We start from the raw sequence: 72,089 nt of genomic DNA, 5'->3' as shown, positions 1-72,089 counted from the left end.
CAACGTCCAACACACTGCGCCACACGCCCTCACTTGTCCCAAGTCTCTGTTATTGTCTTTTTTCTGTTGTCGCGTTTCGATGTTTTATATACAGTGTGTACACGTACCATACGTATGAAACGCCATGTTTGTCAAAATGTTTAATAATCCACATGTAGTTGTTTGATGCTCTGTACAGTTATCAGACTCATAATTCATTAATTCTTGTCATACAACAGATTATGTGTCGTAGACATAGTCTGTAAAATCTGTACACTTTATAATAGCTTTGTTCCCGATATACACACATGGTACTCGTCCGTTGGACACCCGATTCTCGTACGGTGGTACCTGTTCATGTCTAAAGGCAATAAACAACACCTGCAGTTTCCTGCCTCTTGACTACAACCTTTCGTTTGTTTTAAAGTAAATTATTATTATCGTTATTAATATATGTTATTGAATGAAAAATAATATTATTATGAGAGGCATCGGGTAGCTATCCTTCCGTACAGTGGAATAGCACTTGTTCTTTATTCACACGTGTCATAATGGGGGCGCATCGATTACCTAATGTTGTGGTACGTACATTATTAGCGTTATCCGTCCGTAAGATAAACTTAACTTAAAATCTGAACCAGCGTTATAGTCTGCCAACAAACAAACATACACCTCCTCCTCTTTTTTCTGCTTTTCAAGTTTTATAAATAAAGGGACCACAATAATTGGGGAGCAGGAACAACTCTTGACTACTGGCTTCACACTGGGTCAGCAATAGATTGCTTGTGAGGTGATATCTGTGTCTACACTTTATGTTTTCTTTCCCTCCATATTTTCACTTCTTCATGCTAAAATGTGCTTTACATCTAATTAATTAACACACTTAGCTGTATTAATGTTTTAAAAAAACCTGGTAACATGTGTTTACATTTTTCTGATTTTGTTTTCTTAAGTGCTGAATAACTGGCATACTTCTAAGTAAACAATATTACTTAATTGATATTATTATATTGAAATTAAGATGAAGTTTAAAGAGGGAATACAAATAATACAATTTAAATGTACTACAGAACGTCTGAACCTCCATCATTTTATATCGACAATATTCCGACGGGGCGGATCCAGTGGTAGCGATTGTTTTGGGCTGACATGTTTTTAAAGCCAAAATTAGATACGAAAATAAAAATAGACACACCTCCGTATAATACTGCGCAAAGAGAGCGCACTTGGCCAGACGTTTCAGAACTCCTGGATGATCCGTTCGGTTTGTCACCGACTCGTTACCGATTCACGTATAATCTGCAATAGTTTTATAAGCTTATTGTGCACGTGGAACAAATAGTATATATCTTCCTCTCATGAAAACGTCAGTTTAACTCTATGAGGCATAGAGTTAAACATAAAAACAATTATTTTGTTTTAGGAATTAATACTTCTATGAAATATGTCTGTTTCATGTGTAATACGTTCAAATATAATATCTTTCTTTTTGCTCTTTTTGAGTTTTTCTATTTTGCCATTGTTTTGTCTCTTTAATTCAGTTACTGTAGCACCATCGGCGGCCATAATGACAAATAAAAATATAGCAGAATACATGGATCATCGTCATTTAACGGTTGTATTGTATCGTAGATATTGAAATACATCTAGAAATCATATGAAAAACAGCTAAAACATGCAAATAATGATAATACGAGAAATCATATGATATGGAAAGTACAACATGATTACAGTCAATCTAGATAAAACATTGTTATAATCATGCAAAGACAGTTAATGAAAAACAGCTAAAACATGAAATGATAATACGAGATAAAGTAACATTAAATTAGTATTATATCAATTATACCTTGTAATTGTTTCACTGTCAGAGTGACACGCCTAATTGGACATAAGTCTTTTTGGCCTCTGTTGGCACAATATAGATAATTTGTTGTTATTATTTTTTTTTTTCGAAATTAATAAATAGATACTTTTGTATCGTAATTTCCGTTGGTACTGTATATACTTATTGTTTGTATACTTTGATTTGTACGTTTAATACGGTAATTTGTTATTATAAGTGGTTTATTAAATGAGAATTTACATAATTATTAAAAATGTGTAGGCCTAATCATTAGATATTGTAGCAGATAATACGTCACACTGTGTTGCACTTTGTGTAAACTATTTACAAATCATATAATTCTTTAATTAATTGTACCACATACTACCATGGTATAACGAACAGTTCTTATGACACATTGTGTTACAATTATAAAATGACGAATCCAATCAGCAGTATATTAGGGTTATATCGATGGATAACATTCCTCCAGAAGGTATAAGTGGGAACAAGTTTAAGAAAGGATTTAGCGAAGGCAATACATAGGTCTCTAGACCAGGCTGCTAAGGCATACAAGGTGTTTTTTTTGCCTAACATAATCTTACAGACACATTTCAGAACGTGGTTAAAGCAAATACCTCCATTTTAAGCCGGAGTAACGTATTCTGGTCTAACACACCTGATTATCGGTACTGTATCCCGATTTCTCCAGTAACATAGAAAATTCGATAACACAGCATCATTAAATATTATGATTAATGTAGTCATTATATAAATATAAATGCGTTATTCCTCCGTAGTTAGGTGAACTTAGGAAATATCAATTCCATGGGCACAAATGAGAGAACTCGTCCTTATGATTATCGAAAATTGATGTCATTATTCTTAAGTCTGATGTATATTAACGACATGTTTTTTTATTTCTTCATGTTTATATTTGTCAGATTTAAAAAAAAAAATTTGGACAAATCAGAAATTGTTATCGGGTGAACTATTGGCCTATACTGTGTAATGCTTTAAATTATGTTTATTTTAAAGCACAGTTAAGTGTAACTTTATGCTTTAGTGTAATAGTGTTGTAATAAGCTTATTTTGCATGAGGAACAAATATTATATATCTTCCTCTCATGAAAACGTCAGTTTAACTCTTTTCCTCATAAAAACAATTATTTTATTTTAGGAATTAATACTTCAATGAAATATGTCTGTTTCATGCGTAATACGTTCAAATGTAATATCTTTCTTTTTGCTCTTTTTGAGTTTTTCTATTTGGCATTGTTTATTGTTTACTGTAGCACCATCGGCGGCCATAACAAAACGTAAAAATATAGCAGAACACATGGATCATCGTCATTTAACGGTTGTATTGTATCGTAGATATTGATCTATGTCATCATATGATATGCAAAGTACAACATGATTACAGTAAAATACAGATAAAACATAATTATATATCCTGTAGAAGAAGTTAATGAAAAACAGTTAAAACATGCAAATAATGATAATACGAGCTAAAGTAACATTAAACAAGTATTAGTATGTCCTTGTATATACCTTGTAATGGTTTCATTTCTGGAGTGACACGCCTAATTGGACTTGACCTCTGCTGGCACAATAAGATATGTATTGTTATGTTTTGTTTGTTTTTCTAAATTATATATAAAATATATAATGTTTTATCATCCTATCCCTTGGTACTGTATATAGTATTTATTACATTTTTCACAATTTTCAGGTGGTTGGCCAATAACCAAATAACAACATTACCAGCAAATGTGTTCGAATATTTCACTTGTTTATAATACTTTTGAAAATAGTATATTTTTGTTGTTATAAAACCACACTTATTGTCACATCATTTCATTTTTTATCCTTTGCAAAGACAGAATATTCATCCAAAACTAAACTTATGTATTGCATTTTCACGGTTTTCAGATCGTTGTCCAGTAACCAAATAACTACATTACCAGAAAACGTCTTTGATGGTTTGAAATCATTGACAATACTGTGAGTGCTTTCTCTTGTTTATCATACTTTTGAAAATAGTATATTTTCGTTGTAATAAAACCACACTTATTGTCATATTATTTTATTTTTTACCCTTTGCCCTATTCGTATAATTATTATTATCATTATTAGTAAATGTTATTTTTTTAGCGTGATTTATGTTTTTCCAGCATTTTCTAGTAATTTTACCAGCTTTCAAACAATTTCGACTTAAAATCACGTCATACGAGCACGTCGAATTGGACAATTTGCGCTCGTTTTTGCTGAAAAAGTATAATAAATCGTCATATTTATGCCTTTTTTAAACAGTCATAGTTTCTAAACTACATGGTGAAGTTTATTTTTTAACATATTCTGGAAGTAGATGAGTTGTTGATATCGGATCATGTATCAATATGGCTAACTAGACATTGTGACATCATCGTATGGCCACTCGAATATAAAATAAAGGATTTTTGTCTCTTTTGTCATAGCTCCTCACATTTAATAGAACGCATCTCCACTTATCCATATTCCATTTCCCACCATTTTTTTTATATTGTCTAGGTCAATCAATTATCTTTCGCATGATTTACAATTTTTAAAATTGTGATGACTTCATCATGTACAAAAGCGTGAATAACTTTGATCACTTTTTTTCATCATTCCAATAAATTTAAATATATTATAGCTCCTCAGAATAAAAAGTGATACACATGATTAAAACGTTTTCTGGAAGCTGGAAATCATGTACAAATTATGCGAATCGGATGTTGTGACGTCATCATATGGCCAGTTCAATTATAAAAGTCGTAATTTCATATTTTGCGTCATAGTTCATGACATTTAAAAGGGCGCGCTTCCGTATTCTACGTATCCAAATTTATTCAACACGATATGTTGTTGCTCAGATAATTTCCTTCCAAGATTGCTATCTATGTGTTTCATTTTGATGACATCATCATGGTAAAAATTGGATGAAAAAACGGGTCCAGGTATTTTCAACTATTCTGCACTGTATGTAGTACGTATACAGATATATAAAGTATACTCTATTAGTTAGACGTGACACAAAATAGAGAGCACACTAACAATTTTTCAATGCCATAATCGTTTTTCTGTGCGCAATATTCTAAAGTATGACGTGCACGTGGCGTTTGCGCTGTGGATAACCTAACTCGTCCATAGACGAGTTCAAATCTAGTTGTTATTATCATTATTAGTAAATATTATTAAATGAAAAAAAATGTTGTTATGAGAGGCATTGGTTATCTTTCCCTCCGTACGTTGGAATAGCTGCACTTGTTCTTTATTCGCACGCGCAACACACGGTTTGTATCTTTCTCTTATAAAAAACGTCATAATGAGGGCGCATCGGTTACCTAATGTGGTGGTATGTACATTCAGTTTCAGTTTTATTTCACACAGCATAGTGCACTATATACATTTGTACTTTGTGTTTAAGTCTGAACCTCCAAATAAAACAAACATTAACTATTGTGATGACTGAAATAATCTAGAAGAAAAACAATACTTAAAATGCACTTTAAATAAGTTCTTCTAAGTGCACGAAAAAAAACCTCAAAAAGCTATAAAGCATAACTATGAATTAATAATTGTTATTATTAGCGTTATCCGTCCGTAAGATAAACTTAATTTATCATTTTCTAGAGTTTAGGCATCTGGCAACAACCACAAATAATACACTACCTTCTCCCCTTTTTTTCTGATTTTCAAGTTTTATAAATAAAGTTGAGGTGATATCTGTTTGGAATTGTACACTTTATATTTTCTTTCCCTCAGATTTGCACCTCCTCATGGCAATATTAGCTTGCCTTTCATTTGACATTTTTTCGAGTGCCAAACGAAGTCTAAATTGCCCACTGAAATGCTGAATACAAATAACTGTACTGTGAAATATAGCAGACAAATGTAGTGGTTATCTATTTATTGTATTGTTATACAGTATTATTATTAATATTGTTTTAAATCAATCCGTTTAAAATGTTTGTCTTTTTTTTTCAATTTTTGCAGGTATTTACCCTATAAAAATATAACTACCATAGATCAAGGTGCATTTTCTGCTTTTGCTTCATCAATTTCAATACTGTATGTTAATACTGTATAGACTTGTCCTAAGTCTCTGTAATATTGTCTTTTTTCTGTTGTCGCGTTTCGATGTTTTCTATACAGTGTGTACACGTACCATACGTATGAAACGCCATGTTTGTCAAAATGTTTAATAATCCACATGTAGTTGTTTGATGCTCTGTACAATTATCGGACTCATACTCATTAATTCTTGTCATACAACAGATTATGTGTCGTAGACATAGTCTGTAAAATCTGTACACTTTATAATAGCTTTGTTTCCGAAATACACACATGGTACTCGTCCGTTGGACACCCGATTCTCGTACGGTGGTACCTGTTTATGTCTAAAGGCACATGCAGTTTCCTGCTTCTTGACTACAACCTTTCGTTTGTTTTAAAGTAAATTATTATTATCATTATTAGTATATGTTATTGAATGAAAAATAATATTATTATGAGAGGCATCGGGTAGCTATCCTTCCGTACAGTGGAATAGCACTTGTTCTTTATTCACACGTGTTATAATGGTGACGTATCGGTTACCTAATGTTGTGGTACGTACATTATTAGCGTTATCCGTCAGTAAGATAAACTTAACTTAAAATCTGAACAAGCGTTATAGTCTGCCAACAAACAAACATACACCTCCTCCTCTTTTTTCTGCTTTTCAAGTTTTATAAATAAAGGGACCACAATAATTGGGGAGCTGGAACAACTCTTGATTTCTAGCTTCACACTGGGTCAGCAATAGATTGCTTGTGAGGTGATATCTGTGTCTACACTTTATGTTTTCTTTCCCTCCATATTTTCACTTCCTCATGCTAAAATGTGCTTTACATGTCATTAATTAACACACTTAGCTTTATTAATGTTTTAAAAAAACATGGTAACATGTGTTTACATTTTTCTGATTTTGTTTTCTTCAGTGCTGAATAACTGGCACGCTTCTAAGTAAACAATATTACTTAATTGATATCATTATATTGAAATTAAGATGAAGTTTAAAGAGGGAATACAAATAATACAATTTAAATGTACCACAGAACGTCTGAACCTCCATCACTTTATATCGACAATATTCCGACGGGGCGGATCCAGGTGTAGCGATTGTTTTGGGCCGACATGTTTTTAAAGCCAACATTAGATACGAAAACAAAAATAGACACGCCTCCGTATAATACTGCGCAAAGGGAGCGCACTTGGCCATACTTTTCAGAAATCCTGGATGATCCGTTCGGTTTGTCACCGACTCGTTACCGATTTAAAAGCTGAACCTATAAAAACACGGTGCTCTATATTCTTAGCTTAATTGACTATTTAAAATACATGGAAAGTACTTAGTAAAGTATACAAAAAAACACTTCGAAGTTTGCATGGCGAAATTATTAATTATGTTGAATGATGAAGTACGGGCTTGTAACATACATACAATATTGCCTTTAGTGACTGTATCTTAGTCATACAGAAGAACTTTTAACTTCGATAGGAAATAGGCAATAACTTGTATTGTCATTATTCGAGTGATTTATATTAATATATACACTAGGCCTACAGTATATAATTACGAAATTATTTTTTGTGCTAGATTGCCTGGTTTCCATCTAAGGGACAACACACAATAAGTTTTGATGCCTAAATAGGAGATGCAAATTAAAAGTTTTAAAAGTATTTTAATTTTCTAACGGATTAGGTCTATAAGAAACGTATGGTATATGGTTGCCATTTAAAAGAGCTTTCATTTACAATCACCAGCATAACTTTTAATGTATGTATGATGCAATCGTGTAATATCAATGACACGAATATAGGTATTTAAACAACTTCTAAAGTGTATTGTTCGTTACATTTTTCATAACTGTAATTCTATCCTATAGCACTCAACCCGAACAATTATTTACTTCTTGATTCTTAGCAATATATCCTAATATTACGTAATATATGATACGAATTCAATTAGATAAACAATCTCAGTATAACCAGACTATGTTCAGAAGGTTCAAACGTACGGAAAGTAAAAAGGGATGTGTTCGTTAATATAGATAAATACTGCCAGTGTTAATATAAAACGTATTTATAGAATCGGACACAGCATCATAAAATCGAGAGACGACAAAACTTTTTTCAGGAATATAGACCAGGCAATGCACTCTTACTTTTAGCTAACATTATTTTTGAGAGGATTAAAAATCCGGAATGTCTGAATAAAGGTATAGGTATAGGTAAAATTAAGATTATCGAAGAAACGGTACATTAGACTACTTTACATCTTGTCTATAGTTTTCACTTTTATTTGCACTCCTAAACAAATAATATTGCTAAATTTAGTTTTCCTTGGCATTTAATGTATGAACTAAAAATTATTGTAAATGAAAAGTTTTTTAAACGGAAACAAATCCAATACGTTTTTGGGATGGATTCCTATAGTTTTACCTAGTTTTACTCTAGAGGGCATGTCCAGTCCTATCTATTTATTGCTTGAAACTATAATCAGCGGTTTTTTAAAACTTTAAACTTATCTGTGATATTATCAAGAGTTAATAGTGGAATTGCTAGCAATCTAAGCTATGTCCATATTCCTAAAAAATGCTCTAACCAACCCCATGGTCGGGCTGAGGTGGTATTAGACTAAAGTATCTGAACATTATATTAGTAATTTGAACGTTATTATTATTATTATTTTCCGTCCAAATGGGGTAGCTAATTACATTATAGTGACTCCGACCCTGCCAATTCGGAAGTAGACTTTTGTTTTATATTCAGATGAATATAAGGAATAATTGATAATTATAGAAACATTTTAATACAAATCAGGTAGGCCCCTATTTACAATCACATTAATTTAAAAAAAGTTCAAGCGTTAATTAAAATGTTTCATAGACTCATATTTCATAGTTTATATTTAACTTTGGTTATACTGTATATGATTTTTAGCAATAAATCCTAATATCACGTAAAAACAAGATATGAAAGTCACAGTCCAATTCAGTGGCAACAGGCATTTGATATCGTCGTCCAAAACTCCGTTTAAAAGATGTTAGTAAGCGTGATCGGCTTTCTTTTAATATTCCCACTGGTTCTTGGGAAATGTAAACATTATACAGTAACGGATACATGATTCCACCCTGTCGCACTCCGTTTCTTACATAGAACCATCGGGAGATAGATCTTCCCCATTTAATACAAAACTGTTGCTGTGAGTACCAACACGATAACAATTTTACAATTGCGGTTGGCATCTTTCTGTTTAACAATTTTTAAAAAAGAGTCCAGTTATTTAATCTGTCATATGCCTTAGAGGCATCAAGAAAGCAAGCATATACAGGGCTATTTTGCCGAGTATAAAATGCAACAACTTGTTTTAAGACTAATATACATGTATCTGTGGAGTGACCCGATTTAAACGCAAACTGATGGTCAGATGACTTAAGGCTATCTCCGGAGAATTTAATTAATACAAATTCTAGTACCTTAGATACCACACTAGCTAAAGCTATAGGCCTAATTGCTTTTACTCGTAATATCACCTGATTTAGATTTTAAAATCGGAACAATTTATCACTAGATAAATCTTTAATAATGCCCGCTACCTGTTGGACATTTACCTCACAACCACAATCATCATTACAATTAACAAGTATACTGTGAACATAATCCTTATTACTATCTTACTTATAATTATCATATTCACCATTAACATTATCCAAAGATTCTGTAAGTATTTCTTAAATTTCCAAGAAAGAAGAAGTAAGAACAGGAGTACATGATTTAGACTTATAAACCTTTTCCACAAATCAGCATAATCATTTTTTAATAAAGACTTAACCATAGAATCAGCCCTATGCTGTTCTTCTTCTGATTTACACTAGCGTAAACTCATTTTAAATTGAGATCTTGTCATTTAAAACGCATCGCCTCAAATAATGAACCAGATTTAGGCTTTCCATTATTAACCCATAGAAGGAATGATTCTCTAGCCACATTATGGCATTCTGCGACATTTTCATTCCACCCTGGAATGTGGGTCCCATTTTTTATTTTCTTATTTTTAAAACACATTTTGGAGGCACTAGATAGAGCACAAACAATATCATTATACAAATCATCCATACCTTTCCTGATTTACTAACGTGCTGTACTTGATCCTATAGCACTCATAAACCCTCGCGTGACTATACTTTTGCTAATTTTAGTTCTCCTTGGCATTTAAAAATTAAAGAACGAAAAATGTCATGAATCTCGAATTACTTTTATGTCGGTCCGAAAAAAACCCCTTTATACATAATTTTCATTACAAAAGGGAACGTTAATAAGACATCGGTCCAAAAACCCATTATGATTGCGTCCAAATGATGCGGGTGCGCTTCGGTTGGCTCCCTTCGTTTAAAGTTATCGATAACATTGCAAAGTGAAAAAGCAAAGTGAGCGCACATAGGTGACTTAATTGTGTTTCGTTTAAATGAAAGTAATAAGGAAGACTCGCATAAAAAAAGATGTTTAATATTAACCATGCATTGTGCAAAACAAATTATTATTAGCCTACATTTCTGCCCCGTCATGAAATAACCTCTCAACTGCATACTGCATAATTTTCAGATAATCAACCAAACGTGTTTTTGTTATCATCCGGAATGAACAATAATTGCAAGTAATTGAAAATCCGAATGCACCACAAGGTGTATCATTCCCTAAATTGCCCAAAAAGCTTTTTTAAAATGTGTCAATTGAGATGTTCTTTCACGACAGGGCAGACCATGAAAACCACTTGGAATTACTACTTAAAACCACGAAATATTTTGACTTAACATTAGGAACATATTCCCAGATCGGTAAAATTATTCCATCGACTACCTAAATTTAATAATTTCAATATTAACCACCATTTGAGTTGATTTTTAATTCAATTTCTAAATTGTTTATATATACCAAGCTATCTTTATTGTTTTCTAATCTCACTCTTTTCACCAGCATTATGCCTCTTTTGTTTTATTTCTTTTATTCCAGTCCACTCAGGTAGCGCTTGATTTCTACACACTGATGAAGGGCTAGTTTTTCCCGAAAGCTCTGCTAATTTTGTCTAGTTGTTTAAATTGTATCGTTTAGATTTAGCTTTTTGTTTATATTATTTTGTATCTTTATTAAGATCAAGCCACTGATACCCACAGCCACACTGATACCCACAGCATTGTCTTTTTTTCAGTAATTTGGATTTATATTGAAAATTATCCATTTTTTTCAACCCACAAAGGCTGTCTCTCTCTCTCTCTCTAATTCTGTTAATATTATATATAAATGAACTTACAAAAGATTTCAAAGAGAAAGAGATTAATATTTTTTATTGATAAAAAGACTCATTCTTGGCCGACGATATAATTCTCATTGGAAATAGTGAAAATGATCTACAATCATTATTGAAAGCATCAATTTACAACAAAATTTAAAATGTTATAATTTTGAAAAATAATATGCAGGCCTGATTGTAACCAACCACCAACGCATTAACAATCAAAGGAAATAGCCAATCGGTAACAAATTCATAGACGAAGCTAACATGTATAGCATGCACACATAAATTACAAAAACACAATCTATATAGATGAAGGAAAAGGATCGAACAGAATTATTTTATTAAATTTTCATGCAGTCAAACAACGCAACAAAGCAACCTGGGGATTTCCTTTCTTGAGTGCTAAGCACTATCGAATTGGTTATCTATACTGCATTTCAATCATAAAACTTAGTAAAACAATAAAAATACATAAGATATAATAAATTGTGTGAACAATCATTTAAATATACAGATAACATGGTTCGTGTGTACAGACAATTAAAGATGATATACGATAAAATTAGGAATATCTTGCCATACATGGGGACAATTTTTAGACAAGGAATAATTAAAAGAATTGGTTCTTTAATATTATTAATTATTCATTAATAATTGTGTTCTGTTTATGTAGTTATCTGTATGAAAAAAAGCGCCATCTATAGCGGACGTATAAGTAGCGATAATTTTGACCAATCAAATTGGGATTCTTTCAAACTCATTGTTTCCTAAAAAAATCCCAAGCTCTGAACTTACCACTCATCGTATTACTATAAGGATATTCATTTCTGAAAAATAGGCCAAGTTTACATGAAAGATGATTTGATCATAATAGGGGAAGTGTTCTGATGATAGAATCTAAAGTTTATATAAACTTTTTTTTTAAGATTTAATGTGGCGTACAGTTAATTATGTTATGAATTTTTTTGTATCTCTTTATCAGAGGCACAGTCTCAATGAGGGAGATGTGCAACAAGAGTAAATAAACATAATTATATTTTTTAAAAAATATACATAAAAACCATAAAAAAAAATATTTAAAAAGTATAATTTGTCATGACAAACCACTGACAAATTTGATATCTTCAAATATAAAACAAAACGTAAAAAAACAAAGCATTATTAAAAGTAAACTGAGAAAGATTAAAAACTAGGGATCAACCCGAGTTTTCGGCATGTATTTGAATATAGGACTATTCCATTATTATTTATAGGGGTGTTAGTCAATATGTTGGGTTGGGTGTGCCAGGCTTGTTGAGGCTTCTATTGTTCGTGTCATTGTGCCAATTGTTTTGTATTTCACTGTGTTTGATAAAAACAAACAAAAAACTGCTGCTGTAGTTAGCCTATAGCTTTTATTATGTGTCTGTAAATTATATCGTATTTTACACTATATACAGTAGCCTATAGGCCCTAACATGTTAAATCAAGTAGCCTCTACAAATAACAAGAAAATATCAAGAAAAAGATTCATATACATTTTAATCTTATTTAATTTATGTTTTAATTTATATAAAATATCCAATTTATGTTTTAATTTATATAAATACATCCATGTTTGGTTTTTTCTCAACAGTTGCAAATAGCCTCTACAAACAACAAGAAAAAAATCGTTAGATCGAAAGATACATTCTTCAAACTTTATTCAAATATAAGGCACAAGACTTTAACATTATTTAATAAGGCACAAGGAACATATACTATTTTAACTTACTTAATCTGTTTAATTTATATTATGCCATATCTTTCTCGCCACATAAATTCGTCAAGGTATTCCGGTAACCATTCCCGTTTACACCTATTCTTTTTAACTTTAATTTTTCACGATTCCAGTAGGATTCTATGTTTTGAGTGTGGACTCCTGTTATTGGATCAACAACATTCTTACTGTGGTTTACTGTTAAGTGTCCATCTACCACATCCAGGTCCTGTACTCTGGAATAAACCTTCCATTTATTTGATGGTCATTTTAATATAAGGCATGAAATAAGATTATTGGCATGTATTTATTTTGTTTGTATGGTATTTATATTTTTGTAATATTTTGTTTGGTTGGAATTCACTGAATCTTTTACAGTAATTTATTAATAACGGTACCTGTGATTTTACATTACCATTGACCATTGAAATCGACAGTAATTTGAATGTAGTTTTACAGTTATTTATCAACATTATTCTACATTAATGGTAGACCACTTCCTTTGAAATCGACAGTAATTTTACGTAGTTGTATGGTACCCGTGATTTTACGTTATTGTTGACAAACAGACTTTCAGATTAACAGTAATTATACTGTAGTAATTTATTAGAAACGGTACCTGTGATTTTACGTTATAGTTGACATCCGACTTTCAAGTTAACAGTAATTTGTAGTTTTACAGTAATTTATTTTCAACAGTACCTGTGATTCTACATTACGGTAGAAAACCGACTTTATGACCAACAGTAATTTACTGTAGTTTTACAGTAATTTATTTTCAACAGTACCTGTAATTCTACATTACGGTAAATTACTGGCGTCCAGATTGCCAGTAATTTACAGTTTTTTTATAAGAATTTTTTTAACAGTGTAGGCCCTATATATCCTGTACTGGGGAAGGGTTAGTGTGTGTTGCATGAGAGAAAGTTCTGCAATTTTATTTCTGACTATTTTAGTTTTTGTGTCAGGATCAGCTGGAGAGAGAACCATGAAAACCACTTGGAATTACTACTTAAAACCACGAAATATTTTGACTTAACATTAGGAACATATTCCCAGATCGGTAAAATTATTCCATCGACTACCTAAATGTAATGTTTCAATATTAACCACCATTTGAGTTGATTTTTAATTCAATTTCTAAATTGTTTATATATACCAAGCTATATTTATTGTTTTCTAATCTCACTCTTTTCACCAGCATTATGCCTCTTTTGTTTTATTTCTTTTATTCCAGTCCACTCAGGCAGCGCTTGATTTCTACACACTGATGAAGGGCTAGTTTTGCCCGAAAGCTCTGCTAATTTTGTCTAGTTGTTTAAATTGTATCGTTTAGATTTAGCTTTTTATTTATATTATTTTGTATCTTTATTAAGATCAAGCCACTGATACCCACTGCCACACTGATACCCACAACATTGTCTTTTTTTCAGTAATTTGGATTTATATTGAAAATTATCCATTTTTTTCAACCCACAAAGGCTGTCTCTCTCTCTTTCTAATTCTGTTAATATTATATATAAATGAACTTACAAAAGATTTCAAAGAGAAAGAGATTAATATTTTTTATTGATAAAAATACTCATTCTTGGCCGACGATATAATTCTCATTGTTAAGTGTCCATCTACCACATCCAGGTCCTGTACTCTGGAATAAACCTTCCATTTATTTGATGGTCATTTTAATATAAGGCATGAAATAAGATTATTGGCATGTATTTATTTTGTTTGTATGGTATTTATATTTTTGTAATATTTTGTTTGGTTGGCATTCACTGAATCTTTTACAGTAATTTATTAATAACGGTACCTGTGATTTTACATTACCATTGACCATTGAAATCTACAGTAATTTTAATGTAGTTTTACAGTTATTTATCAACATTATTCTACATTAATGGTAGACCACTTCCTTTGAAATCGACAGTAATTTTACGTAGTTTTATGGTACCCGTGATTTTACGTTATTGTTGACAAACAGACTTTCAGATTAACAGTAATTATACTGTAGTAATTTATTAGAAACGGTACCTGTGATTTTACGTTATAGTTGACATCCGACTTTCAAGTTAACAGTAATTTGTAGTTTTACAGTAATTTATTTTCAACAGTACCTGTGATTCTACATTACGGTAGACAACCGACTTTATGACCAACAGTAATTTACTGTAGTTTTACAGTAATTTATTTTCAACAGTACCTGTAATTAATTCTACATTACGGTAAATAACTGGCGTCCAGATTGCCAGTAATTTACAGTTTTTTTATAAGAATTTTTTTAACAGTGTAGGCCCTCACGAACATTGCTAACTCATTGAGTTGAACCAAACATGACACTACTAAATAACACTTAAAACTGGGTCGATGAAATAAAACATATATACTGTACCTTAAATTAAATATGTTACACAATGTATGTTTTGCTTAATCTTATGCCTTTAAGTGTACTGAATTTGTTAAAGTCATAAACTGTTGAGAAAAAAACAAACATGGATGTATTTATATAAATTGTTTTTCTGGCTGTTTTACTTTATCGTTTTGATTTAGCTTTTCGCTTTTTTTTTTGTATCTCTATTGAGATCCAGCCACTGATACCCACATCATTGTCGTTGTTTCAGTAATTTTCCTTTGGATTTATATAAATTAAAACATAAATTAAATAAGTTGTATATGTTTTCTCCTTATTGTGAATAACGTTTGAATGTATTTTTTCTTGTTATTTGTAAGAGGCTATATAACTTGATTCGGCTGTTGAGAAAAAAAAACATCTAATAATATTACATGAAATGTAAAATAAAACATGATATGATTTAACTGTTGACGGTAAAAAACATGTTAGGGCCTATAGGCTATATAAATATAGTGTAAAATACGATATAATTTAAAGACACATAGGCTAACTATAGCAGCAGTTTTTTGTTTGTTTTTATCAAACACAGTGAAATACAAAACAATTGGCACAATGACACGAACAATAGAAGCCTCAACAAGCCTGGCACACCCAACCCAACATATTGACTAACACCCCTATAAATAATAATGGAATAGTCCTATATTCAATACATTCCGAAAACTCAGGTTGATCCTAAATTTTTTAAATGAATAAAGTACAGTATTATAATTGCTTTGGACGTTGACGACGTCACATGAAATATAACGTTGATCAGCAGCCAATCAAATTCGTTCGCGCTTTTTCCAAAGATTAGATGCGAATGACGGTTAAATGAACATAAAACCGTATATTGTTCATTTCTTTTATCAATTTGTTAAATCATGAACATGATAAGCGACTCTGAGCTAATGCTTCAATACTCAAGCGAAGACGATGCATATTTCTACGATAATAACATTATGAATATCACATTTTCTGATGATGGCACGACAGAAGGTGTCAGATGAAATCGGTCGCGCTTGAAATCGGTCGCGTTTGAAATCGGTCGCGATAAAATCAACTTCCGGTATTTTGTATGGCGCGCCGCTAGAGCTATACTTTTGATTATATCGTTTATTCAAGTGAAGACGATGAAGAAGGCCTAAGGCCTAGGCCTAGTCCTAGGAGTAGATGATACAGAAGGGTCGCCTACTGGGATTTCGACTACCGAAGTTCTTCCGACTACCGAAGTTCGGCGCTAGTTCCGTTTCGCACCTGTCATTTATTTCGACTCAAAATGTGTTAAGAAACTTTATCGTGAGTACCACACCTTAGAAGTAGGCCTCAAAAATACTTTTACGAAGGAGATCACACAAAAAGTGACAAATAAATGCTTTAAATTGATGAATTTACAGACGCGTTTCTCGCACATCGGTTCGTCAATTTTGCATACGCCATGTTCAATGTTGTTGTTTCTATGGAGCGCCAAAAGAGCAATTATAATAGAGGGCTAAAAACTCAATATAATGCGTATATTTAATGCATTTATTGGTGAAAATTACGTTCAATTTTAATATATTTTGCCAATGTCAATGCAACAAAAATGTTACTGTTGATACCCTACATGGTTTTCGCAGTTTTCGTTAACTTTTAAGAATGAAAATCGACAAATTCATCATCCATATACATGCATGTACTGTAGTTTTTATACCTCATGATCTAAATAATATTCCTCTTAGTCTTAGGCCTAGGCTAGGTAGTGATGCTGATTTAGGCCTAAACTACGTTTAATATAGTTTGTCAATGTCAATGCAACAAAACCCTAGGCCTAAATCAGCATCACTACCTAGCCTAGGCCTAAGACTAAGAGGGCGAATATTATTTAGATCATTGAGGTAAAAAAACTACAGTACATGCATGCATATGGATGATGAATTTGTCGATTTTCATCCTTAAAAGTTAACGAAAACTGCGAAAACCATGTAGGGTATCAACAGTAACATTTTCGTTGCATTGACATTGGCAAAATATATTAAAATTGAACGTAATTTTCACCAATAAATGCATTAAATATACGCATTATATTGAGTTTTTAGCCCTCTATTATAATTGCTCTTTTGGCGCTCCATAGAAACAACAACATTGAACATGGCGTATGCGAAATTGACGAACCGATGTGCGAGAAACACGTCTGTAAATTCATCAATTTAAAGCATTTATTTGTCACTTTTTGTGTGATCTCCTTCGTAAAAGTATTTTTGAGGCCTAATTCTAAGGTGTGGTACTCACGATAAAGTTTCTTAACACATTTTGAGTCGAAATAAATGACAGGTGCGAAACGGAACTAGCGCCCGAAGTTCTTCCAGCAGCAAAGAGAAAAGCATGGGAGGTTTCTTCAACATATTTCGATACTTCTGATGATGACATAGGCCTACAGACAGAGTCAGCAGCAGCAGGTGAGTAACAATACAATAGGCCTAGGCTAGCCTACAACAATGAATGTTCATACCTAGGTAGGCCTAGAGGCCTAGTTATTTACTACTACTAGGCCTAGTACTAGGCCCTAGGCCTGGGCCTAGTAAATATTACTTATTACTAAGCCTAGCTAGAGATAGGCTCTAGCCTAGGCCTATTCATATGGGAATTTTAGTATGTAGTACTGTACTGTGTTTGGGATAGAAAAAACTTAATAGGGGTAATCAACCATTTGCCAGGTAGGCCTACACTCAAAATGTGTGCCGGCCCCCTTAATAGGCCTAGGCCTATATCCACTTGTTTGTGGGAAAGGGTGTCCCAAAGAAGAGATCAAACATACACATTTTCAATAATATTTTACGATGTGTGGCATATAATTAATTATTTAAAATAACGATAGTGAGGCATTTGATGAATAGGCGTCACGCTTGCCATATGATTGTTTGTTGCCTACATTCCTTGTTGTTTTATCATGCTAATTACTTCCTCATTTACATACAACCTGTCCTATTGGTATATAAGTACTCTAAGCCTAGGCGTTGTTTTCTGTTCTGGTGGAAGATGAGAATAGTTTCTCAAAACATGTCAATTTTTAGGCAGTTTGCCTATTCATATGCTTCACTATCGTTATTTTAACTCAAAATTTCGGTGGAATCATTCTTGATTTAATATCTAATTAATTATGTATGATAATAATTTAATCAAATTGCAAATTTTTCTGATTACGATACAGAATCTGTTTGTCAAGTAACAACAACACACAGCACTGCTTATCCAACTGAGCGTATGCTTTACTATTCTTCAAGTGAAGATGATGAAGTAGGCCTAATTGTACGTGGGAACGGTTCAATTCAATCAATCAATAATGGATGTTCTGCTGTTGATGATACAGAAGGGTCACCTACTGGGATTTCGACTACCGAAGTTCCTCCAGCAGCAAAGAGAAAAGCATGGGAGGTTTCTACAACAGATGTCGATACTTCTGATGATGACATACCGACAGAGTCAGCAGGTCAGTAACTTTAACAATACAATGACATGTTATGTAGTTATTTACTAGGTTAGAGTAGAGGCCGCCTCTAGGCCTATCCCTATGTTTTTATGGGCCCGATCTGGGAGGTAGCAATGTCGTATTCGATTGGGACATTTATCGTTGAGTATAGTTTTTTTTTTGTTGATTTACCTTTCCGTACTTATAACACAATTGTGTGCGTTGAGATTGTTCTTAACAAAGAAGTTTGCATTGTTAACGTTTTCTATTTCACTGGACCACCTCTAGTTACGTTCAGTATAACCCCTATTAAGGCTTCAGGAACAAAATAATGTCCCCTTGGCAAGGGTTTTTTACTGGAAAAAAAAGAAATTATTTTGATATGTAAAATAAATAATTGATCTGGAATCATAAAATAAAAAATTGAAATTAGCAGTCCCTTTTAAACAATAAGTGTATCTAATTATTTCTATAATAATAGTTTAAATTGCACATTTTCTGATTACAACATAGACTCTGTTTGTCTAGTAACAACTACCAAAGTTCCTCCAGCAGCAGAGAGAAAAGCATGGGAGGTTTCTACAACAGATGTCGATACTTCCGATGTCGATACTTCCGATGATGACATATCAGCAGGTCAGTAGCAATAACATTAACCATGAGCTTTTGCTAACCTTTCTTAGTAGGGCTCCTACCAACTTTATACAAAACTTCATCTAGGCTTGGGTAGGGAATTACCTTTTAAGCAGCCAGCCTAATAATACTACTACTACTACTACTACTACTACTACTACTACTACTAGCCAGTAGATATTAGTATCCTCTATAGAGGCTAGTTTATTTATTTAGATTTACTTCCCTACTACACCTTTAAATCATTAGCATACTTAATAATTACAAAGGTGCATTCTTCAGAAATAACAAAATACAACAAAAACCTCATTATTAATAACGATGAGAATAATGGTGAAAAAAAAAAGGATAAATGGTAATAACCTCCCATAAAGCCTATAGCTCCTGGATCAAAATATTATCTTCCACTATCCAAAATTTGAAAATGTCTGCTATCAATCACCAGTTACCCCAAATGAAGAATTACTGTACATGTATGTTGCATAGGCTGCTATAAATATTAAACTACTATATTTTTATTTAGCCTGCAAGAGAAATACAGGAGGCCTAGAGACTGTAGAAACTAATTACCTTAATTCATCTGGATCAAGTGATGATGAGATTAAAATCTCTAATCACACAAGTAAGCGTAGTGGTAAGTTTGATATGTCATTAATTTTTAAAACTACTTTTATTAAATAGTGCTTGATGTTGATGGTTGTGCTGTACCTAAAAGATATGGAAATTGCTGGTTGTTTCCATTTGTGTCTGATTCTATGGTCAGGTTCTAATGTTATGTCTGTATGGTATGTAAATAGGTACAACTGTCTAATGAACAAGGCACCTGCACAACCTGTAATTGAACACTCGAAAATTGAAATTGAATTATCTGAACCGAAAAAAAAATTGTTTGTCAAAGAATTAAAAGTATCTATATATTAATGCGAATTAGTCACCTAGTTTTACGTAACCTCATAAACTTCTGAAACCGTATTGACTGATCACATTTTCCGCAATTGGTACCATATAATTGTTATTTTGTTTGTTTGTTTTTTTTGCCAATGGATAATGCAAGTTTATTCTTTCTGTAGAAAAAAGGAAAAGGAATCACCTACAGCCAATACACAACTTGTATTTGACCTGCTGTTGTGCATTAATGTGCATTGGTATGCTACATTTTAGAGAAATAAAACAAACAAGGGAAGCATTTCAAGCAATGACCGAATATGAACAACGCTGTTGGATCCTTAAATATTTCAATGAACATCTCAGCACATCCGGAGGTGCCACCAAAATCTGTCTACTAGTTGGTGCTAACAAAGTTTGTGCAAAAGCATGGATGTTAGTAAATGGTATTGGCCGGTCAACTTTTTACAAAATAAGGAAGCAAGCTATTGGTAATTAATTGTTTAGTTTTACAGTACATTTTACATTATTTAATTTTACATGCTGTTAATATTACTTTTAATGTATGTGTTTTAATGTTGCTGAAACGGAAAGATTACTGTGACTGTGTGAAGATTACTTTCCATTATACTTATAGTTGTATTATACAGGGACATAGGCATGATCTGACGAGGAGTGGAGAATAACTTTTTTTTAAATGAATAGAATGCATTTGATTATTGTTTAATTATTTTTACACAATAAAATTAATATGCTTAACACTATGTTAGAAAGATAATGCAAAATGATCATAAGTCATTAATCAATGGATTAAACCAAACAATAATAAAATAGTACAGTATTTGAAATTCCTAATATTTGAAATTTACATTTTATTTCTTTTCAGAAGGATGCTGTTATCTTTTACCACCCAACTTCACCAGAAAGATGGTATATAGCAATTCAACTCAACAGTGTCGGGCTTGGTTTATTAAATTTTGTAATGAATACGGTGATCAAATGCCAACTAATGGACAAATCCATCTACCATCAACGCTTACCAAACATGATGTGTACATGCATATGAAAGATGAGTTTGAGCTAAGAAATGAAGATGTGTGTGCATTAGCGACATTCTACAAGTTTTGGTGTGTTGAATTCAAGCATATTGTAATGCCTGAGGTATGTTTACGTTTTTACACTTATTATGGTTTGTACCAATGGACAAAATCCATGTCATCTTCATTGACTGAAGTATTTTTTAACGTATTTTTATAAATTCACTTCAATGTTATACAGAAAGTCCTGTAGGTTCAATTTTCATTCATAATAAAATACTGGAAAAACATACTGTACAATCCAGATGCATGTATGATGGGCCTCACAACTCCTTCCCTACATTCACTATATTGAATGCAAAATTTGTTTAATTTTATATTTTTACGTGCTGTATTTTTTCAATTTTTTTAATAGGAAAATCGTTTTGCAAAATGCAGCAAATGCACCAGAATTAAATTTAAGCTGCACAAGACAAATCAAAAGCAAAAACGGCAAATACTAATGATGAAGAGAGAGAAGCATTTACGAAAACAAAAGTAAGTATGCCTACCTATTTTGTGTACAAAACCAGTAGTTTAAACCTTTCAACAAGAAATTCTGTTGAACTTGTATACCCGGTATTACCATAGATAGGAAAAATAATTATTGCTTCCACTGTATACCTCCTCTATAGTATTATTAGTGTTTTTAAAAATAATTCTAACTTAATAAAATTAAGAGTGATTGAAATAAAACAGAAAATAACGGGGAAAAATGGTAGAAAATGAAAATAATTATTGTGTATGAACAATGAATGAATAAAAGTGGTTGTAAACAAAAAAAGAGAAAAGATAAACAAAATCATTATTATATAAAAAACCTCTACATTTAATCAATAATTTTAATAGATTAGAAGTAAAGCATTGTCTCATCTTGTCATCGGCTAATAGATAACATATAACTAAACAAAACAAAAATTTATTATTAAATGCAAAATAAAACTATAAACATATGATTTTAATTTTTCAGTATTGAACGTCGAAAGTACTATAAACATAATTATGCAGAAAGCAAGACAGAATCCCAACAAGTATTTGTCAATAATTATCGATGGAATGGACCAAAGCAAGACTGATTTACCATCTTTTGCTTGCGAATCAAAAGAAACGTCGAAGATGTGGAAACTAGCCACACATGTAACTGGTGTTCTGGTACATGGGCGACATGGGCACTGCTTCATTGACCTAAAGCAGTTTCCACATGACTCAAACCTAACCTGCAACATTATACTGACGGTGCTGTCAGAGATACAACCTCTACCACCAGTCTTATATCTGCAGTTGGACAATAGCGGAAAGGATAATAAAAACAGATTTGTTTTTGCCCTATGTGCTCTTCTTGTAGCGTTAAAGATTTTTCGAAAGGTAAATGACTATACATTTATAAATGATATATAAATAATAAAACAGTATACACAGTGCACTTTAAAGAACCCAGTTCATCATTCATTTACCCTGTTCTCGTTCACCACAAAATATCCCCTGTGTTGGGTGATTTCCACCAGCCTAATAGGACAGTAATTAATTTACTATTGGTAATTATCTAAAGACATAAAATATTCAATAACATTCTAGTCTAACTAGATGAGGAAAAAATGGAAATATACTAAAAATGTATTTTTTTTATTTTGCTTTGAAAAGTTTTAATTTTAAATCATTACTTCTTTTACTCTTTCAGATAAAGATTGGGTTTTTAATGGTGGGTCACACTCACGAGGATATTGACCAATTATTTTCATGTGTGGCCAAATACCTGAACAAATATAGAGCATCTACACTTGATCATCTTCGAAGTGCTGTTGAAAACTCGTACAAAAAGTTGCCGATTACATCAAGTATCATTTCCTATCTGCATGACATTAAGAACTGGTTAGTACCATACATGCAAGACATACGTTACCACAGCAAACCACACCAGTTTAAGTTTGTTTTGGCTCAAACCGGAAAATGCATCATGTCCTATAAGAACTGGTCAACGGATTGTACTTGGTGTGAATGTGCAAGAGAAATGGACACACTTCCATATTTGCTCAAGGAAAGCCCTGCTGATATACCAGTGTTGTGTACTCCTGATTTTAGTAATGCAGATATACCAAAGTTAAAAAAAAGTCTGGCGTCTGTTGCAAATTTTTTGCGAATAGAAGAACGTGACTGGTGGGAGGAATTTTTAAATAATATAGAAGAGATCACAGAAGGTATGTACTGTACTACATTGCATGTGTGATGTTTCACCATTTTACACATATATTTTTTGGTTAACAAGAGAATTTTGATTTTAGTATAGATTCAGCAGCTATACCAAAATTCAACTATTTACTCCACACAACTATGTTGGGTCACATTCACCAATGCATGCTTCCACTGATCATTTTATGTGAGAACCTAAAATTATCAAATAACATGATCGATATCTAGTGGAGTACACTGGAGAAACATGCCTCCTGATTAATTCATAAGATAAAATCAATCAATCAGCATCTGATTAGCATGGTGCGCAATGTATTGGCCCAGCTTTTATGCAACAAACACCTCAGCATAAATATATCATGATATTTTGTATGAATGTATATTATTTACTTTTTAAAACTAATGCGTACTCTTTTTTTTTAGGAAATGAACAGCGATTTTTGCTCCATGACATCATTTTTAATGACAACAATGCAAGCCCTATGAGGGAGGAATCTGATGGAAACGAGACAGACATTAGTGACTCGGATAATGAAAATGAAATAAGACCGGTATGATAAAGATATTATAGATTTTCAAAATTACATCTTTGAAACATGTAATGCAACATAGTTTAAAGCAGTGCTTATATTTGGGATATGATCTCATAATCGCATCAAGCAAATGCATCAACGAAAATTCTATATTTTTAGGGTTGTAAGAAAAATGATTATGACTTTTCTATGCTTTCTCCCACACTACTAGGTACACATTGGTAAATTTTCGAAGCGTAAGCCACCACAGCAACTCGATGTTGGTGCTATGGTAGCAACAGCTTTAAGGAGATATCCCACAGAATGGCCTCAGATAGGCAAAATATTCAGCATAAATAACAATGAGGTAGAAGTAGTGTGGTACACTGGAACGTATACTTCCCGGTTTGTTCTGTGTGAAAAAGATGGACAAGAATGGCGAGAAATAATATCGAAGGAGGAGGTGATAAGTATATTTAATTTAACACCAACTAGTAGATTGCCTACCAATGTTATTGTTAAATTAAAAGAATTAAGAGATGACTTTTTAAATGAAAGTTAATGCAGGGAGTTTTACAACTCACTGGTTGTCACAATAGGGTGCACATTAATGGAATTTTACATGTATAATGAATCTAAAAAAAATTATTTAATTTTCAACCAATTTCATAATTGTATATAACAGTAGCTCAACCATATACTGTAGTCAAGTTTATGACCATGTAGTTTATATAACAATAGCTCAACCATATACTGTAGTCATAAAGTTTATGACCATCTAGTTTGTATAACAGTAGCTCAACAATATACTGTAGTCATAAAGTTTATGACCATGTAGTTTATATAACAATAGCTCAACCATATACTGTAGTCATAAAGTTTATGACCATGTAGTTTATATAACAATAGCTCAACCATATACTGTAGTCATAATGTTTATGACCATGTAGTTTGTATAACAATAGCTCAACCATATACTGTAGTCATAAAGTTTATGACCATGTAGTTTATATAACAATAGCTCAACCATATACTGTAGTCATAAAGTTTATGACCATGTAGTTTATATAACAATAGCTCAACCATATACTGGAGTCATAATGTTTATGACCGTGTAGTTTTTATAACAGTAGCTCAACCATATACTGTAGTCAAGTTTATGACCATGTAGTTTTTATAACAATAGCTCAACCATATACTGTAGTCATAATGTTTATGACCATGTAGATGAACTTTATAGTAAAGTTGTATTAAAACAATGAATGATTAAAAATTAAAAATATTCTGCAGTTATTAAAATTTGTTTTCTTTGCTTTGTGTGTACTTCGCGAAAAAAATGGACATTATAAAGATTTTTTTGGCCCATACCATTTATTTTTTAATTAAATAAAGCAGTTTCTGCACATTAAACCTAGTTTAAATAAGAAGCTCATAATCCGAACAAAACTCATTGTGTAATGTCTATTGTTGTTTTGGAAAACGGACAGTATATTTTAACCTAAAAAAGCTAGTATGTTTTTTTCTATAATTATAAAAATGATAGCGAATTATAAATTTATAGAATAAACAAGGATTTGCATATTGTCGATCTATTTTATTGATCTTTTTCTATCTCTAAAATATTTACCATAATGTACATTATGGCTGACATTATCAAACTGTATGCTTTCTCAATAATTAAACAAATCTTACAACCACATCTGTTTTTTCAAATAATATTTTTAATTCTAATGATAGCTTTTTTTTAGGAAAATTCTATAAATAATGCGGATTGTAGAAATCCGTTATGGCACAAAATCGTGTTTTATAAAAAAGGCTGTTTCGCTGGTGAAAACATTCGGTTAATAGAAGACCTGCTTTATTATACAGAGTATAATGATATCGAAGGGGCAATAATTACCGTAGATTTTAAGAAGGCTTTTGACTCTATTAGTAGAGATTTTATGTTCAATGTTCTAGAAAAGTTTAACTTTGGAATGTTCTTTTGTAACTGGGTAAAAGTATTATACAATAACGTTGAATCAGGGGTGGCGCCAGGATCTTCCCGACGCGGGGGCTACATTCCCCGACGAGGGGGCTATGCGAGCGAAGCGAGCAACACAAGGCTGGGGGCCAGGGGGCCGCCAAGGGCCGAAGCAACGCGTTCTAGCGTCATTTGAGGTCATTTTAATCAAATTTAGGGTAGCCATTTTTTCCATTTTTTATAATGCATAAATAAAATACTGCGTGCAAAAAAACGATGCGCGATGACTGTTTCAATCCATATTTTTCAATTTAAAAAATAAAAGTTCAAAGAAAATTTAGAAAAATAGAGTTGGAGGTCCTGGACTTATTATACTTCAAAACATGAAACAAAATATATAAGTCCCTATCATGGTTGTGACTGAGCTAAGAAATGTTTGAAAAATAGAGATGTTAGGTCCCGGAAAATACACTTCTTGTACTTCGAAATATGATCAGCTTTATTGTTGGGGCTGAGCTAAGAAAATGTTTCAAACTAGAGCTGCAGGTGGTCTTCAAAAAATTGCATTTTATACTTTGGAAACATCAGGCCCAGAGGCTTAAAAAACGCAAGCGTAGACCTTTTTAGTCGGGGAAATAAGTTTATTCCTCCCAAGTGTATGCCTGCGTACCATCTGGAGTGGTGAGAAATTCATGACATACAGGACATTGAAAATTTAATAACTTAGCTATAATAAGATGTTGGCTAAGCGAAAATGGCATGTTTTTTGTTTAGTAATAGATGAAATATTTATTTTAGGTGCCCCACGGTACAGAAGGTTACTTGTAAATTAAAAAATTGGTGAACATACGAACAATTAACATAATTTGTTTTTGCTGTAGTGTAGCGTACGTCGACACAGTACACAACGTAACCGTCGTCGGTAAACTTCCCCTGGAAAATAACTACACGGTACACATTTCGGTCCCTGGATGGAACATGATATCACGACCGAACGTTGAACGATTCGTACAAAGGGATACCGCCAGACAAGTGCGTACCTATAGCTATTGTTTAGTAGTAAGTTGGATCGCTGGCAATAATGAATGCATATAAAGTGCATAATATCACTCTGACGTACTCTCACGGTCAATGAAACGTCGAGGTTTTCTAGGCGCTGAAGCTACGAAGTGAACGCGAACGAATTATATTCCCCGACAAAAAGTACCCGAACCGTCGGTAAACTTCGCATGGAAAATAAATACATTACACATTTTGGTCCCTGGATGGAACTTGATATCACGCGTCTCGACCCAACGTTGAACAATTCGTACAAAGGGATACCGCCAGACAAAAGCGTACCTAGCTAATGTTTAGTAGTAAGTTAGATCGCTGGCAATAATGAATGCATATAAATTGCATAATAGCACCCTGACGTACTCTCACGGTCAATGAGACGTCGCGGTTTTTTAGGCGCTGAAGCTACCAAGTGAACGCGAACGTTTTTTACTGTATATTATATTCCCCGACAAAAAGTACCCGTGTTCCCTTTGGTAACCGTCGGTAAAACTTCGCCTGGAAAATAACTACATTACACATTTTGGTCCCTGGATGGAACATGATATCACGCGTCTCACCCAACGGTGAACGATTCGTACAAAGGGATACCGCCAGACAAGTGCGTACCTATAGCTATTGTTTAGTAGTTAGATCTCTGGCAATAATGAATGCATAAAAGTGCATAATAGCCCTCTGACGTACTCTCACGGTCAATGGAACGTCGTGGTTTTCTAGGCGCTGAAGCTATATGAAGTGAACGCGAACGTTTTTTACTGTATGTTATATTCCCCGACAAAAAGTACCCGTGTTCCCCGACGGGGGGGGCTAGGCTCCCCGACGAGGGGGCTAGAGCCCCCGTAGCCCCCCCCGCTGGCGCCACCACTGCGTTGAATGTGTCACAGTTAACAATGGTTGGGTTTCAAACAATTTTAAAATGGAAAGAGGTATTAGACAAGGTTGTCCTCTATCTGCTCTGTTATTCATTTTAGTGGTTGAAGTAATGGCATCTAGAATAAGAAACAAATATGACTATAAGGGTATTAAACTTCCAAATAATGAAAATAACATAGAAGCTAGAATAAGCCAATTAGCCGATGATACTGTTTTGTATGTTGGTAATGACAAAAGTATTAAGTCAGCAGTCAGTGTAATTGAACGTTTTTGTGAAGTATCTGGAATGACACTAAATAAAAAAAAAACCAATGCTTTTTGGATTGGTAAATGGAAGAACAGAATAGATAGACCTTTAGAATTAAATTGGGTAAAACACCCGATCAAAATTTTAGGCATATATGTAGGATATAATACAGAAGAATGTACCAGAAAAAACTGGGATGTTAAATTAATAGAGCTAGAAAAGACTTTAAAACAATGGAATGCTAGAAATCTCTCAATTTTTGGTAGAATAATAATCCTGAAAAGTCTTGCACTATCTAAATTAACATATGCTGCAAATATCACTGATGTTCCAAAATATGTATATACACAAGTTACAAATCTAATAAATAATTTTATTTGGAACAATAAAAGGAAAAAGATAAAAAGAAAAACTCTAATTGGTGATGTTGAGATGGGAGGCATTAAAATGCCTGATTTTACTCTTCATGTTAACGCACTCATGTGTGGCTGGTTAAAAAGAATTATTAATGATGATGGTGCTAAATGGAAAAATATTCCAATGTATTATATTAAAAAAATATGTGATGTTAATGTTTTACTTAATATGTCATGTTATAACATTATTGATGTTAATTCTGATAAAATTCCACTGTTTTACAAAAATATGATAAAAGCCTACATAAATTATAACAGAATCTCTAAAAAAAAAACCTGAAACTTTGGGGAAACCACTACGTTAAACTAAAAAAAAAAATCGCTTTTCTACAAGCATTGGATTGACAGTGGCATTATCAGTATTAAAGACATTGTTAATAAGAACACTTTTTTAACATCAAACGAAATACTGGTGAAACTACAATGTAAAACAAACTGGTTAAATGAGTATTTGTGCATTATTAAGGCAATACCAATTCAATGGAAACGTATTATTAAGGAGGTAGATATTTTCAATTGTGATGATAATGATGAATTAGTTGGGACCAAGTATGAGATTAATACTACCAAACTAATATACTCATGGTTTGTGAAAGAATATTTCATTATTCCAATGTCACAACTAAAATGGGAAGAGTACTTCAATGATAACAACATTGATTGGAAAACTTCTTGGTTACGGAAAGTATGTAAAATGAAAGATAAGAAACTAGCACAATTCAATTATAAGATGTTACATAGAATACTGCCTACCAACAAACGGCTGTATCAGTGGAAAGTTAAGGAAACACAAACGTGTGACAAATGTGGAGAAATTGAAAATGAAAATCATTTGTTTTTTAGTTGTAGATTTATTCAGAAATATTGGAGGAAAATGCTTAGTATCTTTGTAAGTTTAAATCACAATAATATATCATTTAAACAATTAATACTAGGAACGGGAGATAAGCTAATAGATTATATTTACACTTTTGCAGCATTTACTATTTATAGAATAAAAATGTTATCTGCACTAAATAAGCCAGTGGGTAAATCTTTATGGAATTCATTTAAAAGCAATATGTTATATAACATTGAATGTGAAACATATAACAATAAAGAAACAAGTATAGAAAAATGGGTAGCTTTAAGAAATAAGATTATGATAATATAATTTCTAATTTGATACGATTAACCGAAAAAGAATTACAGTGATACGGGTTACTGGTGGTACTGAGTTATTATTGTTTTTTTTATCATGTATATAAATATATTGTATAATCCGGGTTGTAAAATGAAAACAAACAAATGAAAATGTGTGAACTATTTTAAAACGGGATAGATGACAATGATGATCCTGTCAAGTGTATAACAAAATATACGAAAATTAATGAAAAAAGGAGTAATACAGAATTCATATATTTAAAAATGTTACTTATGAACTGTAACGACATTTACAAGTTAAATAATACGATTTTATGTAATATGAGATAATATGAATGTGAATAAAAGTGGTGTTTGCGCCACAAAAGAGAAAAAAAAAAAACAACAAAAAATAATACACTACATTCTCCCCTTTTTTCTGATTTTCAACTTTTATAAATAAAGGTGAGGTGATATCTGTTTGTACACATTACATTTTCCCCTCTACCTCAGATTTGCACCTCCTCATGGCAATATTAGCTTGCCTTTCATTTGACATTGTTTCGAGTGTCAAACGAAGTCTAAATCGCCCACTGAAATGCTGAATACAAATAACTGTACTGTGAAATATAGCAGACAAATGTAGTGGTTATCTATTTATTGTATTGTTGTACAGTATTATTATTAATATTGTTTTAAATCAATCCGTTTGAAATGTGTGTCTTTTTTTTTCAATATCTGTAGGTATTTAAACGATAACGCTATAACTACCATAGATCAAGGTGCATTTTCTGCTTTTGCTTCATCACTTTCAATACTGTAAGTTAATACTGTGTAGACTTGTCCCAAGTCTCTGTTATTGTCTTTTTTCTGTTGTCGCGTTTCGATGTTTTCTATGCAGTGTGTACACTTACCATACGTATGAAACGCTATGTTTGTCAAAATGTTTAATAATCTGCATGTAGTTGTTTGATGCTCTGTACAATTATCGGACTCATTCATTAATTCTTGTCATACAACAGATTATGTGTCGTAGACATAGTCTGTAAAATCTGTACACTTTATAATAGCTTTGTTCCCGATATACACACATGGTACTCGTCCGTTGGACACCCGATTCTCGTACGGTGGTACCTGTTTATGTCTAAAGGCAATAAACAACACCTGCAGTTTCCTGCCTCTTGACTACAACCTTTCTCTCACTAAACATTACATTGTTTCTTTTTAAATATGATGTTTGACCATTAAGTCTACTTTAAAATGACATAACATCAGTGCCATATTTTAGACATGAACGCGCATTTGAGCACACAACGGCGTCTTTAAAACATTGCCATGAGGTCATTGTATCTTTGTCCAGTAAAGATAAGTCAACATTAAAACAAATTGCAACAACAATTTTGTTTGGTTTTGTTTGCTTGATATGGTCCAAATGAACATCATATCTAAAGTTTACCAAAAGGAAATTGGGTTAATTAACATAAATTCAAAATGATCGCCATTTACCACTTGAAGTCTCATATCTCCTTAATTAATGGTTGGTGGTGGTGGTGGTGGCACGGATAGATATACATGTTATATTATATTATATTATCATATTTAAATTACAGTATGAAGTCATAACTTGTAGTTAAATCTGTCTGTTTTGTAAAGAAATTAGTTTAAATTATTGTAAATATAATAGTAATATATGCTTAGATATAATATCTAAAATGAACTACTGTATATATTTCAATCAAAAGCAACAGTTCGGATGACCTATTTTTGTATTACAGCGTCCGTGCGTTACGTCCAAGTTAGTAAACCACTAAAGACATAAGAATGAGAAATTTCTTCATGACCTAACACCACTGAATCTTTTACTCATTTTTATTTTAAAATGTTTTTTTGCAGTTGGATATATGACAACGAATTAAAAAATTACAAAGATAGTACTTTTGAAAACTTGATCAACATAAACGAATTGTAAGTATTCACATGGTTTTTTAAAGCTAAGATCATCGTCAAAAGTGTGCAATATATTAATATACAATTAATATAAAAAACATGAACCTACAAGTCGGTGTAAAGTTTACATTGATATTGATTATTGATCCGATGGTCACATACTTTAATCAAATTAACTTAAAAACATGAATTTCATAATATAAAAATAACGCTTAAAAGAGAACGACGTTTCGACTCCATAATATGGTCATTATCAATGGACTTGATAATGACCCCATGATGGAGTCGAAACGTCGTTCTCTTTTAAGCGTTATTTTTATATTATGTATTTACAATAAACGTACTCTCATTCGTAACATGAATTTTGCATAAGATATAAGATAACTTAAATCTAATCAAATTAATCGACTTAAAAGTACGAACGTATATTCAGGTAAGACATCGTTATCGAATTACTATGTCGATATATAGCAAGATATTTCGATAACATGTGTATTGTACAAAAAAACATAAAAAATGAATAGGTCATTTGTAGTTTGAATAAAGTTTACTACTAAAAATATAAGGAAAAAAAACAAATGTTTTCAGTTATAAAACATAAACGCCAATCTGAATAAATTACAGTTTTTTCAGGAAATTTATTATTTTTTCTTGATCCATGGTCTAAGTGAATAACTATATCATGTTTTTATTTGTACATCACCAAAAATAGGAAATCGGATCATCGCCGCATTTGCTGCCTTGTTTATAAAATTGAAGTCTGCGAGCCGAGAGTTACCCTTGCAGCATGTAAAGAAATATTAAAGGGAAAATTCCGAGAGTTGATGTGTCCGACGGATTCGACAAGAAACACTGAAGATTTTACGGTAATGTACAGTAGTATATGAATACACAGCACTGTGTTATCTTACCTTAACACTGACAATCCACCTACTAAGTAACATTTTATTCTTTCTTTTTTTGGTCATTTATTTCATTCTGCTGTACACTTTACATCTCTCTCTATATATTCTCTGTATATTATAGACAAACATTGTGTTTTTTTTTAGTTTTTATATTTAAGCAGTTACAATAATGTGACCGGTAAAAGAACATTCATACCAATTCCATTAAGTTTTACAAATTCAGAAGCATTTTACAGAAAACCCTTTCTCGCGACAAGCGCATTGTTTCGGTCTGGCTGTTATTATTATATTATCATGTTTGTATTGCTGAGCGAAAGGAGTTATAAGAATATGTTGTTGAAAAGAAATCTCTTTAAAATGCTATTTTTATTTGTCATCCCATGATTTAAGTTTTGGGAGGTCAATTGTCCTCCCTCTCACCGTTCCCATGCCTGTGTTGAACGTCAGTGGATTTTCAGTTAAAGCATGGAGGTATACCTCCATGGTTAAAGCGATGAATTTGCAACCCGCGAAATCGATAGAACTTTGTCTAGCTTCGTGCAAATCTTTTCGCGTGACGTGTAAATGCTCAGTGGGAAGGTCCGGCTTGGCTCATACCTTTTTGCATGTGAACATGTAGGCAATTGTACAAATCCAAAACGAGGCCTATCATTTTCTCAGGATTATCCCACTACCCCGTTTCTGAACAGAAACGCATTATGATTATCGGAAACAACAGCAACAATCGGTAAAAATTATGATTCCTAATTTTCTTTCCATTTTTAATATTTGTTTTTACGTTGTTTTTTTCTTCTGCAGACCATGGCTCCTGATTTCTGAAATGAGAAGGCGATAAAGCATATAATCCGTTAACAACGTTACAACCAAGATGGCCACGGATACTTTCGTCTTTGCTATCGGCTTCTGGTTAGCGAAAGTGGCAGACATACGCTCTGCTTTCCATGGTAATTTTCGCCGAAATACACTGTTTGTCGATAAGGCTTTGTGTACAACTTGTAAAAATTAAAAATAAGGTTTCCTCTGAAATTTCCAGACGAAGACTAATAATGTAATCGTGTTCATTGTTCATTGTTTTCTAAATGTTTTTTTTTTTATTGCATTTTGGATTTCTTGTCTACTACTTTGGCAAAATGAAATGCATGATCATGTTTTCATATCAATATATTAATGACATTACAACCCTTAATTATCTCAACAATCAATTTATTCCACAATGATTGTTTTTTCCAAATGGTACTTCATGTAATTCTGCACAAAAACAATATTCAATATTGAGGACTTTAATTCCATATTTCTGTTTCTATCCGATCCGTATATCCATACATACATCCGACTTACTACAAATAGATAACATACTTTATATTTTGAGAAATAATTAACTGTATTTATAGGCCTGACTTAGGTAACGGAAAAGTCATGAACTAGAACTATCTGCAAATAAAGATTCTGATAAGAAAGTGCTTATTTTCAACTCGCTTGTGTAACACAAATAAAATCCCAAAAAGTATGAAACATAGGGGAATCTATAGATCGATAATTATTGGAATGTATGATCAATAGAACTGTTTTGCCCGCACCTGGCCTTTAATTATACGGTTACACTTATTGATTTACAGTGTAGTTGGGTGGATTTGGTAGATAAGATGATGTTTTATTTCTGTGTATATGTTGGCTTTTTCATTAATATTACCATTTACATTTATCGATTTACAGTAGTTCGGTGGATTGTGTTAGTTTTATGTAAGATTTGGCTGATAAGATTGTGTTTTGTGTCAATTGATGTTGGCTTTTTAAATTAATATAACCTATACATTTATCGATGTAGTTTGGTGGATTGTATTAGTTTTATGTAAGAATTGATGTTGGTTTATTTGATTAATATAACCTATACATTTATCGATGTAGTTTGATGGATTGTATTAGTTTAGTATTTATTTCAATTGATGTTGGCTTTTTCATTAATATAACCTATACATTTATGGATGTAGTTTGATGGATTGTATTAGTTTAGTATTTATTTCAATTGATGTTGGCTTATTTCATTAATATAACCTATACATTTATGGATGTAGCTTGGTGGATTGTATTAGTTTTGTCAGATTTGGTAGATAAGATGTAGTATTTATTTCAATGATGTTGGCTTATTTCATTAATATAACCTATACATTTATCGATGTAGTTTGGTGGATTGTATTAGTTTTATGTAAGATTTGGTAGATACGATGTTGTTATATTTCAATTGATGTTGGCTTATTTCATTATACCTATACATGGATGTTGTTTGGTGAATTGTATTAGTATTGTTATATTGTATTAGTAAGTAAGATTTGATAGATAAAGTACTATACACTATATACTATATTATTATAATTAATGATCGCTTTTCATTAAAATGAAGATAAAGTTATTATTATTATGAACATTTCATAGGCCATATAAAACAAATACTATAATTGTTTTGTATCTCGATCCCCACTGATGAAATTCCTTTTTTAAAGAAAAACGAATTTCAAGAGCTATATAGGCTGGCCGACCTCGTAAGTAGCCAACCTCCCAAAATAACAAATTAAAAAGAAACCACTCTTTATTTTGAAAAGGTAATCTCGAAAAGAAGCCCACAATCGATATAAAGCCCCCTGGGATTATCTGACTTCTTTTAAAGATAGTTTAGGTTTCTTTTTCTAGAGGGTCGGTTTGGCAGTGCAACGGATGTTATGCGAAAATATTTGCTGACCGCTCGTTTTCCGTTGCAATTTGCCAAGTAATATTAACAATGTGGATTACTATAATCTATATAAATTAACAATTTAAAAATCAATTAAAACCTTTTTTTTTCAAATAATATTATTACAGTATGTGAAGCGCCGCTGATATGTGCTTCATCTATAGAAATGTAGGCCTATATCGCTAAATAAGTGTTAATGTTAATAACTTAGTTGATAATACTGTATGCATATAACGAATGTGTTAACATGAACATAAACATGAATCTGCTTCAAGATTTGTTTGGCTGACGAGATATATAGTTATTATAGTGCAAATTCAGTAATTTAGTAATAATTGACCTATGACCTCTATCGTTCGTTTAACGTTGTTGGTACCAAAATATATCGGATAATATGACCAATACTGACGAATAGACAAACAGTACGGTAGGCTACTTACTTGCCGTGTACACTGTGGTCGGTCCACTATATGAGAGAAGCCGCCTTTATTCTCATCTAATTATTTCCTTAGAAAAAAAAACTAAAACAACTTAAATACTTATTTTATTTAGCCTTTTAAAAAATATTGATGTAATTGTTGTGAATTTTATTGTTAACACTATACCATACAAGAGTTTTTGATTTAATGTAATAATGTAATTTCCATAGGGTTGGTGAACCTGTCCATTATAATACCGTTATGGGAGTAATGTGCTTTTGAGTATATACATATATATTTTATATTTTATTTTTTATATAACATCACCTGTAAGTGGGAACATTGTTCCTGTTGGAAAGTGTTTGAATAAAAGTAAATAGATTGGTGTTTTACTGTCCACAACAACATTATAATGGACAAATTAAACGCGTACCGGTATAATGACATATTTCATCAACCCCGATCTGTAACTTTGTTTGCTTTATCATGTTGTGATTAATTGTTATACCGTATCAATGTATAGTCTGGTGAAGATTCTGTGAACATGCTTGAAATGCTTGGTACATTATGCTTGGTTCCACTACAGAGACGCAATGCACAGAGCGCAACGTTAGTTACCAATCACAAGTGATGGATTTTGTGATTGGTCAACTCACTTGCATCCAGCCTATGTACTTTTTTTTCGGTATAAAAAACACATATACAAAAAGCAGCAGAAGCTGAAAGTATTGCATTTACATAAAATCAGTATTAAAAGTTAACAATGTAACCAATATTAGCCTACAAGCGATGGGTTATTCGAACTCTACTGTCGCTTGTGTGATTGGTCAACTCACTTGCTTTGCTTCTACCTATAGGCCTATCCTCCTTGCATTGCGTCTTTTGTGGGAACCATGAGCTTTACTTTGTGTGAACATTTATTAATATTTGATTGAAATAAATCATTGCTGTGAAAATATAATTGGTAAAGTTTTTTTTGTTGTACTTTTTAGTCCTATAATATTGTCTGGTGAAATGCTTATCGAGGCTCTGTAGTTAGATGTAAATAAAATATTTCGTCTTAATATTGATGCCCTTTTCGGGAAGACATACTAAACTACGAACGGTGAAATGTACGAAGAGACAGAAAGACGATTACAGAATATGGCAGAGATATTGAATAATATAGGACAAGGATCGACTTTCTAATTATAACTGAAAAGAATAGAATGCATTCTCAAGGGCCTACAAATGTCTGAATTATTAAAAGGTTGAATTGAAAACGTTAACAGATACTGCCGATTATTAACGAATAATAAATAGTTTATAAACTTCCGGATGAAAAAAAAAAATGAAGATATAATGTTACATAGTGTTACTAAGTGATTATCAATGTGTTTTTTAAAATGATTGACGCCCTCTATAAATTGGCATTTTTTATTGGGCGAGAATCTTAGTTAAAACTGGCAACTTCTTTGAACCTCAATTTTATTCTAACAACTTGTCTAAAAAAAAAGAGAAATCCAGAATTTTAGTTTCGTCGTTCTCAGAGTAGATCACGAAACTTCGTTTTTTAAAGCTCAACTACATATTTTTTTAAATCGGTAAGTAAGTTTACATTTTATACACATGCTATATATTTAACGTTGAAATGTGTAGTTTATTTTGCCTGCTGTAGGCGGGTAGTAGGCTAGGCTAGTATCAGGCCTAGCTAGGCCTAGGCTAGTATGCTAATAACTAGGACCTAGCTGGGCCCGCCGGAGAGGATCGGAAGAGAGAGTGAGCTGACCACCAACTATCTAAAGTAAATGACTAAGAACAAGGTGTGCCACCCTTGCTAGCTAGCAAGACCCCTATTCTTTTAGGTAGACGATTTTTGCGCAACTGCACCACGGAAAACGGTGGGCGACAATAATTGGCGCTAGCCTAGTTCCGTTTCGCACCTGTTTTTATTTCGACTTCCTTTTGACTCCAAATTGTTAAGCAACTTATTGTGAATACCACACCTTAAAATTGGGCCTCATAAGTACTTTTATGAAGAAGAATCACATAAAAAGTAACAAATAAATCCTTAAATTCATGATTTTACAGACATGTTTCTCGCATACCGTTCGCCGCGAATATAGCATACTGGAAGTTCAATATTTTTCTTTCTATGGAGCGCCAAAAGAGCAACAACAATAGATGGTTAAAACCTCAGTGGAATGCGTCTTCTTTTAATGCATTTATTATTGAAATACACGTTTAATTGTAATATATTTTGTCAATAAAAATGCTGTAACATTTTACTGCTAATAATTTGCTGTTTTCAAATAGCAACCAACCTAAGAGTAAGACTAAGACTAAGAGGCATATTATTTAGATTAAGGTATACCCCTACAGTACATGTAATATGATGATGAATTTGTCGATTTTCATTCCTAACTAAAAGCTCCTGAAAAAACCATGTACAGTATCAACAGTAATATTTTTGTTGCATTGACAAAATATGATAAAATTGAACATAATTTTCACCAATAAATGCATTAAATATACACAATTTACTGAGTTTTTAGCCCTCTATTATGATTGCTCTTTTGGCGCTCCATGGAAACAACAACATTGAACATCGAGTATGCGAAATTCACGAACCGATGCAGGGAATAATTTCGCCAGTGTAGCATAGCAAAAAGCTATACAAAACAACCTTATTGCTACACATTTCTACAATTGTGTAGCAAAAAATACAATACAAAACTATATGTTTCTGGACTCAAAAATCAGTTTGATTAGCAATATTGCTAAACAAAATTTTAAAATGAAATTTTCCCCTGCGATGTGCGAGAAATACGTCTAGTAAATTCATCAATTTAAAGGATTTATATTTTACTTTTTGTGTGATCTCCTTCGTAAAAGTATTAAAGAGGCTTAATTCTAAGGTGTGGTACTCACGATAAAGTTACTTAACTAATTTTGAGTCGAAATAAACGACAGGTGCGAAACGGAACTAGCGCCCAATAATTTGTGGTCAGTGTATGTGCCTACCAGTAACTACTAATCTATGCTTTATTATAATATTAGGCCTAGTACGTAGGCCTAGACCCTACTTATTATTATAGACTGTGTGGTGTTTTTTTCGGTGAATTTTAGGCATTCAAAACAATATTTATAATTTTTTCAATCATACAGTGATGCATTGTAGGCCTAGGCCAATCTTTCAAGAACATTTTGCAGTAATTTTTTTTAACATACGGCCTTCCATTCTGGATTTAAATTAGTTAACATGGTGTCCTGAAATTCCCTGAAAACGTTAGACCTAGGCCCTATCGTATTATTTTTTTTTCGCTCAGCTAGCTGGTCACGACATCTCTGCAAGATGGCTTATATAGCAGCAGCATGAAAACCGTCCATTGAAATCATGTAATTGATAATTAAATGTCATCCTCCCTACAGCATCGACTATAGTTGTTATTAGGTCCACAACCTTAATAATTAGCATATTAACATTTACAATCGTTCTATTTATTTTTTTTTTCAGATATTATTATTAATAATATTTAATAACAATTAAGCTATACAGTAGGCCTGGGCCTGCCCTAGTTATTTAAAAAAGATAATGACTAGGCCATGTAAGCCCCTAGACCTAGCCCTATCGCATAGATTCTATGCCCAACTAAACCTACAGTATCGTTCACACAAAACCAGTTATTATTTTTATTGTTAATACTGTGGCTCACAACATAATAGTTCCAGATATTCTGTTTTAAGAAGATTTTTTTATTGGAATTGATAAAAACATTTAGAATTTGTTAAAATCTCCGCGTCCCTCCTCATTATTTTACCATCTAAAGGGATGTTGATTAAAAAAATAGACCTAACAACATTAAATATTTTGACTACACCTAGAATTAGCCAAATAAAATAAGAGAGCCTGGTTAAACTTTATATTTGATCTTGTAATAAAAAATAAGATCGTAATTTAAATACGTTTAGGTTTGAATTTAAATTTATTAACTAAAATAAATCGGGAAAAATTCAAGAAAGTTGTTAAACGCAGAAATAATTTGCATTATCAGTAATTGACACACCTTGTTATTCTGCCTTGTCATTCTTCCTGGTTGGTAGTACCATGGTAGTGGCACTATTCTTTTATATTTACCCTGAATAGATTTGTTAATACCATTAGTCATTCTGATATTGCATTGTCATGCTTCAGTAAATTTGGTTAGACTTTATCCTTCCATTGTACACTGGCATATAGATTCCAACTAATCACTGGTCCTGAATAATTCTGTAAATAAACTTAGTTTTATGGTCTTGTTTGTTATGTTATGCTTCAGCTACAGTACTTTGAAAGGAATTCCATTTTAAGTTAAAATGGACCTGAAATGGATTTTCGATTTTTTTCATTTTAGAATGATGTTTTGGGGGCTATTAGGTGTTGCTAGAATGTATATTGTTACAAAATATAAATTGGCCCTTTTGGGGAAAGCCCCATTTGAAAATAAAAAAAATTCGCGGGTGACGTCACTTTGCGAATATATTCCTATCCCTCCAATGGACAATTTGCAGTTTTTTGGCTATAACTCTTGAAATCTATGGAGTATTTTCTAAAAAATGCTTGTGCATTTGCAGAAACGTATTTAGAATTTTTTTAGATAAAATTATTACCGTATAGACGGTTATTCATCGAGTAAATGACGATTTAAAATCTTAAAATCAACGGTTTTTTTCTGGCAATACCGAAGTTGGCCTGGCAACGTTGTCGGGGATACAGCTCCGTGCGCAATGATGCGTATCCATATTTTCCGTTCGTGTATTTTGTATATCGTTCGTAATTTATACTGCTAAAATGTGTTAGTTTCTTTAGTTTTTAGTTTAGCAGAATTAAATTAGTAATATGAGATGATAATTTATTTGTAACGAATCAGGCAGTTCGAAAACGAATTTTATTCATATTTTACTTTGGCTTGACAATGAGCGCAGCAAGTTGTTGATATCGCTTTGGTCCTTGGATGCACATGAAACGGAGCCTCGCCGCATGATGTAGGTGGTGGATCGACTCCGCGTGCTGGATTGGGGGCCTAGGCCTAGTAAAGGTTTGGGAGGTACTAGGCCTTCTAAATTCGGGTTTTAGAACAAACGATAAATTAGTATTAGTGTCAACGCTTCGCGTATCTTTCCAGGCCGTCGATCATTCACTGACTATCGGGCGGCATACACGCTCTCGATATCATCGTGTGTATATGTGACGTCGTGAATATAGAGGCTTCCGACGGCCGTTGAAATAGAATATTGCAATGGCGTGAGTAATTTTCGCTAATTTACCATGGTATCTTAAAATTTCGTTTTTACTCAAAATACTATACGTTTTGTTTTTATTTGTATGGGTTTGTGTTAATTTGATACATTTAAATAACATGTGTGAATTTCTTGAAAATCGAAATTCCATTTCAGGTCCATTTTAATAATAACTTTTTATTTAAATCTATAGCATCTGTATTCTCTGTATTAAATTCAAAAGAATAAATTGCACGGTACTATATTTATTCGAATAAATGCCCCCCTCGAATAAATACCCCTCATATTCATACTGTAGAATATCATTTGAAATAAACAACCCCCCTCAATTAATGCCCCGAAAGTTTATTTACTCGAATAAACGCCTCTCCATATGCAAAATACACAACATTGTTAAAACACATTTGCAGTAGAATTCATTGACCTCCATGATCAATTGACCAAGCCTAAAATTGTTACTGTATTTTATCATTTCTTTATATTAATTGTGTTGTATTTATTTAATTAGAACATGTACTGTACATGTTACACCAAGAAAAAAAAAACACCTCATTATCAGTAAACGCCCAGGGGCGTTTATTTGAATATATTATTACGGTCCAATTTTGGTTTTAACAATCAGTCATGCCAAATGTTTTACTACCAAACAAATTGGACAATTAGTGTAGAACAGTACCTGTAATCTTGGCATCTGTATTTGTTAAGTTAAGTGATAGTACAGTAAAGCAATTTTTACATACAGTATCATTCATAAAGATTTGCACTTGTTTTGATTCAGGTGTAATCCCACTCTCTGATATAAGCCCACCCCAGATTTGGGGTCATATTTCAATACAATTCCGATTTGGATAGTCCATTATGGAACCAGGGAATGTATACTGTGATGTGAGTGCATTTCTAACTGACTCAATGCTAAAGGTATTAAAGCAATAATAATGAGCAAAAGAATCAACTAAATTGTTTAAAAAATGCAATTATTATAATTTATTTATTTTTTTTTATTTCCCTTTTTGATTCTAATTCTAATCTTCTTAAATTCTATTTATTTTTTATTGTTACATGTCGTGAGGTAATTTCCCGATTGATCATAATCAAAACGGTACTGGGTTTTGTCTACTAGCGTTCCTGCTCCCAACCAGTACATCCATTCATAGAAGCTTTAATGAAGTAAGCCTACCTGGTGGTAACCATAGAACGGTTCCGAGATAACGACTATACTTCGGCTTTAGTCGATAGAAGATTGAAAAAATTGTGAGAGATAGAGTATACGATGTTTGATTATGTGTAGATTGTGTGCCCTGTTCTTTAGATTGTATATTATGCGAAAAATTTTATTAAAATAATTTTTGATATATTATTATTATAATATTAATAAAAAGACATTTGTTATGTTAGTATAAATTGAAAAAAATATAGATATAAGGAAGAAAAGCAAAGAGATTATGGAGCGGCTGTACCAGAATATACAACACTAAGTATTGTAAAGTTAATATACTAAAAAGTTTAGGCGATCTTGTCAAAGGTCAAGCGCCTTCAGCCTGGCACGTTTCGATATTCAATATTGAACATTGACATTGTATTTTTGTGAGGGTTCCTAATAATCATTTTCGGCTGGATGGACCACCCTCGTAAAATAGTGTATAAATAAATAAATTAATAAAAATAAATAAATAAATACTTTATCTACATAGTAATAGTATCATTGAGATTCATTTAAATTTGCAAAATTTTATTGAAATTAATATCCTCAACAAAATTGTTCTAAAACCTTTCCTCTCAATAAAAACTACTTCCTCGTTGATCACTTTAAATAATGAATAACGTACAGTACTATAACGTACAGTACTTGTCTGTGGATTAATCAATTGTCAGTCACTGATTGGTTGATCTTTTTCATAATACTAATCACCTTTAAAGTACAGTACCTTCATTGAATTCTTCAGCTTTAAATCTGTATTATCAATGTGGCTGTACATCCTGTTCAGAAATCAGCTCAGTATTCTTTCCCTTTTCTATTGACAATGCTTCACAAGCGTCATAAAAGGATTAACTAGTGTGTGGTATATGAGGTTGTATTGTGAAGTTTCAACTCAATTTGTTTATTCTACAATCTTGCCATTCGGTTGCCTTACTGAATAATTTGACTGGATTTTAAATTTGGTTCAACATCTCTTATCTTTGTGGTCGGCAGAGTTTAATAATATTACCTAATGTTTAATATTTATCGTAAGTACTGTAAACATCAGCAATTAATGAGGTTTTTATTTGTAATTAAAGAATTTGTTGTGTAATTATTATTTACTTAAAAAATTAACAATTACGAATTAAAAAACAATACAATACATTAGTATAGACCAGTAATTGATTAATACAATTCTGCTAGCCAACGGCCCTAAGACAACCAGTCTGAGATTTAGTTCCCCGCTCAATTTCTTGAAACATGGTGACTGAAATTTTTGGACTGATGATACTGATTATATTCCACAACAGATGTAAACAGCCATTGTCAATTTTTACTTGGTTGTCAGGCCTTGTCTTTTGAAAATTATAGGTGTGCTACAAATTACACTCCTCAATACATTCAGAGGTGTTGTAGGTGTGCTGTTTGTATATAATTCGTGTATAGAAGTTTACCAAATTTAAGCGTGTTTTAAATCGCACACCTCAAGGGCAGTTTAGGAGTCTGTTAGGTGAGTGATCGCACTCGCTCGCCTGGGGGACAGACCATTTTATTTAAATTTTTAGTTGCCCTACATAAATGTTTGGTTTGCCTCGGAACCAAAGTACAGTAGGAAACTACTATTGGAAGTTGTGGCACTGGCAGCTAAATTGTTTGTAAATTTCAAAAATTAGTTAAATAGCTAAATTTGTTCACATTGTGTTGTTGTTTTTTTTCCAGAACGTGTCACCATGAATCAAGTCGCTCGTTTGAAGTGCCCGTTTCTTGGCCGTCTGCCAAATGGCTTTGCTAAACGTGCCGGTAGTTCTTTATTCAGCTACGCCGAAAGTTGTCCTGTTATGACGCAAATGCTGGCTAGGCATGCTTCGAGCAAACAGATAGACAGCGAAGGTACAGGTATGGTAAATGCATATTTTGTTATTTTTATTTTTATACGCATTTAATAGCGAGCAACTTGCCAATTATAGATGGATAAACTATTTTACAATTTATTGTGCTTCCTGATAGTAAACCCTGGACCTACATAACAGTAGGTCAGGATTGAACCTCGGACCTTGGGATTGGAAGGCAAGCACATTAACCACCAACCTACAGCTCCATTACTCAATTTTTAATGCTTTTTTTGGCTAACATTATCATCACATTGAATAATAATAGTGAGTTAGTGAACATCCGCTTTTACCCCTCAAGCTCAGTAGTTTCATGTTGTACGCTGGATTTCATAAACTAATACTATAGTACCAATTTCATCACTGACATCACTAAAAAATCATTATTGCTTTATTTCTTTAGCTACAGTACCCTTCAGTGAACGTAGATGTTATGTTGGTTACTTTTATACTTTGTTTTCCTTGCTGGCAGACAATATACAATGACAGCATTGTATTCATCCATTCATAATCACAAAACTCTCCCTTGTCTATCTAAAGCTCTGTCTTACTACTACAGTCAACTCTCCCAATACCGGACACCCTTGGGCGGGCATATATTTTCCGGTTTTTCGAAAGTCCGGTTTCCTAAAAACATATTTTTAAAGTCATCACGTTGTCACTGAAAATGCTTTGAATCACCGGTCCGAATGCTGCCCGGTTAAAAGTTACATTATTTACTGTACCAATAAAACATGTTACAATAGTAAATTATTGTTTCTCACCTCAATGTGTTTTTAACGGCAAAAAGGCCTACGTACGTACGGTGAACATAATTTCGGTCTGTTTATTGTTTTTTTTCGTGAGCTAGCTAGCAGCAGCAGCATGGGTGATAAAAATAGCAAAGCGGGGCTTTGATTGATGCGCATGTGCAGAGATGTCATAATCAAATAAAAACGCCCACACCTAGACCACACGTTTTTTAAGCTCCTTTATTTTGATGTAATTTGATAGCAATGATGAAAATTGATTAGGTAAACGAGCCAAGCAATAATGACACAATAATTTATTGGTAACATTTCAAAGTTTATTAACACTAGTTAAGTCAAGTTCATTCCGTTTACGTTTTGCCATAATGATTTCCAAATTTATAATGATGCACATTTTTAGTGAAACATTCCTTTTTAAAGTCCTATTGCAATTGTGAATTTAACTTAATAACAATAATTTAAAGAAAACAAAGACACAAAGTGGAATGTAAATTGAACTTGAACAATTCATATGCTAAAAAACAGGGAGTTGTTAACAACTCCCTGCTAAAAACAATAGACATTAAGACATAGCGCTTCGATGTGAAAAAGCCCTAGCCCACCGCAGTTCGATACGCAACAAAGCAATTGCCGCCTCGTGGGTTAACAATGAACTGACCTGTCAATCACAGTGTAGCGCTCCATGGCAACATTATTTGATCGTACCGCGAAACGTCGCGCACTTCATAGTCAGGGTATGGTTAAAAGCTTTTGTATTGTGAATGTACAGTATTGAATCCGAGTCAGCTACGACGATGTTACGTTGTTTTCGTAAATATTTGGAGTTTTTTAACTGTCAGTCCGGTTTTCAGATGCTAATTTTCGTGTTTTGTACTTCATAATTTGTCCGGATTCCGGAATTGGGTATTCCGGTTTTCATAATAAATTACAGTACATTTAGAATAGGGACAAATTGGGCCCTCCAAAAAAGTCCGGTTTTTAATGAAAACCGGTTTTGGGAGAGTCCGGTATTGGGAGAGTTGTGAAAAAAAAAGTGTGATGTGCCAAAATGCAGTTATAGTAGTGATATGCCCAAATATGGTAGTGATATGATATCATCATGCCCATATAGGCACATCACATTTTTTGTCACATAAGGTTTGATAGTTTAGAGAAGGCAAAAAAAAAAACAGCAAACTTCTTACAGTAAGCACCACCGCCTTATTTTTGTGCCACCTGTTTTTTTAATGAAAAAACAACTAAAAATTCTGATATAATCGTAGATTCTACATAGCATGTTTACAGTAGATATAATAATCTGTCTACACGATGTGCTTAAATATGGTAGTGATATGCCTAAATATGGTAGTGATATGCCCAAATATGGTAGTGATATGCCTAAATATGGTAGTGATATGCCTAAATATGGTAGTGATATGCCTAAATATGGTAGTGATATGCCCAAATATGGTAGTGATATGCCCAAATATGGTAGTGATATGCCCAAATATGGTTTACGCTTAAATACTGACACTATGGTAGTCATCTTATTTAAAGCTTGATATATGGAGGACTCAGGTGGGATATTGTTTTACAAGTTCATTTTCCTCATTATACTTTATAGAGTGTGCAATATGTTTTGTTTATCAGGTACTGTTTACTAAGCAAAATGCACTTACTCTACAGCAGATTGTTGATAAATTAAAACAATAGGAAAGGTTGTACTTGTATATTAAATTGGTTGCCTAGCAATTGAGTAGATATTATGCAATTATTTATATGAGCATCTTCTGATGTATTAAAATACACAATTAAGAAACACTAGAGGTTGCTATGACAACATCTAGCCAATTTCTCGCTGGATGAATGCACTAGAGGTTGCTATGACAACATCTAGCCAATTTCTCGCTGGATGAAAGTGATTAACAAAACAAATCAGATGATTTTGTAATCGTTTTTCTAGCAAAATAAAACCAAATAAAACAACTTGTTAAATATGTATTTTCCCCTAGAAACATGAAAAATTAAGATTAAAATTAAATCAGACTTTGAATATGTTATTTTGTAGTTTTAATAAAGTTAATCACTTCCTTGGAAGAAAAAATAAAAAAAATAATGTTTTCACTTATTAAAAATGACAAAAGAAATGATTAAATTCAACCAAAAACCCACTGGCTGGCAGCCAATTTGACCATTTTTCGCTTTAAATTACAGTTTTTTCAGATAAATACATTTTTTGGGATCCAATTTTTGGTTAAAGTGTATTTAACTATTATGTTACATTAAAATGGCATATTTAACCAACATTTTTTAAGAATTGTTTTTTCATGGGGACAAAACATTAGCGTCAACCCCTAAATAAAGTTCAGTGCAGCATATTTTTTTTCCTACAGTCCTGATAGGCTGATTTATCCAGTAAGCCTACTATTTTAAAATAAACTGACTTAACTGAGTCTTTCAAACATGTAACAATAGCAGAGAAAATGTGTACAGAGATTACACTATACAGTTTGCTTTTGCTAAATCATATCACCATCTGATATAATCGTAGATTCTACATAGCATGTTTACAGTAGATATAACAATCGGTCTACACGATGTGCTTAAATATGGTAGTGATATGCCTAAATATGGTAGTGATATGCCCAAATATGGTACTGATATGCCTAAATATGGTAGTGATATGCCCAAATATGGTAGTGATATGCCTAAATATGGTAGTGATATGCCCAAATATGGTAGTGACTGATATGCCCAAATATGGTAGTGATATGCCCAAATATGGTAGTGATATGCCTAAATATGGTAGTGATATGCTCAAATATGGTAGTGATATGCCCAAATATGGTTTACGCTTAAATACTGACACTATGGTAGTCATCCTATTTAAAGCTTGATATATGGAGGAGTCAGGTGGGATATTGTTTTACAAGTTCATTTTCCTCATTATACTTTATAGAGTGTGCAATATGTTTTGTTTATCAGGTACTGTTTACTAAGCAAAATGCACTTACTCTACAGCAGATTGTTGATAAATTAAAAAAAATAGGAAAGGTTGTACTTGTATATTAAATTGGTTGCCTAGCAATTGAGTAGATATTATGCAATTATTTATATGAGCATCTTCTGATGTATTAAAATACACAATTAAGAAACACTAGAGGTTGCTATGACAACATCTAGCCAATTTCTCGCTGGATGAATGCACTAGAGGTTGCTATGACAACATCTAGCCAATTTCTCGCTGGATGAAAGTGATTAACAAAACAAATCAGATGATTTTGTAATCGTTTTTCTAGCAAAATAAAACCAAATAAAACAACTTGTTAAATATGTATTTTCCCCTAGAAACATGAAAAATTAAGATTAAAATTAAATCAGACTTTGAATATGTTATTTTGTAGTTTTAATAAAGTTAATCACTTCCTTGGAAGAAAAAATAAAAAAAATAATGTTTTCACTTATTAAAAATGACAAAAGAAATGATTAAATTCAACCAAAAACCCACTGGCTGGCAGCCAATTTGACCATTTTTCGCTTTAAATTACAGTTTTTTCAGATAAATACATTTTTTGGGATCCAATTTTTGGTTAAAGTGTATTTAACTATTATGTTACATTAAAATGGCATATTTAACCAACATTTTTTAAGAATTGTTTTTTCATGGGGACAAAACATTAGCGTCAACCCCTGAATAAAGTTCAGTGCAGCATATTTTTTTTCCTACAGTCCTGATAGGCTGATTTATCCAGTAAGCCTACTATTTTAAAATAAACTGACTTAACTGAGTCTTTCAAACATGTAACAATAGCAGAGAAAATGTGTACAGAGATTACACTATACAGTTTGCTTTTGCTAAATCATATCACCATCTGATATAATCGTAGATTCTACATAGCATGTTTACAGTAGATATAACAATCTGTCTACACGATGTGCTTAAATATGGTAGTGATATGCCTAAATATGGTAGTGATATGCCCAAATATGGTACTGATATGCCTAAATATGGTAGTGATATGCCCAAATATGGTAGTGATATGCCTAAATATGGTAGTGATATGCCCAAATATGGTAGTGACTGATATGCCCAAATATGGTAGTGATATGCCCAAATATGGTAGTGATATGCCTAAATATGGTAGTGATATGCTCAAATATGGTAGTGATATGCCTAAATATGGTAGTGATATGCCCAAATATGGTAGTGATATGCCCAAATATGGTAGTGATATGCCTAAATATGGTAGTGATATGCCTAAATATGGTAGTGATATGCCCAAATATGGTAGTGATATGCCCAAATATGGTAGTGATATGCCCAAATATGGTTTACGCTTAGGGTTTTGTTATTTGTATTGCATTATGATGTTTTTAATTGACGAAATGAATGAAATGAACGAAATGAATGAAATGAAATGAATGAAATAAGATTAAAATTGTTCCTCTACATGATAATCAAATGTTACAATAATTTTATCAGAATTTTCGTTTTTTTTGGTCATTAAAATAAAAATAAAACGGTTGGGACAAAAATATAGGGTATGCTTAAAAAGTATGTTTTATTTTTTCCTATTTCAATATTATTAAGCTTTGTCAGCACTATCAAACTCTACTTTATGTGACAAACAAATGTGATGTGCCCATATGGACATGATGTCATACAGTATCACTACCATATTTGGGCACATCACTACCATATTTGGGCACACTTTTTTTGTCAAACTATAGTTTGATAGTGTAGGAAAAACTTTAAATAGAAAAGAGAAAGTTTTGTGATTATGAATGGATGAATACAACAACTGTCAATTGTATATTGTCTGCCAGCAATCAGGAAATGACTTGCGAATTTATGTACAGTTTAGAAAAGAAGGATTTTGAGATGAGGAACTCAATAATCCAGGCGTTGTCAATCCAAAAGGAAGTATTGAAATACAACCCATGACTTGCTTTCTTCCATTTAATATAAACAATTAAATAATTATAAATAAAGGTACTACTATATCTGCAACTATAAATATACACAGACCATAATTAATAATAATAATAATAATAAATTACTATTTTGTGATTAATATAAAAGGAAATGATTTAAGAATATAAATTGTCCATTTTATGATAAATAATTAATGGCATTCATTCTCTGTACTTTGACTTGGTTTAAGGGCGTGTGGCTTGGAAGTTGAACTACTGATTGTGAGATCGTGGGTTTGAATCCAGCGCCTATCGCTTGTCTTGCATCCAATAATAGGCAATACACTTTATTTATTTATTTATTTATTTACATGGGTATCAAGACACAACATTTCGCTGATTACTAACAGTACTTTAAACTGTAGCTGCATTAATATTGGAGTATGTTTCTATGTGTTTTATCCAAAAATGACCGGTGTAATAAAATTTCCAACTCATTAAAGGTCAAACACAACATAGGCGATTTATAAATCCAGGATATCATTATTATTGGCATAGACATTATAGTTTATGATTTATGTATTGTAAGTCATTGATGAAAACTAGTAACTGAGGAAGCTAGGCCAGTGCTCTTCAAGGACTAGAACAGTGTGATAAAATGCACGCTCTATAGGTTGATTTTCAATCTCGTAACATCAACAACCTTGCAAAAACTCTCAAAATGTTTTAAAAGATGCATTTATCATCATTTTCTAATTAACTATACCAAATTAACCAATCAAATTGCAGATATAATCAGGTGTGTTATTATAAAAATAATTATTAGTTAAACTGAGAGTTTAATTACTTTAATTAATATGTTTTTTTGTCTATTGTTGTAATTTGCAGCAGAAGAAGCGAAATGTCCGTTCTTAGCCGAGATGAAGGACATTAAAGCCGTAGACAACGTTGAAGAAAACGAGAACGTGATTGAGCGAATCAGCACACAGCTGCAGGGAGTGAAACATAATGGTAATAATATACAACACTCGTATTTCATTTCTTAATTAGTTTAATTACACTGTCATACAGTACTTCTTGCAGTACATTAGTGTTGGTATTTTATTTAGTTTATTGTTAAGCATTTATATAGTATAATTAATACAGTCCTAATACCAAACTCTCTGAAAACCGAAAACTCTTGAGGTCCAAAAGGTCCCCATTTCATTTTACCCTTAGAAATACATAGAATCAGACCTTCTAGAATACCAGACATACAGTATTAGGCCAGTCCAAGGGACAGTGGTGTAACACTAACACAGAGGCCTGAGGCCCCTGGTTCAGAAAGTGGCCCTGCCATATTTTCAGCCGTTTCGACGTATTTTAAAGCCTGTTGTTTCCACCCAGCTCTGGGGTTTCTTGGTTTAACCAGTTAGCGCTCATACTGTAGCTATTACGTCACTGCCAAGAGGGGGTCGATCCACTACTGGAAGAGTCGGCTGTATTTTCTGAGTAGTGTTATTAGATTATCAGCAGTTTTGAATGTAATAAAGATATGAAAAAAGACAATACAAAACAGGATACAGTATAATCATTAATTTATAGCTGTAATTATTTATTTATTCTGAGTCTCATGCTTATTGTGTACACAATCTACAGTCAAACATATTTTATTGTGAAAATGTGATTTTACCTATAAAGTATCATGTCGTTTATTGATATTGGTACTCAATCAATTGCATACTGTAACTAACAATCAATAGGATATTAATTTGAATTAACAATGATCAAAAACGAAATGTATATATTTTATACTTATTAAAATTAATTAATAATAATATCTGATTTGTTATTCTTAGATTCTACAGCGCGAACATCCTCCACAGAGAAACTCGACAAGAAATCACAAGGTAAAGTTGATCTGAATGACAAATCAAATAAACCTATAAAATAGACCCAGTATAAATAAATAATAAATAAACAAGATAAAGTACAAACTGAAGTTCAACATACAGGGTGAAGTATGAAGTAATACGTACATTAGTACAGTAATAATGGTATTCGTTGCAGCCAGACATAAGATTGAGCTCCTATCTTGGCAAGGCGAGCTCAGGGTCCTGTTACTAGATTGCCTCTGTGTGTTCCTTCAATCCTGTATTTTAGTATACAAGTATGAATACATATTAATTTATTTACGCTATTTTATTTAGTTATTTGCTCCTAGCAGGAATACAGCGTCTATTATGAAAACAAAAGTATTCTGTACACCACAGTACAGTACTGTACAATTTTAGTCCATATTCATTTTTACATAAATGCAGTTTGTAACCTTAAATTAGATTGAAAAACGCAGGGAAAGTGTTAATAATCATCTTCTATGGTAATTCCAGGCCAATGACTTATTTACTTCAAAGGTAATTGCATAAAAAAATCTCAACCATATTTAGGTAGCTGCCACTCAAGTGGTATTACCTAATGTTGTTAGTGTTATTGGAGTAACCAAAACTGACATCACTAAGAGCTTTGATTGAATTAATCATCCATTTATGACATCATGAGAGGTGCTTGTTGCTAAGGGTTATTAATCCCGTCCTTAGTAACCATCCAATGCTACAGAATTATCCACACCAGATTACTTGTTGTTTTAGAAAACATCTTGATGGATTACCTTGGATTTGAGTGTGCTTTATTTTTCAATCATTCAATCATTAGTGGTTTTCTTGTGCTTTAAAACCAGACGTTGACAATAATAGTTTTCATGTGAAAAGTTTATGTGAATTGGAAGTCTGAAAAATATGTTTATGTTTTTAAGAAGACCGTTAATGTTTTCTTTTACATCTGTTTGTGTTTTTTAAATGTCAAGTGATAACAGAAGGTGTGTAAACTTAAACTGAATGTTTGCTTTAGAATGTCAGTATTACACAGTATGGTGTTTCCTTCTGCCTGTTTTTACGAGAAGAAAGAGAAAAAGGAAAGAATATTTAAAACCGTATTTAAATGTTACCTATTAAAGATGTCTTGTCCCCCAAAAACATGAAAAATAAAAATAAATAAAATGAGACTTCGAATAGATTATTTTGTAGCTTTAATAAAGTTAATCATTTCTATAGAAAAAAAAAATGGAAAAAATTAATGTTTTCACTTATAAAATTACAAAAAATAAATGGTTAAATTCAACCAAAAACCCATTGGCTGGCAACCATTAATTTGATTATTTTTTGCTTTAAATTAAATTTAATAAATAAATTAAATGGTTAAGAATTAATTTTTCAGGGGACAATACATCTTTAAGCAATTCCTCACAAATAAAATCCTTGTTTTAAAAACCTACAATATATTAATTCCAGTCCTGTCAAATATGTTAAACATAACATATAATTACATATAATTATTAATAGACACGTTTCGCGCTCGCGACCAATCAGAAATAGTGGGTATAGATTTGTAAACAAACCGAACACCTCTCGACTAGTGCGTGTTGAAGCATAGCGAAATGGCGACTGCCGAGTGCTTTTGTTGCAAGGTGCATCATAAATGTTGTATATGTTGGATAAATCGTGAATTTAACTACACAAAATCACTGAATAATATTCCTGTTTTTAATTTTCAAACACTTGCTCAGTGGTTTGCGTCGGCTCCGAAGGATAGTGGCGCAAAATCTTGGAAATTTTTCAAGGGAAGTACGTCCACGATGTGCTCGTGTCTCTCCGCCCGCCCGGTGGCGTTGCCTGATGCGGTACTTCGTCTACTAGGCCTAGGAGGCTTGGGTGTCTGTTTAAGCGCCGAAGAACATCACATAATACATGGAAGATGCAATAGGAGCATGAAGAAGAATGAAAGATAATAATTAATATATTTACGCAACATTTGTAAATAAAATCAACAGTTAACATGTATTAAATGCACCGTAATATAATGTGTCAAACCAAAAATGACAATACATAAATAAAGTCGATGATTCCGAACCAAATGCCCAAATAATTCTACAGTGAATATAAAACATAAGTTTAGAAAATAAATAACATCCTTACCATGCCATTCCATCAAAGGCTAGTTTTGACGATTGCTTTTTAAGATGATCATCTCTCAGTTCTCCCATGCTTTAACATACCTCTCGCTGTGTTTGTTTACCATTGTATACCCACTAAAAGGTCACTGACGGTGACCTCGCGAGCGCGAAACGTGTCTATTATAACTCAATTTCAATTTATTTCCACAAAAGTACATAACATTTTGTGAAGTATTATACAATTATATTAAACAAAAGAAGATGTTGAAGAAAACAAATTTCCAGTAATTATTAAATGATATTCATATACAGTATCTATTATTATTAAAAAAAGCATCCTGTATTTTAAAGCATACTATGCAATGTAAATGAAACATATCTTTAATAATTACTACTGGTGGTATAGTCTTTTTCATTACACAACTTTTATTTTTAACCTTGAAATTTTGAATGATTGAACAAGTAGAGTTAAAATAGTGAATGAGAATTTCATCTGAGTATTTTAATTAACTTTCTCACTATGATAAGATTTTTATGCATTATAATTTTTATGCATTATAATTTTTAATCATTGAAAGTAGAATGAGATAGACCTAATTAATAATTATCATAATTCATTTTTTCATTATAATTATGATTGTTATGCATTAAACTGACAGATACTAATAAAAAACATTATAATTTTTATTTTAATTACATAAAGTGCATGTTAGTGGAGTGGGAGTAGAGTAAAAATAAAGCCTTAGTACTAAAATAGTAGTAGGTAATGTATCTGGTTTTAAATGAACATTTCAACAGATAAAATACTGTATGGTGAATGTTACACTTAAAACACAAACGTTTACAATACAGTAAAAAAAATAACAACTACAGTATGTTTCTCTGCTGAAAAGAAGTGGTGAGGTGTGTTTGAGTGGGGTAGTCAACATGAGGGTGTGCTCATGGATGATACCACTGTCTTGGAGGGGGTGTTCTACATATTTTTCAACTAACATGTTCTCCTCATGGAGAGGGAAAAGCCTGTTTTGGTTTATCCAGCAGATTGAGAGTCAACTTTAGTTATTAATTGATAATCTGATAACTGCTTTTTTAAACAGGTGATGAAGCTGATAAAGGAGGCCTCTTGGATGCCATCAAGCACCTACCAACAAAGAACCCAGTCGATCTAAAAGAAAATGCTGAACTGAAGTTGGCTATGAAGCAACAAGCTGATAGCATGAATCAAAAGAAGTACAATCAAGGTATAACTGATCTGGCACTAGTTTGTAGGCTAATACTCCATTTCACACATACAATTTTTTTCAAAATATGTTGTCAAACGTTATTATTACAAGTATTCATGCATGTGAACACATAATATTATGATTATTGTAAGGAAATTGAACTCATTTTAGGCCTTGCATCCACTATATTCTCATGCATTTGTTACCAAACAACCTCGTTTTTTGGGGGAATCTCTGCTTTTGCTTTTCTTACACACTATCTACACTACCAAACTATGTGTGATTTGCCCAAATTTGGTATTAATATGCCCAAATATGGTAGTGATATGACATCATCATGTCCATATATGGACACATCATATTTTGTTGTCACTGTATAAACTTTGATAGTACAGAGCTTTAAGATATAAAGTAAAAATTATTCTAAGCAGTTAAACTACCGGTACAGTAATTATTTTGATCTTTAACCCATTCATGCAATCATATAGTCCAAGCTTTTTTTTTAGTGTAATAAAATTGTTTATTTTAGTAAACCTTTACATTGAAATAAATGAAATCATATGTTACTGCAGTAATAATGTACCTTCCTGGAGTAACTACAGGAGAATTATTTACACATGTTGAACATTGTGTTTTACAGATGGCAAGTTTAACTATGATGCGTTCCTAAAGGAACAAATTGATGGAAAGAAGAGAGACCACACCTACCGAATTTTCAAGAAGGTTCTTCGTGACGCTAACGAGTTCCCGTATGCACGAGAGTATTCTGAACCAGCGCCACCAAACGAGACGAATGACGGGCAACCGATATCTGTTTGGTGTTCCAACGATTACCTTGGGATGAGCCGACATCCTAAAGTCCAAGAGGCTGTAATGTAAGGCAACTTTCGTAGTTGATGAATATTATTTTGTGTTTATATACTTTGATTTGAGTCAGGGATGTGGGAACAATTTTCAGGGTGGAGCAACAGCAATGGTTCCAAGGTGGACATTTTTTATGCATGTATTGTTGAGCTAAAACTCTGTTTATTGTCTCAATGCGCTGTGGACATGCTAAAGGGTCATGTTATGTCGGTGCCACCAACTACGGCGCTATTTCGTCTGGCTGTGGTGTGAGCTGGTATAGCGGGGTAACCCCCAACTCGTCTTGAAAGATGTACTAGGTTCTTTAAAGTATGCACATGCATTTTGTGTACCATATATAGTGTAGTGTGTAGTCCTTATTCGAGAAGACTACCATAGAGCGAGTGAGCCTCGAACCCTTGCCGATATTACAGCTGGGTTACTATTCCACCGACTTAACCGCTCGGCCACTCACTCACTTTATGAGCATTTAGATGTCATTCATCAATAGTTATCTGCATTAAGCAGGAATTTGTTTTGAGACAAAATGTTGTCTTTCCATTACTTATTTACTCTATTTTTGGAGGGTGCTGCATCATGTTTAACCCCTGACCCCCAATTATTTTAATACTGGCATGAAGATAATCTTATTTTATGATTTTTTAAAAAGTGTGATATGCCCAGATATGGTAGTGATATTTCTAGATATGGTAGTGATATGCCCAAATATTGTAGTGATAGGCATCATGTCCATATATGGGCACATCACATTTTTTTTTTCACAGACTTTGATAATGTAGACAAAGCTTTAATGTGGTGATGATGTTTGCTACCAATCCAGAATCTATACACATTATTTCAATATAATATTACAATACAATAAAGTAATACTAATATTATATTAAACGTAGTATACATATTATAATATAAAGTATACATATTATTAGGATAAAGTAATGCATATTATATTACATTAATTATTTCTATAGTGACACTGTACTGAAACACGGAACTGGTGCCGGAGGAACCAGAAACATATCTGGCAATTCTATTTTCCATGAAAAGTTGGAGAAGCAGTTGGCCGAACTACACCAGAAAGAAGCTGGTCTTCTGTTTACATCTTGTTATGTGGCTAACCATTCAACCCTGTACACTCTAGGACAGGCATTACCAGGTAAAGACATATATTGGTAGAATGTGTTCAAGCTGTACACTATCAAACTAGTTTGATTTTTTATTTATTTTATTCATTTTATTCATTTTGGCAATAAACATAAAATAATAATTACAAAAAACAATATAATAATGAAATACAAGACACGAAGCCGAGGAGAGACAAAAGCATTAAACAAAACGCTGTCACCGGTAAGGTGTGTCCAAATATGGTAGTGATAAACCCAAACATGGTAGGAATATGACATCATGTCCATATATAGGCATATCACATGTTTGATGTCACATAAGCTTTGATAGTGTAGACAGAGCTTTTGAAATGTGGGTATAGTGCAAATACAAGTAGCTAATTTGTCAATGAAATAATGTACAGTCAGCTCGATGTATTCATAAAGTTTCTTATACTGTGTTTAAAGGTTGTGAGATTTACTCTGACGCTGGTAACCACGCATCTATGATTCAGGGTGTACGTGACAGTGGCGCGCCTAAGTTTATTTTCCGCCACAATGATCCTGAACATCTTGAGGAGCTTCTACAAAAATCAGACCCAGCTGTTCCGAAGATAGTTGTCTTTGAGACCGTTCATTCCATGACAGGTAAGTTATTTTTTGTTTTATAAAACAGAGATCTAATTTCTGAATCAGTGATATGAATGATTCTATTTAAAGACCAAAATCGCAGACAACCAAACCTTTAGCGAATTGCTATAAACAGTCTAAACGCTTAGCCGGTTATAATTTGTGACATAGGAAGTACAGTAGTCTTTATTATTGACCATTGCTATACTGCAGTTTTTAAAATTTAAACCTACTCGAAGGAGTCTTTTTAAAAACGGTCTTAAACCTCTCTTTTTGTCAACATGACTTGCTTATATTAGGGACTTTACGAAACACGACGGTTAGGGGAGGACAACGAATATCCTGTGTTCGCTAGAGCGTAAATCAATTTCACGCTAAGCTCCGCCCACATTGTTAAAACTCATGCATAAATTATTCATGAGCACCGTCCTGTGGCTTCCCGTCGTGTTTCGTAAAGTCCCTATTGATAGTGAAAGACAATGCATTGAACAAGTTTTAAGTGTTAAATAATAATGATGATTGTCTATATTGTATTCTTTATAGAGTACATTTTCTCGCGTAATAATGTATGTACTATATGTTTGTGAATCATGGTTTTATAGCAATGGTCAATGGTGGCTTTAGTGAGACTGTCTATCTGATAAAGCCGGCTTTAATCGGGCAGTTAAGACCATCAGTTAAGACTGTTTTATAGCAATCCGCCCCTGGTCCCAAATGTAGTCTTAATTGGAGGGACTGATTTTTTATTGGAGAACATCTTTTAGGAATCTTTTATTGTCAGACAAGATTATGTATTGTAAACTATATATTGTTTGTTTAGGCGCTGTCTGCCCATTGAAGGACCTCTGTGATGTGGCCCACCGATACAATGCTTTGACCTTCGTTGACGAAGTTCATGCCGTTGGCCTTTACGGTCGCCATGGCGCTGGTGTAGGTGAACGCGATGGCTGCCTTGATGGTATTGACATAGTTACTGGAACCTTAGGTAAGAATTCACACAAAGCATATTTTTAAGTATTTATTAAAATAAATAACTGCAGTTATTATGAAGACTATGATACGGCTTTACCGAAACACCGGTCTTGTCGTATCATTGAAGTTAAGCAACGTTGGGCCTGGTTAGAGCTTGAAGGGGAGACCATCTAGGAATATTTGATGCTGTGTATATTTGGTGCTGTGTATATAGAGCTGGGGTCCATTAAGCATTTGAAATCAGCACTGCTGACTCTTATGGCAGCCCTACATCTAGTATCTGCCTCGGACGTATTGGCTCATTCCTCTGGTCAAGGTGGGAACAAGACCGAAGAAGCCCTTGATCTATGCTAGGACCAAGGTGCTTTAAACAGTCCTGGCTTAGTTTTATCCATCATTCAGTTGAAAAAACTAATTGACATGGTCGTTCGCGGCAGACGTCGGCCGCAAACCCCAAAAAAAATTATATCAAGTGAAGCTAACACATCTTAATATTGTAAATTTTTTTTTTAGGCAAAGCTTTTGGAATGATTGGCGGGTACATTGCTGGCTCCTCCCACTTGGTTGATATGGTGCGCAGTTATGCAGCTGGTTTCATTTTCACCACTGCACTGCCACCAATGGTGCTAAATGGTGCCATTACTTCTATTGGGGTTAGTAATTAATATTCTATATTATATATTATATTAATAATAAGTAAAAAAAAATTTTAACAAAATAAAAATTAATTCTATATATTATATTAAATATTCTATATAATATTATGTCATGTTAATTCTGTACAGTCAACCAACTATCCCAATTACAGTGTATACAGGACTCTCTGGGATCAAGGGATCCCATATTATTTTTTAACATTAAGAGCACATTCAGAATACCAGACTTTCTGGAAAACCAGACATTAGGCCAAACATGTGTACTATTAAAAAGGTTACTGTATATGAACAGAAATAATTTTGTATGCATTTAAAATATCTTTTCAAAGTTTTTAAAAGAACCTACGACACAGTAATGTGAATTGTTTGCATTGTTCCTGCGTATAACGTAGATGAATTTAACAGTATTTAGAGTAGCTAATTTCTATGTGCCACGTTTATATTTTTAGATTCTTAGCAGCGAGGAAGGCCGCAATCTACGTCACAAACACCAGAGTGCCGTCAAAGAATTACGCAACAAACTTATTTCTGCTGGGCTACCAGTGGTCCACTGCCCTAGTCATATTATTCCAATACATGTAAGTGATGTATGATAAGTAATCATCATAAGATATATTATTCCATCCCACCTTTTTCGTAGCATCCTTGATCTAACCTGTAGTTATCAAATATATATATTACTACTACTAGGTAATATGCAGAACTGTATCTGTTGTACAGTTCATAGGCAAATTCTGTAATACAGCGTCACATATTTATCACACGTAATGTAAAGCCCAACCGTAACGCAACACAGGCGCCACATGTACAGTAATATGTGACTATGTATTAACAAATTTGCCACGATACAGATTTCCAGTTTATAGGCAAATTTTGTAAAACAGCATCACATATTATCACACATAATGTAAAGCCCAAACGTAACGTAACACAGGCGCCACATGTACAGTAATATGTGACAATGTATTAACAAATTTGCGACGATACTGGACATTATAAGGCCATGTGTAGAGATAGAGAATTTGGTGTTGTATGTGACAGAGTTGTTGCGATCAATCCCATTTTTTTTTCAGAGACAGGAACGATATATTTTGTGTCGCTTTCTGTCTCCTCCATGTTTGATACTTGTTAAAGTCCCAACTACAAGTAAAATGTATCTGTGTTCAATTTCTCCAATCAAGAACATTCCAATGTTTCTAAAACATGAAATATCATATACTATAATGATTTTATTCTTATTCAAAGGTTGGTAATCCGCAAGCCAGCACTCACGTTGCCAACCAACTGATAGAGAAATTTGGCAAGTATGTGCAAGCTATCAACTACCCGACTGTGCCACGCGGCGAGGAAAAGCTGCGTATTGCTCCGACTCCATTTCACACCACTGAAATGATGGACGAGTTTGTCGACGCCCTCACCAAAGTCTGGCAGGAGAGCGGGCTTAACTTCAACCAGGATATATGTCCGGTTCAGTGCGAATACTGTCGCATGCCGTGGAAACTTGATGCGATGTCGTGTCGCGAGAAAGAGTTCATTTCAAAGGGCATGAATGTTTCGTCTCTGAATGAGAACATGTCGGTTGTGTCTCAGGCTTGCTAGGCCTGTACGGTTAACTTTCTTGTGAAGTTTGATTCCCAAAATGTTGCAACGACATATACGCCGTTATGGAATATCTCAACTGTTATTGAATTACTTACGCTGCACATATGTCCTTGCGTTAGTTAATTACTTTCAGGTCTTTCTTAAGTTTGACCTTTGACATCATTTACCCCATTTCTTTCGATGATAAAATTTTTATAGAACTTAGTTTTTATTAGTATTAAATGTTTTATTAACTAAATTGCCATTTAGCAATTCACAATTCAGAGAAATATTAATTAACAATAATAAATATAATATAAGCAATTTTTTGAAAAGTAAAAGTTTAATAGAATATTTTTTTAAAGATAAAATAACTTTTGACTGAGCAAAAAGTATTAGCCAATATCTTTTACCTGTTTGTTAGAATTATTAAACAAATATATATTGAGTATCTAACTCCAAAGTCAAATTACGATCTCAATAAAAAGATGAAAAAAATCAAAATAAAATAATCAAAATAAAATGTAAAAGGCCGAGAGAAATTTCGGGAAATAAACATGCTATCATAAAAACACCAAAGTGTGATCTAGTTCACAGAATACAAACAATGTTTGAACATCATATTTGCTTTGAAAAATAATCTAAATAAGCCTTTCATTTTTACACAATCCGCATGCAATGTTCTTGATAAAATGTTCCTACCTCAACACAATAAAAAATACTAATCATAAAATGTTAAGTAATATATTCAGTTTTTGATATTAGATTAGATAAATGTATATGCTTTTGTCCCCACATATTGTTCCCATATATTGTTCCTAATGTCACCCTTGTATTATATTATTTACATCGACACTTGGATGTGTGTTTTAATGTAGTAAACAAGGTGCAAAGGCACATAATACTGTATTTGTTGTTAGTGAAGACATGTATAATGTAATGGACTGAATGATATAGAAAATAAATTGAAAGTATATTTAGAAAGGTATATTAATACAGATGCTATTAAATAATTACATAAATTAAAAAAAAACACAGTACAGTAGTATTATTCACATGTTTATTATGATATCCAACTCCTAAGACCAATTGACAAACTGCAGAAACCAGTTTGAAGAATTTTGAGCTTGTAAGATGCGCGCTCTTTTACGAAAGAGATGAAAATTAGACTTTTTGAATTCAACTGACCATTATGATGACGTCATGACATCCTATAGACCAGCGTTCTGCAACCTTTTTTGACCCGATCCCATTTTGGGAATTCTCGCGACCCAACATTGCGTATTTGAGCTTAAAGCGCCCGGTACTCGCCGCGCATCAATTAAAACCTGTAAAATGTAATCGGTAGATTCTATAAAACTGAGAACATCTCACATAGTTCAGTGTATAATTGATAAAAAGTTTCAGTATCGGAAACAATTTCGCGACCCATTGGGTCGCGAACGGTTATGGAATGGCACTATAGACAACATTTTTATATGAATTCATATCTACAATTCAACCGATTCCATACAACATTTTAATCACATGGGTAACTTTTCATTCCGAGGAGCTATAACAAATTGAAATATACTGTATAGATGAAATTTAACTTGTGTAAATGATTGCATAAATGGGGAATTGATTGAGAAAGAACATATTAAAATGGGGGTAAAGTATAAGAACGATGTGCTCTATTAAATGGGATTAACTACTATAGTACAAAAAGAGTTAAAAAGTCCTATGGCTAAATACTCCCTGTCATTTTGATTATACGATATTAAACTATGTGTTATCCCAGGCGGTTAGTTCATTCCTTCTCTCCTCTCCTCATGGAGGAGAGTGCCTGAACAGTATTTCTGTCCTCCACTCTTCCCATGTCTTATTCAGTACATTGCTTAATAATTGTACACCTATGCTTCTTCAAATTTAAATGTTGAGTGCATTTCTTGAAGGAACAGAGGTAAAAAGGGGTCTGAAAAGCCAACAAATTACAATTGTTTATCTCAAATCTTGAAGCAATTATGCTAGTTGGTAAAAACTAAAAAACCTATTGAGCCTTGTCTACACTATAAAACTTTATGTGTCAAATAAACGTGATGTGCCCATAATCTAGTGCTATGCTAAATATGGTAGTGATATGACATCATCATGTCCATATATGGGCACATCACAAGTTTGATAGTGTAGACAAGGCTTTAAAAATCAACAGTACTTCCATAGATCAGATTACATCACACTTACCTGTGTCAGGTGACATGTAACCATGGCGAATTAGGAAACTCAGAATTACTAAGGCGCAGTTAGGTTTAAATTCTCCTGATGCAACTTTTTCTTTCACCTTAAAAAAATAATTTAGTTTATTACAGTATAATTATGTATGTATAATGGTTCTGGCACTCTCTACAAACACATAGAAACCGTGTAGTTATTGCCATGCCCTTGAACTATAGACCGGCTCCACACATGGAACGCGATGATTCTGTTGGTATAGCCTTATTATTGTTAACTTGTGTAGATGGAGCTGGCTCAGAGGATTTAGTAAGTTTAGCAGCAAGTTAAAACATGAAGCAACAAAAAGAGCACGCTTTGGGACATTTTATTGCATATCTGAAAGCAATGAAGTATCAAATGCAGGCCTTTTTTGTTTGCTTCTTTGCACCAAAAATGTGCCACTAGCTAGGCCTACTCCAACCAAGTCCATGTTATGCGTTCTCAGACCCGGCGGAGCAAAGCCAAATTAAGTGCTGTGTTATTAAATTGTCCAAAACCCCACACAAGGAATACTTACTTCGTCAATTGTCAATAAATAAAAGTCACTAGTCTCCCCATCTGTGTTAAAAGGCTTGAAGGTCACTGGAAGTTCAAGGTCAAACATGAACTGCGTCTCGGGGAAAACCCCGAGCTCATTGTGGTACAAATAACTGCAAAAGGAAAACAAAATGTAATATGGTAGCATGAAAGTGATCATTGACTCGGTCAACTGCGCATTTAATTATTAACTTCTATCAGCACGCTTGAATGTCTAATGTAACGCGGTAATTAACGTGCTGGCCCTTTCAATCCCAAGTTTCAGGGTTCAATCCTGATCTAGTGCCAGGGTTCATCAATCCTGACCTAGTGCCAGGGTTCAAAACTGACCTAGTGCCAGGGTTGTAACTCACAACACTTTCAAGGTCACTAAACCTCAAATGAGTTTATAGGCACAATAAATTATAAAATAGTTGATCCATCCTGTAATTGGCGAGTTGCTTGTCATTAGATGCCTATGAAATAAATCGAGCATTTGACAACATAATTAAAGGTGAACAATTTTGGCATTAGAAATAATACAGTTGACCTTTCAGATTCGAAACATATGGTTGAATGTACCGACTGCCACCACACTAAATATTGACTACCAGTACCATCAATTGTGCCGATATCAAAATCTAATTTCACATATGGTCTACTGTGCATCTCGAAAACAACATATTTGTAAAATGGTCCATTTGTAAACACAATATCCAATATTGAGTGAATTGGGTTTTGGATATAAATATTTGGTAGTGCGTTTTTAAGTTTATCCTTCAAATTAATTTATTTCATTTATATTTACCTTTACACACCTTATCCAACCTACTGGTGATGTGCCCAAATATGGTAGTAGTGATACGACATCATCATGTATGGGCACATCACAGTTTTTTGTCACATAAAGTTTGATAGTATTTTTTGACACACCTTATACTACTGGTGATGAGCCCAAATATGGTAGTGATATGACATCATCGTGTCCATATATGGACACATCAGTTTTTTGTAACATAGTTTGATAGTGTAGACAGATTTCTTCACACACCTTATACAACCTACTGGCTTAGCTTGTTTTGCTAACTGTTCAGGAATTGAAGCTTCTTCTGCACATTCCTTAACAATACAGTCTTTTACAGACATGCCTGCAGGAAGGCCACCGGCAGCCTAGAAAATAGAAAGGCTATATTAAGTTTTCTTATCACACCGTAATCTGTCATTGTGTTCAGACTAAACTATTAACTAATGCCTAGCATTTAAAATGGAAAGTAACCACTGTATATATTTATTTGATATATACGTTGCTGTTCTTGGAAATGGATTTGAAACTTGAGGTCCACACCTGTGCATAATTCAGCTCAATTAGGCTACAAGACACAGCTATGAGCACTCACTGGCTAAACCTCAGAGGAAAAAAATATCGGAAAAGGCTAAAAATGCCAGAGGTTTCCAGCGTTGGAGGACCACTAAGGTTCCTTAAACCAGGGGCCTTGTGTATCTCTGTTATGCCACTGCAAGAAACCAGTAATTTTACCACATTCACATTTTATATTGATACATTAATGGCGGTTCTAGGACACCTACCCCCTAGACAGTTACCCCCCGGATGTTTACCACCCGGACAACTACCCCCTTAGGACAACTACCCCCCGGACAACTACCCCCCGGACAACTACCCCCTTAGGACAACTACCCCCTTAGGATAACAACCCCCCGGACAACTACCCCCCGGACAACCACCCCCTTAGGACAACTACCCCCTTAGGATAACTACCCCCCGGTCAACTACCCCTCGGTCAACTACCCCCCGGTCAACTACCCCCCGGTCAACTACCCCCCCCCCCCCCCATCCAAAAGTAGACAAATATATAGGACCGGTTTCTGTAAAAATGAAATCATCTGTTTTTAACGGGTGTTTCGAAACTAGAGACCCGAGACCAGAGACCTGACACGAGACCCAATACGAAAAGGGAGACCTATATTTGGGTCTCCCTTTTCGTATATTAGGGTCTCCCTTTTCGTATAGTGTGGTCTCTCTTTTCGTATAGTGGGGTCTCCCTTTTCTTATAGTGGGTCTCCCTTTTCTTATAGTGGGTCTCCCTTTTCGTATATTTGGGTTTCCCATTTTGTATATTTGGGTCTCCCTTTCGTATAATTGGGTCTCCCTTTTGGTATATTTAGGTCTCCCTTTTCGTATATTAGGGTCTCCCTTTTCGTATAGTGGGGTCTCCCTTTTCGTATAGTGGGGTCTCCCTTTTCGTATAGTGGGGTCTCCCTTTTCGTACGTGGGTCTCCCTTTTCGTATATTTAGGTCTCCCTTTTCGTATTGGGTCTCGGGTCTCTGGTCTCTGGTCTCGGGTCTCTAGTTTCGAAACACCCGTTTTTAACCGATTATTCTGTTTAACAGCACGCTAGACCCTAGATGTGCTAGATTTAAAGTACCGTATTTATTGAAAAAACGGCCTGGGCTGTTTATTGTTTAGGTGGTTTTTAGGTGGACATTTATTGGAAGAAAGTTGTTTATTCAATGGGAGGGGTATAATCTAATGGAAATAGACGCCGATTATTCCATATGATGTTTCATGGGAGTGACATGGTCACCGTTTATTTGAGGGGAATTTATTTAAAGATCAACGTTTATTCGGTGAGTGAACATTGAGGTCAAATATCAAAAGTGATATTATTCTTCAAGTGTACAAAAATACATATATGACAAATTTGAGACAAAAATTAATTCTTTTAAGACCAGTGGTTATCGAAGCATTGTCCTGACGCAAAAATTATTATTATTATTGGCGAACCCAGTCTTTACAGTAAATACAGGGAGTACTATATAATACGTTCGACTATCCTATGATCATGTGTGACAATCTTCAGTTTATACCAGGCTATATTTATGTTCAATCTTTTACTTTTGTTTACAATAATGAATAGTAATTCGTCATTAAAATATAGTTATTAATTCCTATTATACACTGTTGCAGAGTCAGGTTGTTGAATGGTCTGGGTGGTTAGGGTGTTCTAAAGGGATAGTTTTCTGGGTGGTAATTGTCCGGGGGGTAATTGTCCGGGGGGTAATTGTTCCTAGGGGGTGATTGTCCGGGGGGTAGTTGTCCGGGGGGTAGTTGTCCTAAGGGGGTTGTTGTCCTAAGGGGGTAGTTGTCCGGGGGGTATTTGTCCGGGGGGTAGTTGTCCTAAAGGGGTAGTTGTCCTAAGGGGGTAGTGGTCCAGGTGGTGGTTGTCCGGGGGGTAGTTGTCCGGGGGGTAAATGTCCAGGGGGTGAATATCCGGATACGATTAATGGCAACAAAATTTACAACATTTTGCAGTTACATTAGGCCTACCTAAAATACATTGTGTGTAATAGTAATGCAGTTTTCATTGGCAGGGGAGGATCCCGAATTTGTATTTCACAGAGCGAACTTACAATGTTATCAAGTTTAGAGGGGAATGTAGGCTTAGTTTTGGCTCTCCTTCCTATCCACATTAACAGTCCTCTCTCTGTGCGACAGAAACCGTTGAGGTGACATCCATACTGTTTTACACCAAATAATGCTATAAAAATAACGAAAACCCCAACAAATATTACAAAGGGAAGAATTTTGGTGATAAACTTTTTGAAGAAATATTGATGTCACGGTTGAGATAACATATAATAGTGTTTCATACCAAACAATGCTATTAAAATTAAAAAAAAAAAAGATTACTAGGAGAAGAATTTTGATGAAGAAATATTGAAGTCAAGGTTGAGATAGCATAGTGTTTTATACCAAACAATGCTATTAAAAGTAACAACAAAAATATTACAAAGGGAAGAATTTGGATGATAAAATTTTCAAGAAATATTGATGTCAAGGTTTGGATAACATCTATAGTGTTTTATACCAAACAAGACTATTACAAGCAACAAAACAATATTACAAAGGGAAGAATTTTTATGATAAACTGTTTGAAATATTACATTTCCAAGGTACAGTATTTAATATAACCGAGTATAGTATCATTACAGTATAGATTTACTTAGATACCAGTAACAATTTATCAAAATTAATCAAGTCCATAGTCCATATTTAGCCAAAATGATGGATTTTAATTGAGCATGGGATTTACTTAGGTAATATCAAGTATTTATTTAAGCATGGGATTATTAGGTTATATGCATGGGATTATTGTTATTATTACTCGATCAACATATAGTATTTAAGCAATAGTTTTCAATAACATTTTGTTGAAGCAACAATTAAGTGTTGATTTATATAACCAGTCTATTATCAGTTAGTGTGGTAGTTAAGTGACAAAAAATGTGATTTGCCCATATATGGACATGCAGATGATATACCACTAGCATATTTGGACACATCACACTTTTTTTGTCAAACTTGTTTGATAGTGTAGACTTTTAGCTCTACTTACAGGTGGCTACTCGTTCAATTTCAAGGAGAGGGTCTTCGTGAAAATATGTTTTTACCGAGTGTAGCTATTAAAAGAAAAATAAACATGTTTAATTATATTATAAACTATTAAGACAGGGTGTTCTTCTGTCTTAATAATTCCAGTGTTAAATTGGATCCAAGATGGTGGATAATGTTCAAATGTCATAACCTAATTCCCAATACATTGCAGCCATATTGATTCCATATCAGTGTATGCAATAGATATATATATATGATTTTTCTAGTAATTTGCCTTTGGATTTATATATATATATATATATTAATATTAACCACCATTTTAGCTTTTTTAGTTCCATTCCAAAATTTTTTATATCTCTACCAAGCTACCTTCATTGTTTTCTACTCTTATTCAGTCTCCATCCACTATTCAACACGTTGTTTCTATTGTTATATTTCTTTTATTCCTGTCCACCCAGGCAGTACTTGCCAACTCATATGCTATGACTTTATCCAAATTCCCTCACTTGCACTGATGAAGGGCTAGTGTTGCCCGAAAGCTCTGCTAACTTTTCTGGCTGTGTACTTTATCGCTTTGATTTAGCTTTTCGCTTTTTATTTTTGTATCTCCATTGAGATCCAGCCACTGATACCCACAGCATTGTCATTTTTTTCAGTAATTTGCCTTTGGATTTATATATATATAGATATATATTAAAGTTTTGACACGGTTAAAATCTTAAGACAAACCTCGTTCCTCCATCCTCTAAGACTTGGATGTGCATCATGATCTCTCCATCGTGCAAGAATTTCGGCCAACATCTGTGTCCTCTTCAGGGCTGTGTCCAAACTGTCACTTAGTTTGACCATTTTAACCGCATCATCTTGTTTGGAACGTATAACTTCAAATGTATCGTTCTCTAAAATGATGTGCGGTAAGATCTCGGGAGTGATAAGTCCTACTTGAGAATCTTTGATGAAAAATGGAATGCAGAGTGCACGTGGAGATTCTGTGCAAAACAATAATATTTAATAATAAATAATATTAAATGGCATTACTAATAAAAATGGTGCTAAATATTAATTATTATTATTACTCTATTTTATTACACCTGTCTTGTCTAGTAATCAGTAGGCTTCTTTCTTAAATATAACCAGGCTAGCCATATAATGACATAGGTCTCCCTAACCAAGTCCTGTCTCCAGGTGCCTGCTCGCCGTGCAGAATTGAAGACCGTCCAACTAGAGCTGTACAGTGAGTAGAGTAGCTGGCTTCTAAAATAACCTAGCTAGGCCTAATAAAGAAAATGGGCCTCGTATAGGCCTAACTAATACCCTCTAGCTATCAATTTAAACACTGTACGATATATTTATAACAACCTGGTTGATTTAAAGAATTGCACTGTCGTACAATTTTTAGCATTTGTTGTGACCACCAAGAGTAATTAGACATTTTAATGTATGAATTATGTTCCGCCGCACACACAGATCTCACACGGTTACCATCTCACACACATGGAGATGATGTTTATTATTCCTGATACGCATGAGTAGATTCAAGAAGATTTGGCCCGCCCTCACACGACGGTTAGTGTAATTTGTTGAAAATTTTATTACGGTTCCTTTAGACTAGGCTATGAATGAGGTAGGTGCCACCCGGAGAGGTAGAAATTCTCATATAACTTTTCTAGACCAGTTTTTTCTGGGGAATCCAAATATATTGGGTAAACGGGCTGTAACCTGAGAACTTTCGCGTGAGGGCGCTTTTTTTCAAAATGGCTGCCAGTTACAGTAGACTATGATATCTTGGCAACCACTGGTCATAGAGAGTTGATTTTGGTGTCAAATTGTTTGGAATGTACATGTTCCTATTTGATGTAATAGAAAATTTTGTCAGAAAATGGCCGGAAATACCTCTATTGACCTTTGACCCAATATCTAACAGATATCATATCTCCGTAACTACTGGACACAGAAAGTTGTAATTGGTGTCAAACTCTCCAGAATATAGATGTTTATATTCAAACTAATAGAACATTATCTGTAAAAATGACCGGAAATAACGTTACTGACCTTTGACCCAAAATGCAAGACATTTCTCCTATCTGATCACGTTAATCCTGTCAATTAATTCATTTTGTGCCAATTGGAGGTTGACATTCTCATATTATTTTCTTGACCAGTTTTTCATGTGCAATCCGAGTAATATGAGATAAATAAGCCATAACAAGGCCAAGAATTTAATTCTTTTACTACATACATGCTTCCCTTTAGTGTTTCAGTCTGTATGTCGTGTATTAATCTTCAAGATCGCTCACATCACTGCAATCTGAAAAGTCTTCATATTCATTATGTGTAAACAGTTCCTGGACATCAGTGGGCATCACTGTCTCAATCCATTTAGGCTCCATTTGTTCGTTCCATCCATTGTGTGTACTGTTGTTGACAAAATCATTGACGTCTGCTGATTGCCATTCTTTAGTAATGAAGTTTGCTCTAAGTATATGAAACTCAAGGGTCTGCTGACATAGTGGCAGTAATGATATATCTGTAATCTTGTTGTGTCTGGAAAACTTTCTGTTGAAGATATCATATCTTGCTTGATTTACACTTTTCCCCTTCACTCCATACAATGGTGAAACATACTCTTCAAGTTCCTCATACAACTCTTTTGATGGAACATCTGACACTCCAAGGTTGCAGAATGTGTCTGCGCTTTTGTTAAATCAATGTCACTCAATTTCAGTACATTTCGGTATTTCCCAGTGTTTGTATCAATAATTACCCTCTGCCCATCATCTATGAAATGAGATAGTGAAATGACTGGAATGTCAAAGTCTCCAGAATGGGAACGAATTATTGCTACGCCTTGATTGTTATTTGTTAAAGCATGCTTTGCATGCAGGATGACTTTCATGTCGGCTTCTTCTTGGCTACTATTAAGCTCCGGAACCAATACAACATCTCAGTTAGTAACGTAGATGCATTCTTTGTACGATGAAAAGTAGATAACATCACTCCTCATATCTGTTAGAATGCTTTCTTTCTTTGACACTAGTACACAGCGAATAAGCTCAATCAATCTGGTCTTGTTTTTGCCGTTGGCAAGGAAATTGTTAAAATCACGGGGCAACTTTGATATTTTTGAGCTTACAATTACTTTTGGTGCAATACCGCGTCTGTTTCTCGCAGTGCTCGACCAGGATCCATAACATCATCTCACTTTATTTTCAAATAGTGGGAAGAAACTCGAAATCAAGGAAAATGGGAAAGTAAGAGTAATATAAGCTAATCGGGATGTTTTAGGAAAGCTTCTTGCCACCTCAACAAAGCATGGTAGAATAATTGACTTTAAGAAAGCCTTTGAGTATCCACTTACCCCTGTCCCGTTAAGCCTTGCTAATGCAGATGGGACAAGACGAACAACTCAGAAAAGTGTCCTAATGGAAATTCTCATCGAAATTTCAACTGATGTTATAGATCCTGGTCGGGCACTGCCAGCAAAGGCTACTGTCATTGCCTATGTTGTTGACTTGATGGCATTAATCAGAACATTTACATCTTACCCTGATGCGTGCGTACGAGGATCTTGTAGCAAAGGTTTTCAACAGCATCCCTAAAGGATACAAGCGAGTTGATATTGTTACCGATGCATACCTGCCAAAAAGCATTAAGTCTGTTGAGAGAAACATACGCGGTATTGCACCAAAAGCAATTGTAAGCTCAACAATATCAAAGTTGGCCCGTGATTTCAACAATTTCCTTGCCAACGGCGAGAACAAGACCAGATTGATTGAGCTTATTCGCTGTGTACTAGTGTCAAAGAAAGAAAGCATTCTAACAGATATGAGGAGTGATGTTATCTACTTTTCATCGTACAAAGAATACATCTACGTTACTAACTGAGATGTTGTATTGGTTCCGGAGCTTAATAGTAGCCGGAAGAAGAAGCCTACACGAAAGTCATCCTGCATGCAAAGCATGCTTTAACAAATAACAATCAAGGCGTAGCAATAATTCGTTCCCATTCTGGAGACATTGATATTCCAGTCATTGCACTATCTCATTTCATAGATGATGGGCAGAGGGTAATTATTGATACAAACACTGGGAAATACCGAAAGGTACTGAAATTGAGTGACATTGATTTAACAAAAGCGCAGAAATCATCCCTTATTGGATTCCATGCTTTCACAGGTAACGATTATAACTCCGCTTTCTTTCGGAAAGGAA

At 33.4% G+C, this 72,089-nt stretch overlaps 2 protein-coding genes, 1 long non-coding RNA gene and 1 pseudogene across 4 annotated transcripts; 3 read left to right on the top strand and 1 right to left on the bottom strand.

Moving 5' to 3' along the window:
* Positions 1-17,425: 17,425 nt before the first annotated feature.
* On the top strand, positions 17,426-25,279 carry LOC140058257 (uncharacterized; annotated as a pseudogene).
* A 5,242-nt stretch (positions 25,280-30,521) lies between these two features.
* On the top strand, positions 30,522-32,440 carry LOC140058928 (uncharacterized). The gene is made up of 3 exons (XR_011847077.1): positions 30,522-30,532; positions 31,607-31,678; positions 32,373-32,440. It is a non-coding gene; the product is annotated as an uncharacterized lncRNA (long non-coding RNA).
* Positions 32,441-37,184: 4,744 nt separating this feature from the next.
* Positions 37,185-61,239, top strand: LOC140058705 (5-aminolevulinate synthase, erythroid-specific, mitochondrial-like). 2 transcript variants are annotated; one of them, XM_072104421.1, is made up of 12 exons: positions 37,185-37,292; positions 43,868-44,044; positions 50,568-50,690; positions 51,518-51,568; positions 54,765-54,908; positions 55,531-55,765; positions 56,723-56,907; positions 57,323-57,502; positions 58,305-58,469; positions 58,970-59,109; positions 59,562-59,690; positions 60,358-61,239. In XM_072104421.1, exons 2-12 carry the CDS (start codon positions 43,879-43,881, stop codon positions 60,709-60,711), a joined length of 1,872 nt encoding a protein of 623 aa, XP_071960522.1. In that variant the 5' UTR covers positions 37,185-37,292; positions 43,868-43,878; the 3' UTR covers positions 60,712-61,239. The 2 variants fall into 2 exon arrangements, with proteins under 2 accessions (XP_071960522.1, XP_071960520.1); XM_072104419.1 differs by lacking the exon at positions 37,185-37,292 and adding an exon at positions 42,864-43,194.
* A 458-nt stretch (positions 61,240-61,697) lies between these two features.
* On the bottom strand, positions 61,698-69,382 carry LOC140058706 (uncharacterized). Its single transcript, XM_072104422.1, has 8 exons — positions 69,237-69,382; positions 68,607-68,866; positions 67,879-67,942; positions 66,893-67,020; positions 64,514-64,632; positions 63,464-63,596; positions 62,917-63,013; positions 61,698-62,647 (listed from the first exon to the last, which is right to left on the bottom strand). The coding sequence occupies exons 1-8, from the start codon at positions 69,307-69,309 to the stop codon at positions 62,586-62,588; spliced, it is 936 nt and encodes a 311-aa protein (XP_071960523.1). The 5' UTR covers positions 69,310-69,382; the 3' UTR covers positions 61,698-62,585.
* Positions 69,383-72,089: the final 2,707 nt, after the last annotated feature.

Source organism: Antedon mediterranea, chromosome 9, assembly GCF_964355755.1.
Source record: "Antedon mediterranea chromosome 9, ecAntMedi1.1, whole genome shotgun sequence".
In the NCBI taxonomy this organism is placed as follows: domain Eukaryota; kingdom Metazoa; phylum Echinodermata; class Crinoidea; order Comatulida; family Antedonidae; genus Antedon; species Antedon mediterranea.
The sequence above is the reverse complement of the archived record's forward strand: the minus strand, read 5'-3'. Positions and strand labels throughout refer to the sequence as shown.

What these genes read in the sequence shown, in the direction of transcription:
- LOC140058705 (XM_072104419.1), top strand. An exon ending in GCAGGGAGTGAAACATAATG is followed by an intron (nt 50,691 to 51,517) that starts GTAATAATATAC and finishes TGTTATTCTTAG; the next exon opens with ATTCTACAGCGCGAACATCC. An exon ending in ACTCGACAAGAAATCACAAG is followed by an intron (nt 51,569 to 54,764) that starts GTAAAGTTGATC and finishes TTTTTTAAACAG; the next exon opens with GTGATGAAGCTGATAAAGGA.
- LOC140058706 (XM_072104422.1), bottom strand. Translation starts at nt 69,309, where the DNA reads ATGTCTAATTACTCTTGGTGGTCACAACAAATGCTAAAAATTGTACGA. An exon ending in CAATTCTTTAAATCAACCAG is followed by an intron (nt 68,867 to 69,236) that starts GTTGTTATAAAT and finishes TGTTTTGCACAG; the next exon opens with AATCTCCACGTGCACTCTGC. An exon ending in TTACATGTCACCTGACACAG is followed by an intron (nt 62,648 to 62,916) that starts GTAAGTGTGATG and finishes TTGGCTTTTCAG; the next exon opens with ACCCCTTTTTACCTCTGTTC.